Source organism: Diadema setosum, chromosome 6, assembly GCF_964275005.1.
Source record: "Diadema setosum chromosome 6, eeDiaSeto1, whole genome shotgun sequence".
Taxonomy (NCBI): domain Eukaryota; kingdom Metazoa; phylum Echinodermata; class Echinoidea; order Diadematoida; family Diadematidae; genus Diadema; species Diadema setosum.
The window spans coordinates 4,095,720-4,167,808 of record NC_092690.1 but is presented as its reverse complement, the minus strand read 5'-3'; the positions used below and the strand labels follow the sequence as shown (position 1 = coordinate 4,167,808).

At 38.3% G+C, this 72,089-nt stretch overlaps 3 protein-coding genes across 3 annotated transcripts in view; 1 reads left to right on the top strand and 2 right to left on the bottom strand.

The window, feature by feature from the left end:
* Positions 1-22,422: 22,422 nt before the first annotated feature.
* On the top strand, positions 22,423-24,602 carry LOC140230162 (uncharacterized). The gene is made up of 2 exons (XM_072310350.1): positions 22,423-22,703; positions 23,954-24,602. Exons 1-2 carry the CDS (start codon positions 22,423-22,425, stop codon positions 24,600-24,602), a joined length of 930 nt encoding a protein of 309 aa, XP_072166451.1.
* Positions 24,603-32,255: 7,653 nt separating this feature from the next.
* Positions 32,256-56,044, bottom strand: LOC140230161 (uncharacterized). The gene is made up of 3 exons (XM_072310349.1): positions 55,970-56,044; positions 44,649-47,642; positions 32,256-32,521 (listed from the first exon to the last, which is right to left on the bottom strand). Exons 1-3 carry the CDS (start codon positions 55,980-55,982, stop codon positions 32,256-32,258), a joined length of 3,273 nt encoding a protein of 1,090 aa, XP_072166450.1. The 5' UTR covers positions 55,983-56,044.
* Positions 56,045-66,607: 10,563 nt separating this feature from the next.
* The window catches only part of LOC140229466 (uncharacterized), a 14,570-nt gene continuing 9,088 nt past the window's right edge, over positions 66,608-72,089 (bottom strand). The window contains exons 6-9 of the mRNA XM_072309720.1: positions 71,991-72,089; positions 69,365-69,466; positions 68,491-68,588; positions 66,608-66,892 (exon numbers count right to left, since the gene is read on the bottom strand). The exon at positions 71,991-72,089 is cut by the window's right edge and continues 96 nt beyond it. Of these exons, the coding sequence (XP_072165821.1) occupies positions 66,608-66,892; positions 68,491-68,588; positions 69,365-69,466; positions 71,991-72,089 (584 nt within the window). The remainder of the gene's footprint in view (positions 66,893-68,490; positions 68,589-69,364; positions 69,467-71,990) is intronic.

Here is a 72,089-nt window from a genome sequence, read left to right as displayed (position 1 = left end):
CTAAATATGCATTTGTACAGCTACAAATCTGCCGTTTCCACAGGGCATTGACAGGTTTCTACCTTTGATCTCTGATGATCTTTAGAGGTCAATGTCCTCAAAATACCATGATATTGATCTGTGATGTTATTAGTTAATGATAAACATGGTTAAGATGTGCAAAACAAGCATATCTGTTTTACAATGAAATTGTCTTCATATTCCAAAGAGCAAAGACAGGTTTCTACCTCTGACCTCTGGTGACCTTTAGAGGTTTTTATGACCTCAGAATATCATAATATTGATCTGTGGTATCATTAGTTAATGAAAAACATGGTTAAGATGTACAAAACAAGCAAATCTGTTTTACAATGAAATTGTCTTCATATTCCAAAGAGCACAGACAGGGCACTACCTTTGACCTCTGGTGATCTTTAGAGGATGTACAAAACAAACATATCTGTTTTATATTGTAGCCCAGCTGGCTACTGGCACATAAAATAAAGAATAGAATAGAATAGAATAGAATAGAATAGAATAGAATAGAATATGATAGAGAGTAAAAGAAGACAGAACACTGCATTCGTTTTCCTGTTCACCCTGTGACGTCAATAATTATGCTCAGCATTTTCCCCTTCTTGGAGTTTATGAAATCGTTTATCTTCCTTTCAGCTATTTTTTTTTTTTTTGTCGAAACTCCCTCTCCCAAGAAAAGTCTATGGTCATAGGAATTCATAAGTTAGACATTGGCTACTTTCCCCGCTAGTGGTCAGTTCCAATGGCTCTCCATCCCCAAAGTCCCGCACCAAATTACGGGGAATGACATGATGGCGTGTTTTACCCTCTGATCCCCAAACATATAAATGATCTTCTGAGCTGGAAGGTCGCCCTCCTGCCAGAATTTATCCCTCTAAAGGGCTTTTTACACTTGCAAATTTTTAATTTTTGCTTGGTCCCGAGAAATCAGTTAGAGTGGCAAGTTGTAAATGTGATGACAAATCCAATATCTGTGTATCTGTACAGTAATGGTCGCCGGCTTGGAGAAAGTCGTAAGGAGCTTTTGTTAACTTACACAATAACGACGTTGTCTTCATATATATATATATATATATATATATATATATATATATATATATATGTGTGTGTGTGTGTGTGTGTGTGTGTGTGTGTGTTTGTATATATATATATAAGAGAGAAATCGTTCAAGAGGAATGACTTCAATTTACGTTTGAAGACATTTCAAGAGATGTAGTCTGATTTGTTGAGGGGCAAATCATTCTACTGTTTGCAGTCTTGTAAACATACTTGTATCTTTAGCGAAAACTGTTCGAGTACGTGGACGGTGACAAGTAGGCCCCTTTAATCAAATTATGTATGAACCAAATGTTTTCTTTTGAACATGTATTGTGTTGAAAAGTTCTTGGCAAAATTGCAGGGAAAATGTGTACGTGAAAATTCCGATTATCAAAGCATGTGATGGGAAATATAAACAGTATGTGCGAATGCTTCTACCTACTAAACTTAGTTGTTAGTGGGGAAAAGAAAAGAAAAGAAAAGAAAAGTCTCGCTCTACCATGTCTACACCACAACGCCTACGGATATAAGCTGGAGGTGGGCTGGAATGTCTTGTTTAGAGCACCAACCTAAGTACAGATTAATTGGCACGCTCTCTTTTGAAGACAAACAATACTTTGTTTCACATTGTTAGTGGGGAAAAGAAGAGAAAAGAAAAGAAAAGAGAAGAAAAAAAAAGAAAAGAAAAGAAAAGAAAAGTCTCGCTTCATGAGAGATGTTCAGATCCCGCTCGACACCACAACGCCTACGGATGTCTAGGCTGGAGGTGGGTTGGAATCTCTTATATAGAGCACCAACAGTAATTGAAGAGTTTGTTCGCAAAAACCGATAAGTCCATATTTTCCAAATAGAGATATATGCGATTTAAGGTCAAGAAAAATAAAGAGAATAAGAAGGAAAATTTTGCTTCTATTGACCATAACATCAAAATATATACCTCAATATCTAGTGACCAAGTTATCATTCAAAAGGTATTATTTTGTACTTTATGACAGAGACCGTACTTCAAACTCTTCAAAAATGGACTTATCGGTTTTTGCGAACAAACTCTTCAATTCAGATTAATTGGCACGCTATCTTTTGAAGAGAAACAATACTTTGTTTTACTCACGATGGTAGCAGAACGACAGTTGATAATCATCCGCTCGTGTGAAATCAAGCAGAAGTTTTTCAAAAGATTTCAATAGGCATCTTCGTGAGTTACAGTCTGTTACACATGTCAATATAATGTGAAAAACAAATTGAAGGCTACCTGCAATAGGCCACCTGCATTACAGCCTTGCATTTTCCGACATTACAACAACTTCACGTGAAATAATAAACACGTTCCACGGATACTCGTGGTAGAGAGGGAAAATAATAAACAACAACATTGCAAGATTGATGAAGACAACAGACGGGAACTGATTCCACGTAAAATACATAAACATGTACATATGTATTTTGATTTCTCCATGCATTTCCCCACATCATTACACACAATCATTGCACACATATACTTGATAATAATTATGGTGTTCAGCTCACTGTGTGCAGACTGAGCACGATCCGATAATTCCGAACCATTGCCTGAGAACCTTTGCCGTTCAAGAATAAAATTCATTGTCATTGTCATTGTCATTGTCATTGTCATTGTCATTGTCATTGAGAAAGGATTGTAGCCTATCCCGCGAGTCAAAAAGAAGCTTTCTTATCATCTCGTGCGTCCTGTACTCTATGCGCAATGCACCCGTCATAGAGACAAGCTTGCCTTCACCCAAACTGTTTAGATATTGCCAATGGAAGACTTTGATGATCGCATACAGTGGCTGTGCACCTGGAAGAACGCTGGTCTGACCTCAGGATGTCCATTTTAAGTGTGGTGGAGATCTGTGTGCCGATCCGTGCAATGTAAGCTCAATCGCGTGCTTCACTGAAGACGCAGATGCTGCCCTGTCTTGAAAGAGATCGAGGGTATACATCTAGACCAATTTCAGCAGGAGGTTACACTGAATCATCACTTGCTGGCAGAGAGTTTTAAACGGATGATATTACCCGCTACCATATTACCCTGATTCACACACTGGATGCAAACCGAATGGCGGCCATATTGGAAACAAGCAATATTTGGGCATGGGGGCACAACTCTTGGCCAGGCCCAATTGTTAAGGAGTATCGAGTATAAAGAAGACAATAAGAGCAAATAGTAGTTCCACTCCTATTTGAAAGTGAGGTACCTAAAGATGTCATAAAAAAATGCCCCAAGTTGCCTGACTTAATGACCTACACTTTAACTGGATGACAATAGCAAGACACAGGATTACTTTATGTGGAATGCATGTTGTTAGGCCTCACAGTATGTCGTTTTCCAGATGGTCCATGACGTCACTGTATGCTCCAGGACCATGAGTCATTCATCGGAACCATACAGCCCACGAGCTCGAAACTAGGTAGCATTGCCCATGAGCTTGACACTAAGTTTAGGCAAACCAGGCCCATAAGAGTCCGACACTAGGGGGGGGGGGGGGGTCCACAAGACCTATACACTTAATAGATTAAGCTCTCGATCTGAAATACATATATTAATCTCGTACCGTGTGCCAAGTTTTCCTCGAGTGTCGAGCTCGCGGATCGCACAGCTTGTGGGCCTATTATATTTGATTTCGAGCTCATGGACCTTGTTCATCTAGTATTTAGGTAACAGGATGTATGACTCGTGAGCTGCGTAACTCATGGGCTGTACGACTCTTGAGTTGTTTGACTTGTGACGTACACCTGATGAGGTGGGCCTGTTGTTTTCTGGTTAGCATCTTTCACCCTTTCATCCAGTTCAAGGGACTTTGCCATTAGCCTGTTCACATACTATTAAGCATCAACCCAAAATATGATACTCCTCTCCCCACTTTCCATGTTTAAGCGTACAAACTTTGTCCAGTGCAAATTTGATAATGTTACACATAATTTCATGCAAGCTAGGCTGCATAACTAACCCAAACATAAATATAATACAGTATGTCCCAAAAAGAAATTACAATCAGATTTTCACATTGATAACACCCAATATGATTAAATTGTCTAAATGCTACTCCAGGGTCTTAAAATATAAAATTTTAGCTCTATTTTGCAGTAAACCCCATTTGATTTGGTTAAGCGGTCACAGAGAAATGTGGATTGTTTTAAAGCATGTCATGAGTTTGATTCTTCCAAGCTTAGCACTTCGATGATCTTGTGTGTGAATATAATAGACAGAACTTAGAGGGAAGAGATTCCTGACATCCTCTACAAAATTCCTCATTTCTCTTTGACCACTGAAGCAAATCGAATGGGGTTTTCTGTAAGATGCGGGCAATGGGTTACAGTTTCATACCCTGAATTTGTATTTAGATTGATTCGACATTTTTAAAGATATCATTGCGGAAGGTCCCGTTGTATTTTTTTTTTTTGACATACGGTATTTGAGGTCACTGCCATCACTGAAGACACGTAAGCTTCATTTCTGAAGTAATTGACCGCTCACATTCCTGAGACCTTTTACTATGAACCAATGCCCTGTGGAATATGCATACATGCTTTGATTATAACGTCAAGGAGTGATTTGTAAATGATTTAACTTTTAGGATTAAACCAATAAAGCCAAACATCAATAATTGTAATCCTACACAAATTTTGATATTCTAAAAGTCTGACCTCACATTGTCCTTAGATGTCAAAGTTGAATATACACAGCGTATAATGACCAATGTTCTGTGGAATGAGAACACACTTCTATTGTAGCATAAATGCTAATAGCAAAATGCATGATTGCACACCAGGTATACAGTTAACCATTGAATATACGTCAAATATCAATATTCTGATATTTCGAGGTCATTGACCTGTCACAGTCCTCGGAGGTCACCGGCAGTGACATGTAAATAATTTCCCTTGATCTGAGGAATAGGAAAGCGATTCAGTTGTAACACAAATTAATTTTTAAGACATCGTTATCATGTTTATCATCAACCAATTGCACCAAATATCAAAATTCTGATAATTTGAGGTCATTGACCTCTGGAGGTCATCCGAGGTCAAAGGTAGAAACATGTCAAGGATCGGTGGAACATTCAGGCAATTCCACTGAAAAAACAAAACAAAACATGGTTTTAGTACATCATTGCCGTGTTTATCATTAATCAATGACAAAATATCAATATTCTGAAATTTTGAGGTCATTGACCTCTGGAGGTCATCAGAGGTGAAAGGTAGAAACCTGTCAGGGTTCTATGGAACATGAAGACAATTCCACTGTAACAAAAAAAAAATGAGTTTTTAGTACATCATTACCATTTTAACATTCATAAATGACGCAAAATATCTATCTTTATCAAATTTTGAGGTCATTGACCTTTGTAGGTCATTAGAGGTCAATTCAGACTTACCTCCCGATTTTAAAATGAATCTTATAACATGTACTAACACTGGTAAAAGTTTCATGCTTTAGTCAAATTTTGCACAATTTTTCGGCTTATCTGCTCTACTATATAGGGAACGTGTGTTTGTGAAGATATAGGAGTAGGGTGTGGAATAGAATATCCCTGAATAGCCCAACGCTGTATCTAAAAAGATACAAGATATTAAAGAGCTTGCTCCGGGGTTACCCGTGCAAATATTGTGGAATTCAGTTAGAGCATTTAAGCTACATAATATACACTCTATGTGACTCTGCACCACAGAACAAACAAAATGTCGCTAGACATGAACATTTAGTTAAGAGCATATTCTGATAGAGCAAACTTTTAGCTTTAAAATGATGTATAACTCAAATCAAATGGACACTACTAACCTATATAGATATTGGAAAGAAAGCACACACTCAGAAAAAGTGTGAGCTGAGAAAAGAGGCTCTGAAGTACAGTGTCTATTCAAGCGCTTAATCTTTACCAAGCCGTGCTGGCTGTGCAATGAATGGGACAAAAAACAGGATGTAAACCACCGGTGTCACAACAATGAAGGGATTATAAGATTAAACTGAAATTGATCATGCATTATTAACACATTCTGTCCTTAAATAATGCCAACTTTCAAAGCAGTAGCATCATCTTTTCAAAAGTTATAGGACTTCAAAGTGAAGAGTGTGTACAAAGTTTAAAAAAAATGAAAATTAGACTCTAAAAACACACTTAATCACACTATAATTCAGCCAAATAATGTTCCAGAAAAACTGCTAAAAAGCGCAATTTTCTGCCCGTTTTATGATCCCAAATTTTAGCATAATGTAGAAGAAGACTTGCTCTTTCAGAAAATATGAACAAGTCAAGATCAGCTCGGTTTACCCATTTCATCTACTTTCAGTCCTCACACAAAATCAGTGTGTGCGACGTTTTGTTCGTTTTATGATGCACGGTCACATAATGATGTTGTCCTTGATATTTCGGATAATTTGAAACTATGCTGCGAGGGGCCTCATACAAAACACAACATTCTTGTTATAAACCAAAAACAATAACTACAACAACAACAAAGGGAATAACGGGTTTAGGTAGTTTACGTTCTTAGGATTGGCAATGATGATTTGAACTCTTTATATAGCTTCCTGTGCGTCATATTATTCTAGTATTTTACACAAAATTCCAATAGGGAACACCGCTTGATATTTAATCACCACACAGTGTTTAAGACCACCTGTGAGAGTAACAGAATTGTGAATGAAGCTTTCCTTGTATAATGTGACAAGGGCGATTTATCGATTGGATTGGGATGGTCATTTCAAAAAGTGCGGTGACATCCTTCATAGGAAACGAGCGTTTTTAAATGCACCGCGCAGAGCGCACAATCAGGTATAGGACATTTACACGGACTCTCGACTTTACGAACTCATACCTCCCGGAATATGTCTTTTTGGTTAAATGCACCTGGTTTTTATGAAAATCTAGATTTCAAGCTTGCTCTACATACCTCATTTGTAGAGTTTTGTAAAAACTTTACATCGGTACCTTTCGAGTTGAAAATTACGTGTCATTTCTCACTCAAACGCAATCAGCTCTACGAAAACACTCAATTTTACATTGCCGGCGCGATGTGCCAACTGTGAGCCTGAAGGCCATTTCGGGAGGGTTATTTTAGCATACCTGTTGTATTTGTACAATCCACCTGCCTAGTAAGTTGCAGCAAAATTACTCACGTGTATTCATACTGAGTTTGGAGGAATTTCTTGAAACTTCGCCATCGGTACCTTTTCAATATTCATAAACCATGTCAGTTTAGCCCCGAGTGAATAACCCAGAAATATGTTCATACACTAAAGCAATTGCGTGCTTCTCACTTTAATACGCTACGCTGAATGGCTAAATGTCATTGGCCTTAACAGTCAGACCGCAACACCCTGAAAAGCCTTCTCATTTATCGTACGCGAATGCATGGACCTTGCGGACATGAATACGTAATGAGCTGGAAGACCATATTTCGAGGGTGCTGAATCCGAATCTGGATGATGCAACTCTTGAATCCTTGACGGTTTGGAGATATTCAAGATGGCCGCCGAAATGGCCGCCGAAATGGCCGCCGAAATGGCCGCCGAAATGGCCGCCAATTAAAACTAGAAATTCCGATGCATTTCCTTCTAAATGGTGAGATATTGAAAGCAATTTATGGTTTTACCCTGTGTGAAAGGTGCTGAATTCGAATCTGGATGATGCAACTCATGCATCCTTGAGGATTTTGAGATATTGAAGATGACCGCCAAAATTGCCGCAAAAAATCGGAAATTCCGACGTTTTTCATTCTCACTGGTTCAAAATTGATAACAATTGCTGGTTTACCCTATTTTTGTCAATGACAAAATCTAAACCCAACTATACTCTGGTGATAAACGAACGCATATTGTAGTTCTTTTATCCCAGTTTGAACTTGCTGTACAGTGAAACTAGCTCTACCAGATATCTTCCGAGTTGGTACAATACAGCTGTGCCAGCAATGTATCCTGCAAGAAGACAGATGCGGTTGAATATTTTGAAAGATTACACTGTTTCATCTAGATTATCATGGATATGTTTTGAGCACTAACAATCAGTGGACAAGACGTGCCCATCTCGATCCTTACTGTTATAGTGATGTAGAGAAGTTTACTGAGATTCCCAACATCACCTGTCTTAATCCTTGAACAGTTTTAATCGTTTCATCTATGAACACTCACATTGGTTATTTGGTTTATATTGGTGGTCTTGATGACATTGTTGAAGACACGAGTTGGACATTTTTAGAGTTATGCTTCATATTAATTTTTTTCTTCAATATGATGTATCATATGAAGAGTTTGTTCGCAAAAACCGATAAGTCCATTTTTAAAGATTTTGAGTTACAGTCTCTGTCATAAAGTACAAAATAATACCTTTTAAATGATATATCGGTCAGTACATATAAAGGTATATATTTGAAGTTACGGTCAAAAGAAGCACAAATTGTCTTATTATTCTCCTTATTTTTCTTAACCTTTAATCGCAAATATATCCATTTGGCAAATATGGGCTTATCGGTTTTTGCAAACAAACTCTTCATATATATATGTATATATATATATATATATATGTATATATATTATATATATATATATATATATATATATGAAGAGTTTGTTAAGTCCGTATTTGCCAAATGGAGATATTTGCGATTGTCAAGAAGAATGAAGAGAATAATAAGAACATTTTTGCTTCATTTGACCATAACTTCAAAAATGTACATGTGACCAATATATCATTAAAAAGGTATTATTCTGTACTTTATGACACAGACCGTACATCAAAATCTTCAAAAATGGACTTATCGGTTTTTGCCAACAAACTCTTCATATATATGTGACCGTGCACCTCAAAACGAACATAAAGTCGCACACACTGATTTTGCGTGAGGACTGAAAATAAGTGAAATGGGTCAACCTAGTCGAACTTGACTTTTTCATATTTTCTGAAAGAGCGGGTCTTCTTATACGTTATGCTAAAATTTGGTATCATAAAACGGGCAGGAAAGTATGGTTTTTTAGCAGTTTATCTCGAACATTTTTGGTAGAATAGTGTGATTAGATGTGTCTCTAGAATCCCTTTTTCATTTCTGAAAAACCTTGTCCACACTCTTCACTTTCAACTCTAATAACTTTTGAAAGGATAGTGCTACTGCTTTGAAAGTTGACATTAATTATGGACAGAATGTGTTAATGAGGCATGCTTAATTTCAGTTTAATCTGATAATCCCTTCATTGTTGTTACTCTGGTGGTTTACTTCCTGTTTTTTGTTCCATTCATAGCACGGTTTGGTAAAGATTAAGCGCTTGAATAGACACTGTACTTCAGAGCCTCATTTCTCAGTTCACACTTTTCCTGAGTTTGTGCTTTCTTTCCAATATTTAGATAGGTTAGGAGAGTCCATTTGATTTGAGTTATCCATCATTTTAAAGCTTAAAGTCTGCTCTTTCAGAATATGGTCTTTACTAAAAACTTTTTGTTTGTTTTGAGGTGCAGGGTCACATACAAACAATATATATATATATATATATATATATATATATATATATATATATATATAGATATATATATATATATATATATATGGGGCGACGAACCTCGTATCTACAAAATGTCACATGTTCAGGAGAGAAAAACGAAAACTAAAACAAAAAGCAAGCAAACATGGCAGCCAAAGCACTATAACAAATAAGAGAACCCTTCCTTTGACAAGCCATAGTAGCTTCATTTTTGGGGTTAGACAGCTAAGGTTTGGACAGGACGTCATTAACTTATTATCTGACTGTTTATTCAAAAGAGTAATTTTAACCAAAATTTCACATACAGGGTCTTGTCGCCCAAGCGACGATTATATACACAGGAGGAGATGGAAAAATCACAGGGAACGTGCCGTAAAAAAAGAATAAAAAACAAACAAACGACAACATGTGAGGTAATATTTCATAGTCAAGTACATACGAATATCATAATCATGCAGAGTGCTTTTGAAATTACCCTTATATTGATATCTACTGTAGTGGTCATTGATGCAACCATTTCTAGTGACGAAATTAGAATATGCCACAAGTGTCAAAAGAGTACACGGCGAGACTCATAACAATACAATACAAATTTCAATACCAAATACCAGCAGGCCATAATTTAAATTACTCTTATAGCCAAAAAGGATTAACTTCACATCAGTCTGTGGAGCCCTTGTTGGCTACCACAGGCATTACTTTATAACAATATTGTGCATAAAGAAATTTTCAGTCGTATCTTTGTGTTTGTACGTTTCAGTATAATGTCTATATCATTTTCTTCCGTTTGAGACATATCGGAATATCTCGGTATTAAAACACCATTGTGACAGTCACTTCGGATGCCAGTAATGTTGGCTGATTTGACAAATTTACTCAATCGAGTTGAATTCAAGAATACGGATTACTGCTTTTCACCTTGGGTTTAATCCCTCACTTCAAGTTATAGCACAATATTTCACAATTTATCAGAAAATATTAAGTAATTTCCGTTTACACAGGATATTTGTAAATACACTGTATCTCAAAACCTTCGGCACTCTCGAAATGGGGTAAGCCCATCAATTTATTTTCAAATTTCACCATTTAGAAAATAATAATTATTAACATTGGGATTTCAATTTCTGCCAATTATTTGGGCGGTCATCTTGGACATCTCAAAACCCTAAAGAATGCAAAAATTGCGACAACAAAATATCGAGGGTGCTGAATAGGGTCTCAAAAATTTCAATATTGACAGTTATTTTGGCGGTCATCTTGGAATTCTCAACCCCCCCCCCAAAAAAAAAAACAAAAACAAAAACAAAAAAAAAAACACAAGAGTTGCATCAACCAGGTTCAGATTCAGCACGATAGATAATGGGACATTAATCAAGCATTTTTGCAATGTTTTCTACGAATAACCAAATTAAGGCATTCCGTTATTTCAATTCTCTAAATATTGTTCATATACAGCTTCTCGGTTACCATATTACGTATTAGGTATACTTCATTTCAGACGTGATCAAAAATGCGGCACTTCAAAACACCCCCTTTTCAACCAGTGACGTCAATGGTTTGATAAAGACATACGGCATAAATACGGCATTGGTCGTACAGTCATACCGAGATAATCAGGTTATATGATAAATAGTATGACATTAATCGAACATATCTTTTTTATGCTTTGCCAAGAATAACCAGAATAAATGATTCATTGTTCATATACATGTACAGCTTTTTGCTCACCCAGTTTAACACCACAATGTCAGATAGACGCGGCACCTCAAAACACCTCCGTTTTAACAAGTGGCGTCACTAGTTTGATATAGGCCTACGGTATACTGTTTTACTCCACATATACAAAAGAGTATTTAACTATTTACAGACATCAGAAAGTAAAGAATATGATAAAATTGATATGTGGATGAAATAAAAAATAAAGACAAGAGAGAGAGAGAGAGAGAGAAAGAGAGAGATGATGATGATGATGAATGAGTTTGGGAGAAATGAAAAATCAGGAGAGAAAAGGAAAAGGGAGGCAAAATTTGATTTCGTCCGGATAATATCCTGCCTGATGGTTTTATGCAAAAAAGTAGACCTTCAAGTGCACCCAAGCAGTGTTGTTTTATTTCATTCTATTTTATTTTGTTCAAAGTAATTATTGCATTACATTATTGAGCACACTAGCACATGATCTTATGACCGCCTGATCACCGGACATGCGTCTTTACCACTAGACCACCGAGCTTCCGCCAAAAGGTATAACTGCTAGTACTAATCTGTATAACATGCAACGGGCACTGCATGCTCATTCACTTTAATGAAAGTCTTGTGTCAAATTGTTTCTATTGTAACTAATTGACAAATTGCCCTACATCAACGTAACTTGAATCAGAGGATTTCAGTTCTCCTGGCAAGCTCTACTAGTTTTTTTTTTGTTTGTTTGTTTGTTTGGTTTTTTTTGGCAAATATCTACCCATTAATACACTTAAGTATACTAACTGAAATGGATCTAACCAAGCATACAGGGATAAACTATAGGTGGAATTTGACTTGGAACGTCCGGGGACTATAGAGGAATCGGAGGGCAACAAATTCAGTAAGATGGAAAGAGTTCGGGAAATACAGAAATAGGGAAGTTGGAAATTGATGCAGGCACTACTCGCTCGAGAGCACACAGTTAATCTGGGGAACGGACCTGTAACCCACGTCATGTTGCGTCACCATTACATCAATACTATATTGATCCATAATATAACTCATCACTCCATTGTAATATATATATATATATATATATATATATATATATATATATATGAAGAGTTTGTTTGTAAAAACCGATAAGTCCGTATTGGTCAAATGGAGATATTTGCCATTAAAGGTCAAGAAAAATAAAGAGAATAATACGATTTTTTTGCTTCTTTTGATCATAACTTCAAAGATGTACTTTTATATGTAGTGATCAATATATCATTTAAAAGGTACAATTTTGTACTTTATGACAGAGACCGTGCTTCAAATTCTTAAAAAATGGACTTATCGGTTTTTTTTTTCAAACAAACTATTCATATATATATATATATATATATATGTACATATATATATATATATATATATACGATATATATGTACATTATATATATGATATATATGCATATATATGAAGAGTTTGTTTGCAAAAACCGATAAGTCCATACTTGTCAAATGGAGATATTTGCGATTAAAGGTCAAAAAAAATAAAGAGAATAATAAGAAAATTTTTGCTTCTTTTGACCATAACTTAAAAAATATACCTGTATAGGTAGTGAGCAATATATAATTTAAAAGGCATTATTTTGTACTTTATGACAGAGATCGTGCTTCAGAATCTTCAAAAATGGACTTATCGGTTTTTGCAAACAAACCCTTCATATGTACATAATACACTAAGTGTGTGTGTACATATATAAGCAGTAGCGTTGTCCCTTCAAAAATTACTAGACTTGAAAGTGAAGGGTGCGCAACGGACTATCACGAAATGAAAAGGGGCCTCTGAAGACATGCCTGATCTCACTACTGTATAAAAAAAAAGAGATTTTTAGAAAAAACTGCTAAAAATGCACTTTCCTATTCATTCTATGATCCCAAACCTATAAGAATAATGTAAGATAATGGTGGCTCTTTCAGAAAATATGAAAAACCCAATATTGACTTGGTTGATCTCTTTCACCTCTTTTGAGTCCTCACGTAAAGTACATAAGGGGTGCGAACTTGTGTTTGTATATATGAAGAGCTTGCTTCCAAAAGGCGCTAAATCCAATTTTTATCGAACTCCATCTTTCGCATGATTCGAACAGATCTTTGTCATGTGCACATAAGGCACTAAAAATTTAATCAAAATTGTTTGAGGAAATATGAAAAAATCAAGCATGAAATTCACGCTTTCAACCAAAAGGCGCTAAATCCATTTTTGCTTTCAACCAAAAGGCGCTATATCCAATTTCTCTATTCCGGTCTCTGATTGGTCAGAGCACGCCAGCTAGGGGTGCTCTGGCCAATGAGAACATGCAACACGTACTATTACATGCAGCGATACTGCACTACATAGTTCAATGGCAATTCTTCACGGTCATGGATCACTACCACTGTTGTCTGTAGTGCTGTACAGAACCATGGCTATCAGTCGAAAGTACATGACAGTTTCATAATGGATGAAAGACCCAAGACTGCCGGTGATCTAAAAAGTGGTACGAAAAGTGGAAAAATGAGGCAGTGTTGAAGAAATGCAAGGCTAAGCAGTGGAAATACAGCTGTGAAAGGTGAGTTTACTTATCTGTACGACGCCCAGATTAAGTCAGTCCCATATGTGCGTCTTGGTGTTGGGACCGAGATGGGCATCATACCCTACTTTGAACATGTTGAGTTGATTTATGAGCAACGTAGAATGTCAAATTTGGGTTTTATTACAAATTTTATAATTAATCATTCACTGGGATCAATAATCTGCTGGGGAAAATCGTGAAATGGGCCCCACCATGCACCGGCACCACAAACAGGGCTTGTCGCCCTAACAAAAAAGTCCTGTGGTACTCCCTGTGGTACTTGTCGGTACCACACAATGTACCACACACTTGTAATGTTACCACAGGAACTGTGTGGTACTGTACCACAGGCTTGTAGGGTACTCCCTGTAGTACTTGTCAGTACCACACAATGTACCACATAAATAAATGTTACCACAGGAACTGTGTGGTACTGTTTTACAGGCTCATGTGGTACTCCCTGTGGTACTGGTCGGTACCACACAATGTACCACACAAATATATGTTAACACAGAAACTGTGTGGTACTGTGTCACAGGCTCGTGTGGTACTCTGGGATGTACCACAGGGCAGTACCTCAGGACATTACCACATGAAAGTACCACAGGACAGTACCACAAAACAGTACCACACGAATTGTCCTGTGGTATTTTGGGACGTACCACAGGACAGTAACACAGGAGCTGTCCTGTGGTATTTTGGGACGTATACCACAGGACAGTACCACATGAATTGTCCTGTGGCATTTTGGGACGTACCACACGACTTGTTCTGTGGTATTTTGGGACGTACCACAGGACAGTACCACAGGGCAGTACCACAGGACAGTACCACAGGAAAGTACAACAGGATAGTACCACAGGACAGTACCACACGACTTGTCCTGTGGTATTTTGGGACATACCACAGGACAGTACCACAGGAATTGTCCTGTGGTATTTTGGGACGTACCACAGGACAGTACCACAGGATAATACCACAGAACAGTACCACACGACTTGTCCTGTGGTATTTTGGGACATACCACAGGACAGTACCACAGGGCAGTACCACAGGACAGTACCACAGGACAGTACCACAGGAAAGTACCACAGGATAGTACCACAGGACAGTACCACACGACTGGTCCTGTGGTATTTTGGGACATACCACAGGGCAGTACCACAGGAGTTATCCTGTGGTATTTTGGGACGTACCACAGGACAGTACCACAGGATAGTACCACAGAACAGTACCACACGACTTGTCCTGTGGTATTTTGGGACATACCACAGGACAGTACCACAGGAAAGTACCACAGGACAGTACCACACGACTTGTCCTGTGGTATTTTGGGACGTACCACAGGGCAGTACCACAGGGCAGTACCACAGGATAGTACCACAGAACAGTACCACACGACTTGTCCTGTGGTATTTTGGGACATACCACAGGGCAGTACCACAGGAATTATCCTGTGGTATTTTGGGACGTACCACAGGACAGTACCACAGGATAGTACCACAGAACAGTACCATACGACTTGTCCTGTGGTATTTTGGGACATACCACAGGACAGTACCACAGGGCAGTACCACAGGACAGTACCACAGGAAAGTACCACAGGACAGTACCACAGGGCAGTACCACAGGATAGTACCACAGGCAGTACCACACGACTTGTCCTGTGGTATTTTGGGACGTACCACAGAACAGTACCACAGGGCAGTACCACAGGACAGTACCACAGGGCAGTACCACACAACTTGTCCTGTGGTATTTTGGGACGTACCACAGGACAGTACCACAGGACAGTACCACAGGAAAGTATCACAGGATAGTACCACAGGACAGTACCACAGGACAGTACCACACGACTTGTCCTGTGGTATTTTGGGACGTACCACAGGAAAGTACAACACGAATTGTCCTGTGGAATTTTGGGACGTACCACAGGACAGTATGACAGGAATTCCTGTGGTAATTTTCGACGTATACCTCAGCAGACTACCGGTACCACAGGAAGATCATATGGTACTGTTCCACACAGAAGTACCACACAGCAAATTAAATGCATAATATCACACAGTCGTGCCCCATAGCAATACCACACAACAATACCACACATATACAAGAGGAAGTACCACAGAAAAATACCACAGGATATTCTTTTTTTTTTCTTGACATTTTATACGAGAGGACTATCACATCAGGAGAATATCAAACAGCAGTACCACACAGGAGTACCACACAGGAAAATTGTAAGGCAGAACCAACTGAAATAACAAAAATATAAACAAAAAAGCACATATTGATATTCCTAAATTAATTGATAGATGAGTTATGCTGTGAATTATAGCAATTAGTTTGCCATTACTTAACCTGTCCTATACTCCTACAGTATTACCTATTTAGTGAAAGTGCTGATGTAAAGCATGAGAAATTTCATAAGGACTTCTGTGGTACTCCTGTGGTACTCCTGTGGTACTCCTGTGGTACAAAATTTTACATAGCTCATGAATATTCATAAAAAGCACTCTAGATTTTAGAAAATACATTAATGACTTAAAAAGTCAAAGTATTAATGATGGGACTTACTTTGAACTTTATGAAAGATTGTCTAATTATGTTATGTTATTCCCAATATCATAGATATTGTTATGAAAGTGTAATTTCATATCTTGATAATAAAGTATAATCTAGTTAGTAACCGTGCCTTAATGCTTTACGGATAGACGGCCATATATATATGTACTGATATGGGCGATGGCTACCTAGGAATAGCTAGGATATGACTATATAGATCTATTATAGGACTAGAATGGCAATTGGCCATTAGACTTTCGTGTGAGGTTTAGGAGTAGGACAGGTTATGAAGTAGGGTCATGTTTGTTTGTCCTGAAACCCATCACTAACCTATCAGGAATATGCCTTGATATGTGGCTAATATTCTCCCAGATTTTTTTTTTTCGATCTATCCTGTGTGGTACTCTCCTGTGGTACCATGGTAATGCTGTGTGGTACTGCCCTGTGGTAATGCTATGTGGTAATGATCAACCTGTGGCACTGTCCTGTGGTACTGTCCCAAAATACCACAGGACAGTTCCTGTGGTACTGTTCTGTGGTACTAGTCCTGTGGTACTGCCCTGTGGTACTGCCCTGTGGTACGTCCCAAAATACCACAGGAATTCCTGTGGTACTGTCCTGTGGTACTGTTCTGTGGTACCGGTCCTGTGGTACTTTTCTGTGGTACTGCCCTGTGGTACGTCCCAAAATACCACAGGAATTCCTGTGGTACTGTCCTGTGGTACGTCCCAAAATACCACAGGACAATTCCTGTGGTACTGTCCTGTGGTACTTTCCTGTGGTACTGTCCTGTGGTACCGTCCTGTGGTAATTACCACAGGAGTACCACAGGACTTTTTCGTAAGGGGATCGTCGTGCATCAATGTAAATTATGTATTTTACGTGTTGGCTACCAGCTAAATGTTTACCTGTACAAGGCTGTAGTGTAGAGCTCTAACGTTAGAGCTCTATTAAATGTTAGTACCCACTATATAATAAGTTTTTAGTAAATTAAACCTTTTGATCTACGGGTTCTGCTCGACGATGCAATACCAAGCAAGGTAAATTTACTACTAGGCCTATACTAGTAGCTACTACCAGATATTATAGGGTGGACTTACAGCAACAGGGCTGCGTGTGTATAAACAGGGTAAATTTACCGGTACTTTTTGGCGATGCAATACCAAGCAAGGTAAATTACCAGTAGGCTAACTATACACAGCCCAGTCGCCGCTGTACATACGTAGCGCGACAGGGCTGTACCAACGAAGCTCCAAACACGAAGAGGGTCCAACGATCGCATGCGATCGGATTGAATTTTGATACTTTAGATCATTTTTTTGTCACTTCAAACTCATCTGACGAACAAAATGATAATGAGACTTCATATCTATGCTATGAATATTGAAATTTAGATTTAATAACTTACCTAAAATGATGGTTATATGCAGCATGTGTGAACGGTTCACGAACGGTACATCGTCTTTCACGCCAGGCCATTTCCAATATCCGGGAGGTCACATGATCTGAATGCCCTTTCAAAAGGTCGCGCTGTCGACCGTGCTGCTACACCAACACTCAAGCAGCACGCATCGCACGCACGCAAAAGATTTCCGCAGAGATCAAGGCGCCATTTTGAATTCTGCAACGATGAACCCTGACGGTGTTAGGGAATCCGCCAGAAAGTATGATTTTTTGGTTCCACGGACTTATCACGAGGGCTCTCAATGGACTTACGAACCTTCTGTAATACAAGCATGCACTTAAGGTGAGTAACGTTTGGTAACGTGTACATTGTTTATAACGAACGTATAAATTTTCATAAGTTTTGTAGTTGTGTTGTGGTTCCCCACTTTGTAGGTGCCCGCTCGTTGGTCAGACGCTGTATTCGCGTAGCGTATTAACAGCGTCTGGTCGGGCTACCAGTAGGCCTACTACTAGTAATGTATAGGGTGGACTTACTAAATTACCAGTAGGCCTACTACTAGTAATGTATAGGGTGGACTTACACTACAGCAACAGGGCTGTGTGTGTATAAACAGGGTACTTTTCGGCGATGCAATGCCAAGCAAGGTAAATTACTACTAACGTTACTAACATAGGGTGGACTTACAGCAACAGGGCTGCGTGTGTATAAACAGGCGAGCCGCTGTGAACCAATACTGACATGCAGTGGTGGGGCCTATTTAACAAGTACCGGTATGCCGTTAGTTTAGCGTAGGGTTGTATACCTATGGTAAGAATAATCAAGGGTCATGAGGAAGTCTTTCCAAGGATAGAATGAAGGGCAAAATCGTGAAATCGGCCCCACAGCAGTGTGCTTGCAGTCGTGCATTTAGCAATTAAGCAAGGTTAGGTTAGGGTTAGGGTTGTACTTATAGTTGAATTGGCTGTTGAATTAGTCGAGGGACATCAGGGAGTCTTTCCAAGAATAAAACATGAAGACCAAAGAAAAAAAAAAAAGAAAAACGGGAGATAGGGAGGAGTATGCTGTGGAAATCGACCCCGCCTCTCTATCAATTGCTCGTAAACACCGTTTGGTGGGGCCGCATTCACAAGTATTATACTATGGAAGAAAGCCCCAACGCCGTGCTTATGTACCGATGAACGCCACACGGTGGGGTGAATTCACGAGTATAAACAGGTGAGCCGCTGTAGTATTAGTACTGACACGCAGTGGTGGGGCCTACTTCACGAGTATGCCAAATGAAGTGTATTGCTACATTGTATGCAGTGGAAACTGGTCCTGTTGCTGTATCAATCATGCATATTAAAGTGTCGTTTGGTGGGGCCACATTCCTCAGTATTAGCCCTGTATTGTGCAAGAAAGCACCATATTGAACACCACATGGTGGGGATGTAACAGGTAAGCTGCCGTATTATTTAGTACTGATGATAGAGAGACAGTGGTCAATGGGGTCCATTTCACAAGTATGTCACTACAGTAATTATCTGTTGAAGGAACTGTAATCAATAAATGAAGTTACCTTGACTCATTTTCTCAGTTAGGTTTTCTGTAGATCTACAGCGTGTAACTATTCAAGTCAGTCTATACAGTACTGCTTATGCTGTGTTGCAATGGTAATGACCTGGTTACCTACTTTTCTAACTGTTCGAGATGGTCTATGCAGCATGGGTGCATTGCCGTGGTAATGATAGAATTAGAGCCTGTCTAATATTCACTGATGGATCTTATAATCCTGATATGATTGCATTAGTGGTTTTTTATGGTTATATTAAACATTAAAAAATTATGTTAAAAAATCTGTAAATCAAACTAGTCCCTTTCTTTTTGGTCTTTTAGTAGAGTAAGTGTTGCTCCAAATCACTATGGCTGTCTAGAAGCTATTGAGAAATGTATCAAAATTGGAAGTTTGAGGTTGTGTTTGCTACTCGTGGACAGATATTCTAAGCCAACGGTATTAATTACTTTTGATTGAATTCTCTTATTCTTCTCCCAATTCAGGTTAATGGCAAATCATCCTTGGAAGTCATACAACCTACAGTGTATCTGCAAGCAGCAAGTGTCACTGAGGTGGCAAGACACCCAACGACCAGCCCAACTCGTTGTCACGCCCAATACATCTGTCCCCCCAGGAGCAAACCTCCCAAGGAGGGAGTGGGTGTCATTAAATCGGATTCGAACCCGAGTTGGGCGTTTCAACGCAGCCATGCATCGGTGGGGGCTACGCCCGTCAGCAGCCTGCCAGTGTGGTGCACCAGAACAGACTGCTCAACACATCTTGAGTGAGTGCCCTGATCTCCGCCCTCCTGACAACATGGACCTGACACACCCTACTCGAGACTGTAACTTGGCTACAACAACTGAGGGACGTTGTTTAGCTGCTGCTGCCTCATACGCAAGAAGAAGAAGAAGCGCACATCGATGACATTTACCATGCTTTATACCAGGAGGGTGACAGGATGCATTCATAGCAGTACATGAAAGGCCAAGATTTCGTGAATCAGAGGATTGCGAGAAATCACAGAGCTTATCGTTCATTTCTGAGCTCATGCGTACTGAACCAGACAACGGAACCATCACAGTGGTCTTAATCTCATTGAATGCTGAATCAAGCTTTCTTGAGTACGCCGGTAGGTGCAACGTACTTCGAGTGGCTGTGTGTTTTTGACATCATTAAACTTAAGCTGAGAGGAGGAGAAAACATCCCTGGAAAACAACATCAAGGTGATATTGCTTGCATTTAGGCGGTGGACAGGAATTCGGCGAGGGACTCACCAAGTGGCCAGTGCTTTGAATGACTTCCTTGATATTGAATACAGTGGACATCTCTGGCAATGAGGATGAAGCAACAGTGGCCACCAATGATGAACGGAACTCTGACTCGAGCTTATGGCAAGACATTATGATTCCTAGGGCAGGCACTTTAACTAGTTGAGATATTCTGCCGTGGACTTGATGGTATGCATTTCATGCGGTAAACCTCCTGTTTTGGCTGTAAATGACTCAATTTTTACTTTTTAGAAATGAACATGGTAAGAAGACAAAAAAAGACAATGATTCACAGTACAGATGCCTAGATGTAGGCCTTATTGCTGTTGACTTACGTATTTACTGTAAACAAAGAGTTTTGTCCACAGATGTGCTTTCATGTGCATCTGTTGCCTTCTTAATAAGTACTACAGTTTTAGCAAACTGACATTTTTTTTAAAACAGATGTTTGGTTAGTCCAAATCAAAAAGCCTCCAGCAAAGCCTTGCGATGCTTTCTTAGTATTAATAGGTAAAGCATACAATGTGAGGGCTTATCATAGTGATTTGTTTTCATGTCTGTTGCAGTCAGATTTCTGCATGACAACCTGCATTTAATTTTCACCTGAAGTAAATACTATCAGTCAACATGATTTCACAATCTCTGCAAGTCCTCACTTTCCTTGAGTCACTGTACCTTCTGTATAGACTTCATGATATTCAGTGCAAAGTGTTATTAGGAGATCAAAGTATTTAATTTGTTGTTGTTGCTGCTGCAGTTGTATTTTGCATGTGTGGAATGTATAATGAATAGGTGTACAGTATGCTGCTATTATGAGTAAAATTAAAAGCAGTATGCTGGGAAGGATTTCACATTTTGATATGTGTGTGTTTTGGTGCATTTGTGTGTGTATGTGTATGTGGGTGTGTGTGTGTGTGTGTGGGTGTGCGTGTGTGTGGGTATGTGTGGCTACTGTGATGTAAATTTATGCAGTTCTCTAGTATTTACCTGGATTGTACATTAATGACATTCCCTAATACCAATGTTATCGAACAACTCAAAAGTATTTCTTCCAAAAGGCGCTAAATCCATGATTTCTTCCAAAAGGCGCTAAATCCGAAAAAATCTGAAATATAAAAATTCATAAAAAATAAATGGTGTGTGCAGGATTTTTTTAATGTGCATTTTTATTACCTACTGTGATGGCTCTTCCACTAGGAGCATAGAGCTAATGAATAAACAAGCTGTAATATGTGTAATTAAAAAACATCAATTTACTCGAAAGTAGCCGGAATGGATTTAGCGCCTTTTGGTTGCAAGCTCTTCATATATATATATATATATATATATATATATATATATGTGTGTAACAAACAGAGAGAGGAGCGAGAGAGAGTTATCTCTAAGGAGCATACAAACAGTAAGTCCATTCATCTACCAGCCTATGCTTTTCATTATAGCTATTCATTAAGTTTCTCGTATATTTGTAATTCCGTTCACGTGGAGCTGCCATTAAACGTTTGAAATATGAGCTGTGCTTAAATGATTGAATGAATGGTTAAATGATGAATGAATGAATGAATGAATGAAAAATGCAGTCATAGGTATAAGTCCCTGCAAGGAAACCACGGGTAACGTCACCTTCTCTAGGTGGGTAGCTCGGCTCCCACTTGAGTGCGCCAGCCAATAGGGAATAGGACCTTTGTTCTATTGTGGAGGTATTTATATAGGCGCACCATGTCCCCCTTAGTTCTATCACAATCAGCGCGGTGAGCCTGCTATTAAGATATAAACTCTCTTCGTTGCTACCTTATGAAGGCGGAAAAGAAACAAAAATCATGTCTTCTGCTGGTGAATCTACTGACAATGGTACCAGAGTGATAATGTGGTGTGTGCCCAGATCCGTATCAACTGCCTTGACCAAGTGTCTCAGTGCCATCCAGGGCATGGAGATCCATTTCGAACCCTATGCCTACAGCTACGTGGCCAAGAGGTCGTACAAAGTCTTCAGCGGTTGCGACATTCCAAAAGTGTACGAGGGGAACGAGGAGGCGTTTGACAAAACAGCTCGTATCGTTTCTGCCGATTTCGATTCCTATGTGGATCCCAAGCGTCTAGCGTGAGTTATGGACATATGGAATACATGATATTATGTACATGTATATTTGAAGAGTTTGTTCGCAAAAACCGATAAGTCCATATTTGCCAAGTGGAGATATTTGCGATTAAAGGTCAAGAAAAATAAAGAGAATAATAAGAAAATGTTTGCTTCTTTTGACCATAACTTCAAAAATGTACCTTTATATGTAGTGACCAATATATCATTTAAAAGGTATTATTTTGTACTTTATGACAGAGACCATACTTCAAAATCTTCAAAAATGGACTTACCGGTTTTTGCGAACAAACTCTTCATTTGCTTATTTATTTATATTCATTTCATTAGCATGATATGTACATTACATTATTATATTACAGAGTTAATACTTAAAAGTGGAACAGTGCTCGTATTTGAATACTTTGCAGCATCTAAGAGGTTGCATGAAGTAACAGACAATGACAGGCGTAATATGATTTTTTATTAATTTTGATTTGATTTGGAGTTACATCGCAGTCAGGTACACGCTTTTATAGAGTCATAATCGGTTATTATTCAAATCAGGAGCACAACTTGGAATGACACACAATCTGATCATACTTAAAGGAATGGCTAGTAACTGATCAGTGGGAATCAGTGGGAATTCTGGAGGATGATTGTTCTAATCCTTGTGGGATTCATTTAAGAGTATATTATCTAGTGTTGTGTGAAAATTATTTGCTTCAGAATGGTCTCATATTCAAATAATGTGCAGTTTAATGTTTCCAGGTCAGCGTGCCTGGTCAGTGACGGGGCATTAATCTGCACATTACTTGAATATGAGACCGTTCTGAAGCAAATAATGTTGACACAAAAGTAGATATATAATGTACTATTAAATGAATCCCACAAGGATTGGAACAATCATCCCTCAGCATTCCCACCGATTCCCACTGATCAGTTACTAGCCATCCCCTTTAATTTTCTTACCATTTGGCGGTTAGGGATTAAGCAATTAATCTTGCAGAAAAACAAAACAAAACATAAAAAGGAATAGTCGGTCCACGTAGAATTGTATCCATAGGTGGTTTAATTAAAATCAATCAAATCAGAGATATTTTATCGTAGCATTTCATCGTAGGATAACAGAAGATGAGGCTATACGAGGAAATTAGGCATAGTTATGACGACCATGAATTTGTAACTGTCTACGAATACAAAGAAAGTGTTGGTCAGAACAAGCTATACGATAACGACTTATTACATGACATTTGCTTTCTTCTCTGTTTCAGATATGCATCAGTCAAAAAAAGGTTGGAAACGTCGAGCAGTAAGCACGTGTTTGTCAAGGACATGGGTTCAGGAATGGCAGACGATACGTTTCAGTTTCTTCCTGACAAATACCAGCATACATTCCTCATCCGCAATCCCATACGCACAATCAACTCGTATCGAAGGGCTATTTATAACCATAATAATCAGCTAGGTCTTCTCGAAGGCGAAGCTGCCAATGAACAGACGTTTAATGTTGAACGCGATTACAGGAGCTTCCCGCATGGATATTACATGAAGGAGCTCTACAGTATCTGGAAGTATGTCGGAGAAAACATCGATCGCAGTCCGATCGTAATCGATGCTGACGATCTCCTGGCAAAACCAGCAGGAATCCTGAGCGCTTATTGTTCAGCGGTGGGACTTCCTTACAATCAGTCACTTCTCAAATGGGATGCTTCCACAGAATCCGTGAAGTCATGGAAAGCGGCTGGGGATAACGTCGTCCATGATCTTGTTCACTTCTATGGGACTGCAGCGAGGAGCAGCGAATTCCTTCTGGCAAGCAAATTGCCTCCCCGTGAGAGTCTGACCCCTGACGTCATACGTTGCTCGGAAAGGGTCATGAAGTATTTTGATGAAATGTACGAGTCTAGACTGACTGTATAATTTATTTCATCAACAGCCAACCTCACATTTATTCATTTCCTTTACCGGGAGGGAACTCAACTTAGGATGGGTAGACGTGTAAGACTTAGGATATACTTTGAGTTTGTAAATGTGTTATGATGTCTTCCGAGTGTTGCTTTGTTTTACAGCAAGATTACTTTCTGTACTGTCAGTTCTTGTGCTTCCATTGTGTGTTAGTACCTTTTGCCTGTAAGAGTCTTTTTTTTTTTTTTTTTTTACTTCTTGTAGATAAAGCACACCATCTTTCTGATTACAATTTCTCCCACTAATGTGTACTTCTGCTTACAAAGATAAACTTAATATATAATCATTTCCGTTATCAGATTTATTCCTCATTGAATTCTGTCACCATCACGAAGCGTATACTTGCTTAGGTGTTTTATTTACATTATCGTTATCTTTATTCCTTCGCGCACTAAAACGCGTTTCATAATATTACATGAATATATGTGCCCTTCGTTTGTTGGAATTAGATAACGTAATCTTTATGCTTTCCTATAATATTGATTCCATGTCGTCTATATCACGCAACTTTCTTTAAATCATATCGATAAATAATACACAACATATTCACAAATTAAGGATGAGTTTAATAGTCTTCTATACGTAAAGTAGAACAGATATTGTAAATTGCACTTTGTAGGCATACGTTCTGTTTGCGGGTAATGAATCAAAGTTAATTAGATATGTGGAGCTACGGTAGTCAAGATTGATAAATATAGTAGTTAGTGAGTAACCGGCGTTGTCAAGAAACTATTCAAAGATGTCAATAGATGGTGTGAATCTGTTAAAAATTGCCATGAAGCCGGCACGAGCGGGTTCCACATGTAGACATGTTGTTTGCTCTCGTTTGATTGAATAGAAGACAGTAGCTAGCTATTGCAGAACCTTGTTCTCTCTGAGGCACACGCAGGCTTAACTCATGCAACGCATGTATCGATCCTTGTCATCTGATTGGATAAATGCACGTCACATGACATTCAGAAGAATCAATCAGCTTTCCCACTCTCAGTATTAGTGGCAGTGCGGTAAACGCCTATAACTGATTAAATTGTAAATCAAGCGAGCTAGCCGTGCAATAGAACTGAAGACACACTGAACTTGTGTATTGTAAACGATGATCGATGCATACGCGCACCCGTTAGCGCTGCCAGCAAGACAGCCAGATCTAGATCTAGGCCTAACTGTTAGTCCTCCTCCAAGGTAGGGTCGTCCCACCCCCCCCCCCCCCAAAAAAAAAAAAAAAAAAGGGCCGGGTTGTAGAAAAAAAAATAGAAAAACCTGCTGAAAACACACTTTCCAATTCATGCTATGATCCCAAACTAAAGAATAAAGTAGTAGAAAGATAGCTCTCTCAGAAAATATGAAAAACTGATCATTGACCCATTTCACCTTTTTATTTATTTATTTTTTTTTTTGAGTCCTCACGTAAAATCAAGGGCTGCGACTTTTTGTTCGTTTTGTGACGCACGGTCACATATAGACCATATTAGTGTAAGAGTGCTGGTTTTATGGTGTTGGTAGCGTGGTGTGCACTCTTAACTATAGTATACGATGTCAAGCCACAGTCGAACATTAGTTAATGCAGGAGACAAGGTGGTGGTTCCAAGACATACAATTTAGTTTATTAGATATAATGATCAGGAATTCCAGAATGGTGCATAATACTGACGAGGGAATATTGTTGGTAGTATATATAAAGAATACTGTTCCACTCCTTCTTGGCACATGACCGAACAGAGTCGGGGCCGGAGTAAGATTGATTCCTCAACTCCAGAAGCATAAGATATATAGGGACATGGATAGAAGTTAAGAGATTAGTAGGAGAGGGTCTATGATGTGAGGATTATAGGTTCATTGAACAGTACTGTGTAAGGGACTGGCGGTGGGAATTGTAAACACAGTTAGTCTGAATTTACTTAAACTTGATTGAGGACAAAGGGAAGGATTAACTATTGAGTAGAGATTAACCAAAGTAATAACAAAGATGGTTGGGTTCTGAATGGAAGTTTCATTGGAGGTTTGATGGTCTTGTTAATAAAAGGATATGAGACTATAAAGCTGGGAAGTGTACATAGGGTTTTGGATTGGACTGGTCGTATATTTAGACAGTATAATTGGGACAGGAAATGGGGATAAATTCTTAACTTGGTCAATCAAGAGAAACTTATAAATTACATGAGGTTTGTTCTGTTTTAAGGTATAAACTCCCTATTTCTCCATCTTACATTCGTCTAATCTTTCAAAAAGAAACGTCCTCGTTTCATAATTATATACTACAATATTTAAAGAGTTCAAACGATTGACAAATGGAGAAATTCTAATACATTTACGGAGAGAAAAAAATATAAAAAAACACTGTTGACATGTAAACATAATAGAAATGATTGCTACACAAAACATAATCAAATTGAGTAGCATATTAATAATTAACAAATTAGTGAAATAATTAAAAAGAAGATTGATGTGTACATAAATCTTGCAGATGAGGTATTAAAAAAAAAAAAATCACCAAAGAAACCTATTTTCCAGGGGACATATCATTGTCTTGAGAGGTGTAGGAAAAACAGCATGGCCTACACATAGTATGCATAGTAACCAATACATACCGAGGTAACAATATACATTAAATTTAGAATGGAAATAGAAGGGATAGGAAAATAAGAGATCATCATAGTAATCCACAAACTGTATGTAAAACTCAAAGAACAATCAGAGGTCCAAAATTTGACAAAAATCATATTACCATAGGTTAAAAAAACACTTAACATAAATGACAAAACTACAAACTATAGAAGAATACACTGATTGCATACATCTAGTCTTGTGCACAGTTAATATGTTGAAAAATGAACAGTAAAATCATAAAAAAAAAACACTTAAGAAGAGGAACAGACAGAGGAGAAAGGAGAATGAAGCAATTAGAATAAATGACCTAAATTATACAGTGTTGGTGTCTTTGAAATGCACCATGCAACAAACTTGTAAATAATGATGTTGATGACCAACATGTAAAAAGATATCTGGCATCAAGAGTATTTCAAATTGTGTAGATAATATTATGTATAAGAAAAAGTTGGGCAAACAACAGGACATTTATGCGTGGTGAAAATGTGCATATATATCTAGACAGCAACAAGTTTACTAATGGTACAATTTTTTTTCCTTTTTTTTTTTCCATGCAAAAGCAATTGATCAGAAAAACAACATTTCTCACAAAAAATCAAAAGTTACAACCTTACTTAGCTAAGAAATTTATGCTAGAAAGTAAAAACACTTATTAATCATGTTAAAAAAAAAATCAGAAATAAAACACAATACACATGCTAACAATGAAAAAGCTAAATACCAAATAATGCTACAAATTTACATCAGAAGTTAAACCGACATTAGCCGGGTTCACACGTACAAATTAGCGGGATGACGATCGCGATGCTCATCCCGAGTTTTTTTGCGAGCGTCCACACGTACCAAATTAGCGGGATAGCGATCGCGATCGGTATCCCGCTAATTTGGCGAGCGTCCACACGTACCGAATTATCCCGCTAATTGCCGATAGAGATAACAACATAAGCCATGTCTACACCTATCCAAAAACTTGTAGTTATACTAACTACGAGCGCAAAAATGCGTTCCCCTAACCACGACAAAACTTCGATGCCGTTCACACCTACATGCAGTTAGCAAAACCTCGAGGTAAAGATAACTACGATAGAAAATAAAGGGCGCCTAGTTTGCACATAGGGTTGCACACTATTGTGGAAAAAACTGAGCGTCGTGGTTAACAAAACTCCGTTCACATCTGTCATAGTTTAAGCGCGCTGCCACAGCGCGCTTAAACTACGCGCTTAAACCACGACAACACCCAAAGAAATCTTGTGGTGTTGTCGTGGTGTCTTCGCCTTAAGGTTTTGTCGTGGTTTTCTAAACTACATGCGTCTACATCTACGCTAACTTGTAGTTTAGTGCCTCGTGGTTTACAAAACCTCGAGGTTTAGAAAACCTTAAGGTAAAGGGACTTAGGTGTGAACCTCACTAAAGCCTGCAAACTGGGTCACGACAGCGCCCTTCTCTATCACTACCTGCGCGCACTTACCTTTGTCCATTGTCTTTTACGCGTCAGTGGTGTGGTTCGCGCGCTGTTGTTGTTGTGCTCCAAAGAGGTGAAGGACCTCTTCGCAGAGGCCTCGCTCTGCCCCCCCCCCCCCCCACGGAAAAAAGCAGTAACTGACATTTTTATGAATGTCTACTTTTTTGCAAAAATGAATAGTTTACCCAATGCTCTCCAATGTTAATAGGTCAGTTTTGCAAAAAGAAAAATGAAAGTGACCAAAAATACAATTTTTCACTTTTGCAAAAAGCAGTAACTGCATCTAGTTGATTCAACTTTGCAAGTTTCCCCACGGAAAAAAGCAGTAACTAACAAAGCCCACGGAAGAAAGCAGTAACTAACAATTTAGTCTTTATCATTCAGACTCTGTATAGTCCTTCCTGTATATTTTTTTTCCCTAATACCATTTATTTTTTTCTACTAATTTTTTTTTTAACAATGTAAACAGCAGTTTCTCCCATAATTTAGGAGAGTAGATATAAAAAGATTGTTTCACCAGTAACTTGACTCTGCCCGCAGGGAATCATATGACAAGTTGTAGAAAAAGCTTCTTTCTGGAGACTAGCAAACCTGGCAGACTCAGCGCGCTCAAAGTGCAGAATACGCGTGCAGCAGCTGCATGCGCATAAATTCTGCAGCATACAGTAACTAGCTAAACAATTGCATCACATCACACTCATCACTTGCATGCACAGTATTGCAGGTCTGGCATCAGTCTGAGTGATCATGCCAGTGCTAACCATGCTGTCACACAGTTTCTGCGGTCCAGGCATGCCTGTAAATCTATCATGAATTGCAGAGGAAAAGTCATGGTAGCCATGGCTTTGGCCAGAACCAGAAAATCTAGGTGAGCTCAAAATATATTGAAGGGAGATGAGCACTAGTATTAATGCACTAACGTTAGTCTAATGTTAGATGTAGGCCCTAAAGTTTAAAATAGGTCTACCAGATCTAACGTTACAGAGTAGGACCCCTAGATCTAGATTCTAATCTATTGTTAACTGTTTAGTGTTAGACAAAATGTCAGTAGGCCTAATCTAACGTAATAGACCTAGGTCTAGCACTAACATTGGGCATAGATCTGTAGTCTAGCTTAAGTGTAACGTCAGAGATCGACTAGGATCTGAGACGAAGAGACTTGACTTTATTGTCTAGTCCAGGGTCATGTGTCAGGGGCCAGGCCGGGCACTCCAAAGTTCAATTAGGGTACATAGGTGTCTACCTTATTTTTACACAGAATGCCATTCAATCGACAAGACCTAGTCTAGGTCTAGCGATAGGTCCTAGATCTTATAGATCTAGACTAACCAGAAAGTAGAAGAACTTTATAACCTGGTGGTGGTAACAATTCTCCTCCTATGGTCATGTGACATGTGCAGTTACTGCTTTTTTCCATGGGGAAAACAGCAGACTCCTGGCCGTCTGCAGTTACTGCTTTTTTCCGTGGGGAAACTACCCAGAATCAAGGGTGAGCCACCGCAGTAACTGCATTTTCCTAAATAACATTTAAAAAATAACGGAAACATAATTTTTTCCTAGGTATTGTTAGACAATTAGGTATGGTGCATAATCATACCACAAAATTATTTTTGAATGTTTCTGTGTTTTTAAAGAATCTGCAAAAAACACAAAATCGCATTTATCTCAGCTCAGCAGCTATGCAGTTACTGCTTTCTTCCGTGGGGGACAGCGCTGTTGTGATGTACGCATTGCATCATGGGATATAAAAACTCGAGATTCTAATCCCGACCGTTCACACGTACCAGCGCGGGGCCAATTATCCCGCTAATTGAGGAACCAGCGCAAGATTTCTTGGGATTAGCATCGCGATGCTTATCCCGCTAATTTTCGGGTTTTTTCTGTCCACACGTGCAAAAAACTCGGGATGACGATCGCGATGCAAATCTCGAGATTTGTATCCCGCTAATTGGTGTACGTGTGAACCCGGCTATTATTGCTGAGCAAGAAGCAGAAATCGGGATATAAAACGGTCAAGAAAGGGGCAATTGAACGTGACAGAGAGTGAGAAGGAAAAAAGGGAAAGTATGGACAGTGCAGAAAAATGAATGAACAGCCATGTGGGACGGGGATGAGTGAGCAAAATATCATTAAAAGTACAGAAAGAAGGTATAAAATAGAGATGACATTAAAAACAAAGTTTCACTACTAAAAAACAGGAATTTAAGTGCCCAGGAAGGGGAAGGGATAAAGAGACTTGCCATAAATGCTCGATTATGCGTAAATAATTAATGAGAATTCTGAAATTTGAAATTTGGAAGTAAAGGAAAAAAAAAAAAGATTTCATTACATCCTGTCGCAAAAAAAAATGAGATCATAAATTATGATGGATCATAATCATTTGGGGGATTAGGAAGCTGACTGCCGTGTGTCCGAACACTATCGGCATGGATCACAGCGTGTGGATCGTAAAAGAGGTGTGATGAGGCAATGGACATGTGAGAGGGGACCACCAAGTCCCAGTTCGTGAAGTGGCTTGGCGACGGCTGAGGATAGTGAGAATGGGGCAGAGATGGGGGAAGGGGCCGAAATGTGTGGGTTTGCGAGGAAACAGTACAATGAGCTTGAAGAGGGGGTTTGGTAATCGGGCAAATCAGGAGGAGAAGAGGTGGAGAAAGGGGTGGAACTGTCCGAATCAGTCCCAGTGGAAGATGATGTAGGGGCGTCGGAGTCAGAGGCAAGGGGAGGAATGTCGCAGTCAATAGAAAGAGGGGAAAGTGGGCTAGAGATGGGAAGAGTGCACTTTAGAGATCGGATTGGAGTTGGGGGAGATGGGGATGAGGGGTGGGAAATCACTGCACATGTCTGTGGTAGTGAGGGAGGCGGGAAAACTGAGGTGCGATATGAATTACAGGCCTCACAGTGAGAGCAGAGGTCCGCAATGTCTTTGCGCATCCCATGCCAGTAGCAGAGCCCTTCGATAAGCTCAATTGTCTTGGCTGTACCGAAGTGAAGAGCTGACATGGAAGTATGCATGACAGACAGGACAGTAGGGATCACAGAATAGGGAATGACAACCTGTTCTATCATTATTCCAGACGGATGTCTCTTCCGCCGATACAACAATCCATCACGAATTATGAAACATTCAAACTGATGCCGGAACTTGAACAAGCATTCCTCGTAATGAGGGATGGCCGATTTTGGGGGTACATATCCAGAACGGATCCAGGCAGTGACCTGCCGGATGATTAGATTCTGGTGCTGAGCTTGATGAAGGCGTACACCATGTTCTAAGAGAACACTAAAAAAGGAGGACAGGTTAGTAGGAGGTGCGGGAGGAGAGGGAGGAGATGATATTGGCGATGAATTGGCACATGCTGATGCCGATGACGGAAGTGAAGCTACTTCAATCGGTATAGCTGGTGATGGAGATGAGGGAGGGGATGGATTATGACCTCTGTGTATTGTTGAAGGGAAAGATGAAGATACAGGTAAATCGTCATGGCCACCTTTGTAATGACCACCAGGAGAAGGAGGCGGGGGTGGAGAAGAAAGCTTTCTCACACCGGGGGTATCATGTGGAGGTGGGGGTGGAGAATGAAGTCTGGTGGAGGTTGGTTTGGGTGACCGAGGAGGGAAGGAATCATCCCGGGAATATGATGTGTCATGAAATGATGGGGTACGAGGGCGATAGGAATGCTCACGATCTCGGGGATATGCATGCGACTGAGAGCCAGTGGTTCCAGATAAAACCCCAGGAGAGAGTGTATGAGGGCCATATCGATAATGACTTGAATCATCACAACGATGATCGTGACCATACCGACTGGTTGAAGAGATAGAGTGGTTAGAGTAGTTAGAGTAATGATCAGGGGAAGGAGAACGCGAGTAATAACGATGGTGTCGGGAATAGGAAGAACTATAGTCATGAGAAGGAGAACGAGGGCGAGAATGTGAACGGGAATGGGAGTAGGATGAATGACGCTCCGGGGAGGGAGAACGGGAGTGATAGGGGGAGTGATAGGAATGATAGGAGGGTGAATGGGGTCGAAAACTGTGAGATCGATCTCGAGAGTAATTATGATCCCGGGAAGAATACATTGTGTTGAAAAAAAAAAAAGTATGGGGAATAGAAGGAATATCAATGTACAAAATCAATATAACCAAATGTTTACAGCAACAATGAGGGGGGAAAATAGCAAAGAAGAAAGAAGCGCCATGAGATATAAGACTGAGAAAATGAAACAGGACACTGAAGGGAAATGAGGGGCACTACTATGCAGTGAAAGGTATGAGCTGTAAGATAATAATGTAATTAGCCTGGTAAAGCGTCAGCCGATAACACACAATAAAAAAACAATAGCTACAAAGAGAGGTAGCAAAGAAAGCAACTATATGATATAGGCCTACTACTAAAAGCTATCACAATACCTATCTATATATGTATAAATCATGAAATCAGTGCAGTGATAATGACAGCTAACATAAAAACTTAAAATAGAGCATAAGGTCTTCCACCACTGTAAGAGTGCTGGTTTTATGGTGTTGGTAGCGTGGTGTGCACTCTTAACTATAGTATACGATGTCAAGCCACAGTCGAACATTAGTTAATGCAGGAGACAAGGTGGTGGTTCCAAGACATACAATTTAGTTTATTAGATATAATGATCAGGAATTCCAGAATGGTGCATAATACTGACGAGGGAATATTGTTGGTAGTATATATAAAGAATACTGTTCCACTCCTTCTTGGCACATGACCGAACAGAGTCGGGGCCGGAGTAAGATTGATTCCTCAACTCCAGAAGCATAAGATATATAGGGACATGGATAGAAGTTAAGAGATTAGTAGGAGAGGGTCTATGATGTGAGGATTATAGGTTCATTGAACAGTACTGTGTAAGGGACTGGCGGTGGGAATTGTAAACACAGTTAGTCTGAATTTACTTAAACTTGATTGAGGACAAAGGGAAGGATTAACTATTGAGTAGAGATTAACCAAAGTAATAACAAAGACGGTTGGGTTCTGAATGGAAGTTTCATTGGAGGTTTGATGGTCTTGTTAATAAAAGGATATGAGACTATAAAGCTGGGAAGTGTACATAGGGTTTTGGATTGGACTGGTCGTATATTTAGACAGTATAATTGGGACAGGAAATGGGGACAAATTCTTAACTTGGTCAATCAAGAGACACTTATAAATTACATGAGGTTTGTTCTGTTTTAAGGTATAAACTCCCCATTTCTCCATCTTACATTAGGTCTAAGTCAGGTCTATATCGTGTGTTGTATAAAACAAAATAATGTTCAGTATTCTATCATTTCGAACTTGCATTGTGGCCAAGATAGTTATTTAATAGCGGGTGAAAAGTGTACATAAATATTCCAACGATGCAAGCACCATGATGGGAAATGTAAACAGTCTGCTCGAATTATATATTTTTTTTCCCTGCTAAACGTATTAATTTCGTATGTGGGGAAACAAAATGAAACAAAGTTCTGCTTCTCTAGATAGGGGATGGTGCTCTATGGTAGGCCTACTCCACGGATGACAAGGTCGAGGGGAGTGGGAGGAACAAAAAGACTTCCCTTCCAATGAGCAAACACATTATTACCTTCTTTTCTCTTTTTTTAATGCCAACCACGGATCTGTGAGCATGTGCTGTGTTGAATAGTAGTCGTTGTTAATTCATTCGCAGGTATTATTGTGTAGGCCCAATTCACCAATTTTCCGACATACTATAGAAGTAGGCCTATCATGATAAGAAATGCAAACAGTATGGCGAATGCTTCTGTGCTTCCTGTTGATTTTTTTTTTTTTTTTGTGAGAGGGAAAAAGAGAGAGAGAGAGAAAAAAACTCTCCTCATGGACAATGTAAAGATTGACAACGGGGAGGGAAGATCTGCTCAATACCATAGCGGGTGTTAAGGCTGAAGTGCATGGAAGGTACAAAGACGCCCCCAATAATGAGCAGATAATGAAACATATGATCATATATATATATATATATATATATGAAGAGTTTGTTTGCAAAAACCGATAAGTCCATTTTTGAAGATTTTGAAGTACGATCTCTGTCATAAAGTACAAAATAGTACCTTTTAAATGATATACTGGTCACTACATATAAACGTATATTTTTTAAGTTATGTTCAAAAGAAGCAAAACTTTTCTTATTATTCTCTTTATTTTTCTTGACATTTAATCGCAGATATCTCCATTTACCAAATATGGACTTATCGGTTTTTGCAAACAAACTCTTCATATATATATATATGGGGGGTAATTCTCTTGTTTGTGCCATCTTTGTATCTAAAAAAACACTTAATTCTTTTCGTCGGTCAATCGGGCATTCGGTACTTGGCGGTCTGGTACACTGTACGGTAAATTCTTCAAGGTGCGTTCATCCTTGGAGTTGAGGGAGGGGGCAAAGGAGCAGCCCCCCCCCCCCCCCCGAATTGTGATGGGGCACACACTCCCCTCGGCAACCCTTCATAGATCTAATATTATATATATATATATATATATATATATATATATATATATATATATTATTTACACTCAATTCAATTCCAAAAAGTAATTTTCTAGCTATGCTAGAAAAAAAAAAGACAAAAAAACTGTGTATAAACGAGATATTCAAATTTTAATTCTAAAAAATGCAAAAACTCCCTCGTATGGGAGAGATTACTTACCATTCCCCTGCTCGGGCTACTCATCTTCATGCAGGACTATGGCTGTACTTCGGAGATTGACAATTTTCGAATTATTCTACCAAAGGTTTGTACCAGTTAGTTGAAATGCAATCATTAAAATGCAAAAGCTACATCGTGTGTATGTGTTTGTGTATGTTTGTGTGAGGGGTGGCGGAGAAGATAATACCCATCTTTCTGGTCTCCCAAAGAAAAGCCAAAGAATGTCAAGATATGCCACTAAAAGTGTGTGGCAGGTCGCTGAATTTCAATTTTGAAAATGCAAAAGCTCCCTCGTATTGGAGAGGATACCCGGCCTCCCAACCCCCTTCCCCTTTGCTCTGTCGATCCCCTCCATACACTAAGTAAACTTCGAGTGTTTACAATATTCCGAATATTCCATAAAACAAACGAACATCAGTTCGTTTTATTTCAGTTCTAAAAATGTAAACGCAACGTTCTGCAGAAAGGATAAACTACGTGTATAGCTCACACCCCCCCCCCTCTCCATGAACGGCTATCAAGGAGTGAAAGTACATTATGATACAATTGAAACATGATGTACAATGTATATGTGTATATATATACATGTATGTTGCGAATTCACGTATTGGCTCCAATATAGACACGAAGAATCAAGAAATAAACTAGTAATGCCTTATTTCGCCAATAAGAATGAGTTTATTGAGCGACTCAAATTTTCGGTAGCCTCCACCTTCTTCAGGAGTCTCGACGGGGAATATATATAATATATAACAAAGAGTTTGTTTGCCAAAACCGATAAGTCCATTTTTGAAGAATTTGAAGAACGGTCTCTGTCATAAAGTACAAAATAATACCTTTTAAATGATATATTGGTCACTAGATATAAAGGTACATTTTTGAAGTTATGATCAAAAGAAGCAAAAAAAAAAAAAAATCTTATTCTCTTTATTTTTCTTGACCTTTAATGGCAAATATCTCCATTTGACAAATATGGACTTATCGGTTTTTGCAAACAAACTCTTCATATATATATACATATATAATATATATATAATATATTGCATATTATATATATAATATATATATACATAGAGATATAGATATATATATATAGATATATATATATATATATATATATATATATATATATATATATAATATAATATATGTGACAGTGCAGAGGGGGAATGACCAGGTGTGTGAGAATGTGTGACCATGTGTGTGTGTCCGTTGATTTTCAAACTGTTTTCATTAAATTTGATAGAATTTTCAGCTCAATCTCGTAACGGTTGCATAAAAAAAAAATGAAATGACCGAGAAATCATGACAGAAAAGATATGACATGAATTCAAAGGAAAAATTGACGAAATTTCTTTTGCTGTTATGTGTACAGCGTGTGAAGGACGAATTTGAATTGGAAATGACAAGGACGTGTAACAACTGACTAAATTTAACAGACTTTGTTCGGAAGTGATCGCAAAAAGACGGATTTTAAAGTACATGAATGGCATATCACATATTTCTCAGAAAGAAATTGAATAACAAATCTATTAAATAAAAAAGAAATACAATGAACGGGAAAACCTATATCATCCTTAAAACAGTTACCTCAACACATGAAACACATGGGGCGCTCCCTTTCTCTGTTAAACGCACAATCGGTTACAACATTATTGTCAGGGATATCATAAACTGAATCGGATTCACCTAATTCCGTTCTAATGTACCTATATGTATTATATATATATATATATATATATATATATATATATATATAACGAAGCCCCGTCGAGACTCCTGAAGAAGGTGGAGGCCACCGAAAATTTGAGTTGCTCAATAAACTCATTCTTTCTTATATATTGGCGAAAAAATGTATTACTGGTTTATTTCTTGATTCTTCGTTATATTGGAGCCAATAGTGTTTATACACTGTATATATATATATATATATATATATATATATATATAGATATATATACACATATTGGTACATTAGGACGGAATAAGGTGAGTATATATATTGAATATCGTCTTTAGAAACCATTTACGATGTCATGCAAATAATAATAATAATAATAATAATAATGATAATAATAATAATAATAATAAATCATTTGTTAAGAGCAAAAACTATGTCTATTACGGCGCTTCAAGAGCTCTTAAATTCCTATGTTGCACAATGCTGCATGGGAAGTACAAAAAGAAATAGGCCCATGCTAAAATCAAAAAAGTTTTCACTTTTGATTTAAAACTGTCTAAAGTCTGACATTTCCGAATGTCTAATGGTAATCTATTCCACAACCTAGGGGCTGCACAAGAAAATGATCGGTCACTTAAGGTAACTTTTGTTTTGATTTGGGGTATCTGCAATACAGATAATGCAAATATAGATAATCATTCAAGTGACTGTTTTACATTCACATTAGCATGAGTATAGCATCCCAATAACTGAAAACACTTACAGTAGTAGGAAGTTATTTATTTTTTTTCTCAGTTTTCTCTAATGGACTTGGGTCGTTCTTATATTCGTGTATATACATGTATGTATACAAATATATATATATTTGTATACCGGGTGTCCCCCCCCCCCCCAAAAAAAAAAAAAAAAAAAAAAAAAAAAGCGGAACGGTGGATTTTCAGTACCTTGCGGTCTAAAAGTGATATATTTATTGACATTATTAGAAAGAGCATCTTCCGCAGAAGACCATGATACCAAAATCATTAAATTTGGTTCGGTACTTTCTATTCTACGCCAATTTCTGTAAATGCAGTCATTTTCAATTTTTTGCGACTTATGAGATAATAATTTGGGTGCGACACGCGTTCCATAGTACGGTGAATTGTGAAAGCTCGTTACAGATGTAATATTGAGAGTATTTTTTTATTCTTTTCTTCATATGAATTCTGTGATCTCTAGTGTTGTATTTCATATCATGATGTACGTTTCATTATGCATGGATTGTGTACAAAATGATATCCAGTAATGTATTTTTTTTTTTGTTCAGAATAATGTGTATGAAATGATTTTTTTTTTTCATTTGTTTGACAGCGTTTCAATATACTTTTTTATTTCCTCAAACAATGTTACATATGGTTGGATATTACGAATTCTACACCATCAGATATGATACTGATTGAAACAGGATTTTTTTTTTCTCTCTCTCTCTCTCTCATATGTTATAGTATTTCAGTAATTACATATAATGAATGAAAGAAAGGTTCTATGAGCAGGAAATTTGTGTTTATTTAGCTAGCCTGTTTTTAAAGGCCCTGTTATCATATAATAATAAAAATGAATGAATTTGTGTGTTGATTGTTTCTGAAAAAGATTACAACTAGGCCTATGTAATCTGAAGTGATATGAAGAATTATGGATTATGCAATATATACATGTGCTGTAACCTAGACATTTTGATTTTTCTTAGATATGTCTTGGCATATCACTTTCCCGTGAACTGTAATGATAATAATGATGTTATTTATTTTTTTTTTCTGCCATCCTCCGCAATGCTCAATTATTTGGCCATGTTGTAAGTGTACCGTAATTGTACATTATGTTATTTTTCTTGGTATATGTGTCTACAATGTATTTCGTGATGTACGTTATTATATGTGTAGGGCCTCTGAGAATAACAGTGTTTAGCCACTGACAGAGCTACCCTACTGAAACAAAACAAAAAAAAAATAAAAGATAACGCTTTCATATTGGGAGCGCGCAAACACACTCACAGACACACACGGTTTTTTCCTGGCCCGTGCCCAATGTGAAAGCTGTATCTTTTGTTGACATGGATCACCGAGCTCACACAATATTCACCGTATGGATCGCGTGTAGCACTCAAATAATTATTTCATAAGTCGCAAAAATCCGGCGAAATTTGACAATGACTGCATTTTCAGAAATTGTCGTAGAATAAAAAGTACTGAACCCAATTTTGGTATCATAGTGTTTTGCGGAAAATGCTCTTTCTAATGATGTCAAAAGACATATAACTTTTAGACCGCAAGGTACTAAAAATCCACCGTTCCGCTTTTTTGGGACACCCGGTATACATGTATGTATGACGTATATGTATACATACACACATAAAAACTTCTTAGACATTACATGTACAATAAAGCAATCGCATCAAATAATACAATTTAGGAGACAGCAATACATTTTTTAATTACAATATCTTCAAGACATCCATGAGTTCTTGTTTAAATGAAACAAACCAAATGCGATCCAGAGATGGACAACAGCTCAATAAGCCAGTTTGGAGTTACCCTATTGGCACATTGGGACAAATGACTTTTTTTTCTTACTTGCCTTAGCTTTCACTTATTTTCAAAGCTACATAATGCACAAGCTTGCCAAGGAAGAAGAAGAAGAAGAAATAAAAAAAAAAAAACTCTTTATGGAAATGGTTAAACACAGGAGGAACTTGTCTACAGACTAGGTAACCATAATAGCCCATCAAAAAGGCCTATACTTGGGGAAGTTGAATGGTCCGTCAATACATTTATATACAAGTATTTACATGTATTTCAATATCTTGCACTTAAAGTATTAACAACTAGAAATGTCGCTTTGGCGACTGGTATGCCTCCGCCATAATGCATGATTTTCCCAATAGGTCTAGATAGTACATGTGGACAATGTGTGTTTACATTTTCACAAAACTGGCAAAATACTGGAATGACAAGTTTGTCACAAATGTGTTGAATGTTCACCTTCCATGACGTAGGTTTAATTGGATGAATAAGAGAGCATGTATCTAGGGATTTAAGGACTTTAACTTGACTTTGAACCATTCATACATTTAGGCATTGAGTAATTTTCAAGGTAGAGGTGTGGAGAAAAAGTGCAATTTCTGAATTGAATAGTAAATTGTTACCATTTTCATCTGGCCCTTGACCCTAAAATTCATGAGATAATTACTTTCAGGTAGAACATGCATAATATGTACTAAGTTTCAAGGTAACTTGAGCCATTTCCGAGATATGGAGGAAAAAGTTAGTTCAGCACTTTCAATTGATCTTTGACCTTTTGACCTTTGAGGCAAAAAGAGAAAAAAAAAACTTTCCAGAGAATTTCTATTAGGTTACACATGCATACACCAAGTGTAAAAAAAATAACCCTGCTGGCATTGCATAAATATGAGGGTAATAGTAAAATTTTGAAGTGTTGCACTTGACCTTTGACCCCTGACCTTTGACCCCATGAACCCTACATTCTATAGATAATCACTTCCAGTCAGTACATGTATATACTATGTTCCATGAAGATACCTTGAACAATTTTCCAAGGTACAGAGAAAAAAAAGAAGTTTTAATATTTCTACTTGACCTTTTGACCTTTGACCTCATGACCCAAACTTTCACCAGAGAATCTTAATTGGGTAATACATGTATACACTAAGTTCCAAGAAAATATCTTCAGGCATTCAATAGATATGGTGGAAATAGTGAAATTTTATGTATTTGACCCTGACCTTTTGACCTTTGACCTCATGACCCAAACTTTCACCAGAGAATCTTAATTGGATAATACATGTATACACTAAGTTCCAAGAAAATATCTTCAGGCATTCAATAGATGTGGTGGAAATAGTGAAATTTTATGTATTTGACCCTGACCTTTTGACCTTTGACCTCATGACCCAAACTTTCACCAGAGAATCTTAATTGGGTAATACATGTATACACTAAGTTTCAAGAAAATATCTTCAGGCATTCAATAGATAGGTGGAAATAGTGAAATTTTATGTATTTGACCTTGACCTTTTGACCTTTGACCTTGAGCATGTGCACCCAAAAGTTGATAGGCACAACTTCACCCCCTAATACACATACATGCCAAGTTTCATTAGGATACCTCAACATGTTTCGATAGTTACCTTGTCCACAAAATTCATTACGGACGGACGGAAGGACGGACGGACGGACGGACGGACAACCCGAAAACATAATGCCTCCGGCACCACTTCGTGGCGGAGGCATAAAAATATTCTATAAACCCTACTCAATACCGGGCTTGGTGTCAGGTCTATGTGGTCACAAGCAGCATTTGTAAGGATAACGGAATAATCTTTTCATCGCAGATGCTTATCCAAGTGAATTAGAAAAAAAAAACAAGAAAAAAAAAAAAAACAACAATATGTCGATCAGCACAAATAACTTTTGTTTTGTTTTGTTTTGTTTTTTGTTCATGTATAAAGGCCGTGTCATACCTTTCCGGGCAAGCCTTGCGTGCGACTTGCGAAGAACAAATTTTACTACCCGGAGGTCCCCGCAGATGACCCGCACATGACAGTACCTGGCACGTATCTCACCCGTGGTGGCCCGGAGGTGCGCACGCAAATCTTTTTACCCGCAACCATATTTATGCCCTGTCACATCTTTCCGGGCAAGCTACGCGGGCTTGTTGCGTGTAGGGATTTTCCAGCATACCGGACAATTTCTGAGGGCGGACAAGGATTTGGGCGAGTCAGTGCATGTGTCTTACTTGCTGGACGCGTTCTACTTAAATTTTACTTGCGGGTATACTGTGTGACCTGTGTACCAGTCGCGTGGGGACTGACAACTCTGAGAAGGAATTCCGCTGAAGGAATGACAGAAGTCCCACAGAACAGGGAGATGCTAGAGAAGGAGAGGCAACTAAAGCTCTCCTTTGAAGTCATGCGCGACACCGCCGAGAAGTTATGCGTTCAACTACAGGTGTTACCCATGTGCTTTGACAAAAGAGAGCATCAATAATCAGGACTAGCGCTCTCACATCTTGAAATATTTGCTCCTACTGCAATTCGCTCTCTCTTTCAATGTGATGGCAACAATGAATTCGTGTACCTTGAATTGGAGCAGCGAATCAAAATGCAGTGTAAAACTCACAATTTTAATAGCAAATAGTTTAAAAACACGCTGGAACACGCTTTAACGGAGTACTTTATTTGAAAGATCAAAATATCCCCTTATTAACAAATAGAAAATTAACATGCGGAAATGTGCGAATTATAGAAAAAAATAGGTTTTAAAGAGGGCCTAATTTTCATTTCCTTTCGATTTGCGAATTACGAAGAAACTAGAAATACATGTTAATAATATTGAATTCTTTCCTAAACTATTCTAAAAATCAATTCGAGTATTTCATTTAAAATTTTGCGGTGAAATAAAGCTTGTAATTCAACGAAAGGTGAAATGCGTTCTTCGTCTCCGAACTTCGTCTTGCAACTAGAGCGGTGCCGAGCATGACTTCAAAGCGTAATGGAATGCTAGACATCCCATTGTAACGCCTTGAACCCAAACATGTGTTTGCATGAATTACGAAGAGTTGCCACTCCATCTCTTAACACCTCCCTGCACAGAATGTCATTATCTGGGCTGCATACGGGAACTGCAAAGAACCTGCGTGGGAGTTGCCTGCGAGGTGCTGCCGCTGAAGGCCTCCTACTGGCGTTCTGTGTGGACCTCTCCGGGCATTCCCGTGACTCACCCTGAACAAAGTTTTGGTCATGCTAAAAACTTGGCTGCGGTTAAATCGGACTTTACTGCGCACCTCCGGGCAACTACAGGCGAGATACGTGCTATGTACTCTCAGGTGCGGACCAACTGCGGAGAGCTCCGGGTAGCAAATTTGTTTCCCCGCTAGTCAAGCCGCAAAACTTCCACAGGTACGGTATGACAACGTCTTGGGCATGCTCAAATCTTGTTCCGAGTGAGTCGTGGGGGTTCACTCGCAGAGGTACATGCAGAACCAGTAGGAGACCCTTACCGGCAGCACCTCGCAGGCAACAGTATTCAACGCAGGTACTTCTCAGTACCCTTAAGTCGCTCGTAACCGAAAACGGATCTGTTTCAAAGCTCTCATGCAGGTCACACGGAATACATGCAACTAGAAGGTAAGTAGCACGCGTCTAGTAGGTAAGAAACAAGATTGAAAGTGGCAAACATCCTTGTCCGCCCGCGGAAAATTCTTTTGCGTGCTGGAAAATCCTTCCTCGCAACAAGCCCGCGTACAGTAGCTTGCCTGAAAAGGTGTGACACGGCCTTTAAGTGGCTCTCGGAACTGGCGTATTGCTTTATACACATGAAAGACAGTATACATGTATTAACAAGATCAAGACAATTTGTTCTTTATATCAGATATTAGATATATCAGTTGTTAATAAACAAAAGCAAACCCCGCCCCCCCCCCCCCAAAAAAAAAGAAGAAGAAAAAGAAAGAAATTCACTGAGACTGGAGAAATTAGTTTGTAATATCAGGTACTTTGTTTATACCAGATCTCTTTATATCGATTCGGCAATAGACTATTGTGAGTACACCTGCTGATAAGAAATGTTATCAATCAAAGCACCAGGTGCGTTTCTGCTTTATATCTTCCATTAATTTGACTTGTTTGAAATGGGCTCATCCCTGCGTTTGACTGAATATAGAAGTGCAAGTGCATTGTGTGTGAAAATGTGTTTGTGTGTGTACATGTGTGTGTAGTACATGCACTTGTTGTATGTGTTCAAACATTTGCATTGATATTGTCATAATATAGCTTATTGATATTTCAATGCAAGGCATGGCCATAACCTTTCGATAGAAAAGTTTTATCAAGTAATACAGTGCCAAGTTATAAAAAAACCACCTTAAGGCATAGCATAGATAGGCCTATGGGGGAAATAGAAAAGTGTTGAGCATTCGACCTTGACCTTGGACTTTAGTCCTTGAGCAAGTGCAACCAAAACTTCATCCAGATTTAGTGGGATACTTCAAACATTTTTTTTTTTTTTAATACTATTATGCTGTCCACAAAATTGATTACGGACGGTAGGAATGACGGAAGTATGGAAGGATGGATGGACAGACAACCCCAAAACATGATGCCTCTTGGTGAAACTTTGTGGTGGAGGCATAAATAGTCTTTGGACAGATATGTCCAATACCAACGACACTTTGTCTGTTGCAGAAACAAACGTTAATGCTGACTGTGGAAAACATTGCACATCATGTTGCTACTTGGCAAGAATAGCATGCTCTCTCTTGTGCCGTGCCAATTTCTTTTTCTTTTTGAAGTTTTTGTGACATATATCGCAAATGTACAATTTCTTTTTCTTTTCCCCTTTGTCGTCAGCCTTTTCAGGAAGAACTTGTATCAGCTTATGAGAACTTTGATGTCTCGCTAGCCCGTTTTTTGAAGAAAAAGTCCTTTCACAATGTTTACACCTGAATAAATTTGTACAACCGTTGTCAGTAATGTGCTGGTTAAGAGCTTCATTTGAGGTAAACAACTGATCACATTTCTCACATGTGAGAACGTCCTCCTTGTGGATTTTCATATGTCTCTTTAGGACTACCTTCTCACTGAAGCCTTTATCACAGACACGACACACAAATGGCCTTAGTCCTTGATGCTTCCTTTCATGTCGCTGCAGATTTGCTTTCGTAGACAATACTTTGCCACAGTCCCCACACACGAAGCATTTCCTAACGACATGGCACATCTGCTTGTGCTGCAGCAGCTTTTCTTCCTTCCTGTATGACACAGTGCACATGTCACACTTAAACATCTTGTCCTGGTGCGCTCGAACATGAACCTCAAGATTTGCTGCTTGAGTGAATTTTCGGTTGCAAATTTTGCAGACGTATAATTTGTCTCCCTGGTGCATCCGCTCATGGTATCGAAGATAGCCCAGCTGCTTGAAGGTCTTACCACAGACCTTGCAGGAGAAGGGTTTCCAGGACTCCACATTAGCCCTGCCTTCGACTCCCTTTATTCCATGTGTGTTCTCATGCTTCTGGAGATTGCCCTTGTCATTGAAACCCCTGCAACACACGAGACACTTGTAAGGCTTCAAACCCAAGTGGATGATTTCATGCCTCTTCAGGTTGCTCATCTCTTTGAAAGATTTCTCACAGTGCTTGCATTGGAATGGCCGTTCACCCGTGTGCTTCCTGCGATGAATTTCCAACCTTCCAAGGGAGAAGTATGATTTTGTGCATTCACAGCACTGGTAGCGGGTCTTGGGTGCACCATCTCCATGGACCATAAGCTTATGCTCAGTTAAGATTGGCCGCCGACTGTAGGACTTCTCGCAGAGGTTGCATGGAAATGGCTTCCTCTCTTGGTGGCTTTTGCGGTGGCGCTGGAGATTGGAGTTTGACTTGTACATCTTCCCACACATTTCACATGCAAAGGGCTTCACCTCGACTTCCTTTAACGCTGGGGCTAGAAAACTTGTACAGGAATTCTCCTTGGTGGATTCAACGTTGTCATTGCCAGCTGTATTGGTGACATCCTGTGCTGACAGTTCAGTAGCTTTAACCGGTTCGATACCACTTTTGTTGACATCTGTTGTACTTGGATTGCTGATTGTCACATCTTTGGCTGACAACTCATGCTGACCGAAGTTTAACCCTTGATCTGGAGGGAAGGATTCAGTTCCTGCTTTCACATGATTGTCAATGGTCGGTACTAAAACTTGCTCCCTTGGTCCATGGCAATTGCCACTACTGTGTCGAAGAAGATATAACCTTTTTGTAAAACCCTTTCCACATTTTTGGCACATGAATGATTTTTCACCCCGGTGCATTTTAGCATGACGCCGCCAGCTGGCGTAGTAGGCAAACTTTTTGAAGCAAACGTCACATTCATAGGGCAGCTCACCACTGTGCGTCCGCTCATGTGCTCTAAGAGTAGATCTCTGTGTGAACTTGGCTCCACATTCCTTACACTGGTTGGCCTCGATGACATCGCCTTCCTTGTGGTCCTCCCTCCAGTGAGATCGCAAATGAAGCTTCAGCTCTGTCAGGGTCCCAAACCTCTCCGCACACTTTTTACAAGGGTGAACCTTCTCGCGAGTGTGAATGGTTTCATGTGTTCTCAGTGTACCAAGAGTGGCAAAACGCTTTCCACAGATCAGGCAAGGAAAGGGGCGACTGTCAGAGTGGAGTTTCTCATGGTTGAGCAGGTTGTACTTTTCCACAAATCTTTTATCGCATACTGAACACTTGTACAGCTTTTGACCAAGGTGGACAGACTTGTGTCTGTCAAGCCCGTGTTTTCTCAGAAACTTTTTGTGGCAGAGGTTGCATTCAAATGTCTTTTCTGAATTGTGCGCTAATTGATGACGCAACAACCCATGCTTGGTCATGAAGGTCTTGCCACAATGGCTGCAGTAAAAAGGCTTTTCATAAGTATGGCTCCGTAGATGTACACTCAGTTTGAACTTGGTTGGAAACAACTGGTCGCAAAACTTGCATCTACATTGCTTAGCACCGAGCTGTTCACTGTGGTTATTTATATGAGTATTCAGTGATTTTTTGTGCTTGAATATTTTGCCGCAAGTTGTGCATTCATGCTTTGCACTGCGATGGCTGCGCATATGGCGATACAAGTTTGAAGACTTTGAGTATGTTCTCCCGCACTGTTCACAACAAAACTTTTTGATGTCTGAAATTTTCTTGGGCTTACTTTGTGCAGCTTGAAGGTCTTCTCGATCAATGTTACGATTAATAATAGGCCATGTGATCTGGGGTACTGTCATAACCTTTGCATTTTCTTTAGGTCTTTGATCTTCACTAGAGCTTTCCTTCTTGTCTACAAGGTAAATCTGATTTGTTGGAGTCGTCTCGTGTTGTGTACAAGGCAGCTCACTTACAATAAGCTGAGAATGCACGGGTATGTGGATCTCCATCGCAACTTGTCCTACGATGCCTTCAGGGCGAAGATGAACTGTTGCTACATTACTGCCTTCACAGAGGGAATTCTGTATCTGCATGCTTTCCTGACCATCGCATGACATCTCATTTGCGACCAGTGACAGAACATTAGCTTCTTTTGGGATCTGTGATAAAACCTGCTGAGCAACCAGCACAGGTAGGTCTCCAATTGGCACCGCAGCACGTTCTTGGGAATCATTTTCTACATTTCCAGCACATGTCGCTGCTGATGCATGATCACTGTTGGCAGACCCTGCAATATCCACAAGAACTTTTTCAGAACATGATTCCTGCCGTGATGTGGATGATGGGGAGCCTGCTTTATGTGAAGAGGTCATTGCTGACTGTTTTTCAGTTTTCTCTCCAGCGCTGATGTCAATTCCAGCATCCGATGGCAGTTGGGTGACCTCAGTTACAGCAATGATGCCTCCCTCTGTTGATAGGGTCACGACCTGGCTCGAGGCTGCAGCTGATACAGAAGGTGTGGTGCATGGCGAGTCTTTCCAGTGCCTTGTTAGGTCAGCACTGGATTGGTACTGCTGTCCACAAAACTGGCATCTGAATGAGGTGATAACCACTCCTAATGATGAAAGGATAAACACAGATATGAGCATAGCAAAGAGTTACATATTCAACCATTCCCCAATGAAATTATGTCCAGTAATCAATCTTTCTAACATCTGTAACAATCCTGCCTTTCCATTAGACAACCCCACATTCCTAATCAGAAACAAGCTGATACACAATTGGTGCAAATTGAATACACTGTACTCTAATATAAGAACAGCCCTAGTCCACATTTTGTTAATCATCTTTGGAAATCCTTTGTGAAGGACTGCAAATATAGATGATTCAAATGACTGTGTTTCATTTAAATTTGTAGACATAACATGCCCATTACTGAAAAACTGAAAATACTTGAATGTTGCTTATGATTTTTCCCACAATTCTCTCAAATGGATGTGATTTTTGTGTGTGTTTTTTTTTCATTTATTTCAACGACGTGATCATCATGTGAAATTCTGTTAAGTAATGGTACATTGTATTCAAATCTGACTTACCAAAGATGTCCATTTCTTTACAAAGTACCTTTATCATGTTAATTATAGTATAAATGCAGTTGCCATAATCTAATTGGAACACATATAAAAGGCACTGTAGGAAGAGTATCACTCACAAAATTCCCAGGTAAATTTGTCATGCCTTTAATGGAAAGAGGTGTCGCTTTGGGCGTAACTTGTGTACCTAATGCTGAATACAAAATGAAGCTTTCATGTAAGATATGAAGAGTTTGTTTGCAAAAACCGATAAGTCCATTTTTAAAGATTTTGAAGTACGGTCTCTGTCATAAAGTACAAAATAATACCTTTTAAATGATATATTGGTCACAACATATAAAGGTACATTTTTGAAGTTATGGTCAAAAGAAGCAAAAATGTACGTATTATTCTCTTTATTTTTCTTGACCTTTAATCGCAAATATCTCCATTTGGCAAATATGGACTTAAAGGTTTTTGCCTAACCATCCCCCCCCCCCCACTAATGCAGCAAGTACTGATATGTGTGCCACATTCATAATTTAAAGCATGTGCCATGTGCAAGTTATGGTACATGTGCATGATATCAACATGAATAATGTATTAAACTGTGGGATGCAGCCATTAAACTCTTTTTATTTTAATGCATTAACTCACCAAACATAAAACAAAGAAAATATTGCTGCTTGTACATCATATTCTTGAATGACATGACACACTTCAAAACAAGAATTTTCCACAATTTCTGCTCTCATCACTCATGCTACACTTTTGGGATAGATCATGTAAGGTTGCTTAGACGCACCGGCGTAGCAGATGATACTATGTGAGGGAGCAAAGCGACTGAGCCTGAGCGAGCAGAGCGAGCGAGAAGGGGAGGGTGGACATGGTGAGAACTTTTTGCCTTTTGATGTTGTATGGTGCAATTTGATGCATACATTTTGCGTGTTATATCAACTTGAAACGGCTACACTTGTTTAAAGTAGCAGGATATTTTGATGGGGATTATGATTGAACAATTTGCTTATAAAATGGTAGCATTTAGATAAACTTCTTGTTTTACTTCTTACAATGAATTTCATGAACGCTGTCTGTTAAGCAATCAAACAGAAAAGGCATGCACACGAGGGTGTACATAAGGGATATTTCTCCTCCCACATGAATGTGATTTTACATTTTCAGACCTGAAATTCAGCGATCTGGTGCAAACTTTTAGTGCAATACTTGGCATTTTTTGTAGCTCCCAACCCCCCCCCCCAAAAAAAAAATAATAATAATGGAAATAATTAGATTTTTTTTTTTTTCCAGGGAAGTGCTAATAGCAAAATCATGGCATTTAGCTCTTATTCCGCATGTGCATCATGTGTGTGTGTGTATACAAAGTCTAATGAGGTAGAGGGGGAGGGTGTGGGAGGCAGATGCCCCCTCCCGCTTGAAAGTGCTTTCCCATTTTTAAAATTGAAATAAAGCGATCTGAAGCACACTTTTTGTTGGAAATTCAGAAATTGTCATTCCCCAAAGTGTACTAAGTCTATAGAGGGGACCAATTAATGGTCAGTATCAACATAGCCCTCCCATATTCGAGGGAGATTTTTTTATTTTCTATTTTTTTTTTTGAACTTAAATTCAATAATCTGGCCCACACTTCTGTTGGAATATCATGAAATTTGTCAATCAGAGAAGTGCAAGTCTGTGGAAGGAGACATAGCAGGATGATGTGGGAGGGGATAAGCCCTATTCCCCCTCCTACATGAGGGAGATTCTGTATTTTCTGACTGCAGTTAAACATTTTGGTGTACACATTTTGTGTGTGGAGAGTGCTATCCCCACCCTTCCGGTACGAGGGAGCTTTTGCCTTTTTAAAGTTGAAATTGAGACATCTCTTATACGCATATTAGCTGGGATATTTGGGAAATTATCCCCCCCCCCCAAAAAAAAAAAAAAAAAAATGATTGGAAGAACTGAGAGAGGAAAGGGTTAATTAAAACGGGATATTCCCCTTGTATGTTGTACACGAGGAAACTATTGATTTCTTGGAATGTAAGTGATAAGTCTTACAGTGCACTCAGAATTATTCAGAATCTGGGGGGGGGGGGCGACCACCTCCATCGCCCCCCCCCCCACCCCCCCCCCCCACCCCCTTTGCTACGCCGGTGCTTAGAAGGGAACTTTATGTATGGGCGGAATCTTTGGAAATTCAAATTCATGGGTGTTGTGATTTTTTTTTCCCGATTTTTCTCCTCTTTCTTTTTTTTTTCTTCTTTTTCCACAAACCAAAAGTGTGGAGGGGGCTGCAGCCCCCCTCCCCCCACCCCCCCCCCCCCCCCGGGTTCCGCGGCCCCTGCATAATGCACAATATAAGTCAGCGTCAGCTGTGTGGTCTTTATCAAAAGCAGAATGCACAATGGATAGAGTTCTTGTAGTGAACCAGAGGCGAATGATGTAACAGCACAGTTTACAATCACACTTACATACAAATCTTGCAAGTCTAGGCCTATATGTCATTTTGAAAACCATGTACGTGTAATCACAAACTCCAATCTGCTTAAGCGTGCTCTATTCGAGTAACCAGACCTATCGTTGTTGGCATTGCAGAAGTTTGAAAGACTCTTATTGCATTTTAGTAGTACCAATAATCAGTACTTTTCATATCATTTTTTAACTCCTTAATGACAGGGTTTTGGGTTTGAGTGTGTTGCATTATTTTAGGTTTTTCACCTTCAACACAGGTGTGTATGCACAATGTACAGTGTATACAGTGTGCAAACTCTGAAAGGCCTAATGTAGTAGGCACTAATCCTGCACTTGTGTATTTATGCACACACATAATCTACAGGTATGTACATAGGTGTACACTATACATGTAGATGTCTACAAACTTCCACAACATCACATTGCACCAAAGTCACAGGTTAAATATTTAATAGCTTATTTCCAATCAGAAGAAGCAGAGCCATTTTAAGAAGTATTGATACTGGTGTCAATATCAGATACATATCAGATATTACTTGATAAACTTTTTTTATTGCAAAAGAAAGCGCTAAGAACTGTTTTTAACCTATATACACAAGAACATACAGATCCTCTGTTTTTTGACCATAAAATACTAAAAGTAAAAGATTTGTATGTGTTTCAACTTGGCCAGTTCATGTTTAATTATAACAGCAACTTTTTACCCAAAATATTTCACGACTCTTTTCATACAGTCATATACATAACTATCCTACGCGACGATCCGACGAATTCCATCTTCCATTAATGAGAACCGCACATGCCCAAAATACATTTCTGTATACCGGACCCAGACTTTGGAATAATCTAGAAAATAGCTTAAAAGATTCACCCTCATTCCTCACATTTAAATACAAATTCAGAAAACATTTATTATCTACTTATAATTCTAGATAATCTGAATCAATTATTTTAATTTCTGCTTGAGGTTTCACCTGTCCTGATGTCGCAGCACTTGGCGTGTTCTGTATGCAGACCTCTCTTCTCTCTTTTTTTTTTTCTTTCCTCTTCCTTTCCTGTCTTTTGTTCCTCGTAAACTTGTATTGTCACCGTCTTCTCTCTTCTCGGTACTGTCTCGAGTCGTATATGTGTGTGGGTAACTGAATGTATGTACGAATGTGTTGTCCTTCTCATACTTTCCCGGTACACCAGTTCAATGAACACCGTCTGGGCGTTAGCATTGATACTCTATTCTTATTTCCTAATATTGTCAAAGCCAGCATATCTCAAAATAGCTATATTTTTACAAACGACTTAAGTAATCTACATTCAATTATCTAGCGATCCACGTCCTACAAGCTTAGCTTTTTAGTGGATCGCTATTTTCCAACAAAAAAAAAAAAAATTGAAGTTATTTTCTGAAAGCTCGCGAAGTATACATGTATACTCATCGTTCCTTCTGATTATTGTACATATGTTGATGTATGTAATTTATTTCGTATATTACATAAACCTTTTGTAAAAGTTTAGACAATATCATTTCATGATACAGTTTGTATACTTTGTATTACGTTTTGATTTTCGTTGATTGGAAATAAACTATGATTGAACTTTAACTGAACTTTTTTGCTGTCGCTTAAAACAACTCACTTTCCGCGCTCGACCAAAGAGCCAGAGTATGCTACCTGCACAATCTGAAACTAAGGCTTGCTTGCTAACATTATGCAAGATATCACTTAAGTGAAGTAAACTGAGTTGAAAATTAGCGTATATGATTATGAAAAGTTGAAAGAAGTCGATCAGAGAAGTGTGTTTGTGTGTGTCTACATCGTGCGATACGCCTACATATCTGTGCTCACATTTTCTACAAAATCTGGGAACTGCATTTTTTTCACAAACTTAACAAGTCTGTAGGCTGCGATCACTCGCTGTAAAAGAGAGTAATTTTGATCAAGGACGTGAAAGTTGACATACTTTCCGACAACCGATTCGCAATTTGGTTAAAAAATAAGCCATTAGCCCAAACTGTTTTAATGTACACTGTATGGTGCAAAAGCATCTATAGGCCTATAGTTTCTACATGTAGCAGGCTGTCGAATTATATTGTATGGGCAGCTTGCATTTCCAGTACTACTACTAGTAGTAGGGTTCTCTGATTTGGATACCGGTATCATTTGCATGCTGCCTACAATGTTAATTGATGTAAATTATACTTTAGCTTCAATAAACACGATAAACACATGATTTACTCATGAAATGTTATATCAAAGTTTATGGCATAGGGCCTACTCGTGAAATAGGCCCCACCACTGCGTGTCTGTACTTATACTATGGCGGCTCGCCTGTTTATACTCGTGAATTCAGCCCCACCGTGTGGCGTTCGTCGGTAGATAAGCACGGCGGTGGGGCTTTCTTCCACAGTAAGTCATGAATGCGGCCCCACCAAACGGCATTTACGCAAGATTGATACAGCGGTGGGGCCGATTTCCACAGCATAACATCTTTTGTCCTCCCTTTCTCCCGTTTTTTCTTTGGTCTTCAACTTTTTATTCTCGGAAGGACTTCCTAATGTCCCTCGACTAATTTACCCTAAATACAACCCTACCTAACCCTAAACCCTATAGAGTAAAAGTGGCGGTTTGCGGCCGCATAAGGGTTTTTCCACTCTGAAACGCAAACTTGCTTATTGCTTTAACCCAGGTTATATCATAGCCGTTGACCACTTACCAGTTTACAATATTGTGAAAATCGCAAGACCAATGTCCATCGCGATAGTAAAAAAAGACCACGGCCGCGATCCGGCAGAGCGTCCACTGGTTTGCGGTCCAATGTACAATTCCTATGCGATACGCGCGTGCTCCGCGATCTTCTGCTAAACGCCTCATTTTGGCTCGCGAACGTTGTCAGGGCTGCCAACTCTCACGCATTGAGCGTGAGACTGACGCATTTTGGTCCTTTCTCACTCTAAAACTTTATTACATTTGCATGCATTTCTATTGATCTCACTCATTTTGACTCCTAAATTATAGCATTGGCCTATGGAAGTCTCACTCTCAACTAGTTTCCAGTGTTGGCAGCCCTGCGTTGTGTAAGCGCCAAGTCCCATTGCGAAAGCATGTGAAAAGGGCTCGCGCGCTTGCACTGACCGCGAACAGGCATGGCGGTGTTATTGTTGTCTTTCTCATGTTTTTCCTATTTTTCCGGTCGTAACATCCACTTCCGGAAAAAAATGGCGGCCAACATCGGCTCGCGAAAGTTCTATTTCTACATGTATTCAAAATCTGCAAACATCGGGAAAACAACAAAATATCCAGTTCCTTAACCCTTAACTGTGATGTTAAGAAGTAACGAAAATGAAGTTTTTGATGCAAGATGTCATCTTGACCGAAAGATCGGTCTGTATCTGTCCGTCGGGGAATGTTCCGCGGAGACTGCGTCTGGCTTCACGGATCCCCTCCGTATACAGACCGAAGTCAATGATCCCAGCTCCTGTGTGGAGCAACGCGCACAGATCAAACGTTACGATAAACCACATTTCAGACAGCTATTTTACATTCAAACAAGTTTGACATGACATGACACATTATGCAGCAATATTTGGGGTTAATTTCTCACATTTTGCAATCGAAATACTCACAGTAACGCGGTTATAATGCCGAAATTTTATCCATATCGCAACATCACCGTTCGCTAGCTGTAGGTCGCCATTTTGAATCTGTAAACCAATCACATGCGAGGTACTTTTTTTAGTAAAAAAACACGTAGAAACTACCTCGCATGTGATTGGCTAATAGATTCATACTGTATGTTTCTGCAGTTTGAACGTGACGACGCGACGGGCTGGTTGATGTGTCTTTAGCGTTGAAAATTCTACCGAAATATTGGATTATTCATTAATCTGGTGAGTGTAGTCTATTCTTGAATAGTTGATTTAACTATTCAAGTTTAAATTTGCCGACCTAGGGCCGTGAATTAGACGCAATCGAGAAGGGTGAGGTACCTCACCCAATTTTCCATAGAGACAGTGGTTAAGAACATCCACACAGCAATGGGTACTACAACCTTCCGTCTGTCTACGGAGGACAGCGTTAATCATGTAATGGCAAAATATAAAAGAGTCTTCCGGACAGACGGATCTTTCTGTCTAGATGTCATCATGCATCATTTAAGTTAGCCCGACCAGACGCTGTTACGCTATGCGAAAACAGCGTCTGACGAGCGCGGCATGCAGCCTCAAAGTGAGGAACCTCAACACAACTACAAAACTTAGGAAAATGTATACTTTTCTCCTTTAAACAGAATACTTTACTCACGTTAAACGCATGTTTCTATTACAGAAGAATAGTTCGCCACACTGGGTCCATGGAGACCACTTGCGATAAGTCCGTGGAACAAATAAATGACACTTTCTGGCGCAATTCCTAACCGTCGGTACGTCGCGACGTACCATGTACAGCGACTGGGCTGTGTATAGTTAGGCCTGGCGTGAAAGATTGTGTACCGTGTGGACATGCTGGATATGATGATCAATTTCGGTAAGTTTCATTGCGTACATTTGAATACTGATAGCATCAGATGTAGAGTAAATATTGAAAAGTATACTCGTTGAGTTTGAGGTGACAAAAATGATGTTAAGTATCAAAATTCAAAGCTATCGTAATACGATTACGTCGCTCTCCTAGTGGTTGGTGGTCGCGCGCGTACAGCCCTGTCGCGACGTACCATGTACAGCGACTGGGCTGTGTATAGTTAGGTTCTACATTTAAGTGAGAAAATTTCACTTTTGTTGGAGATTTTTTCCATGTTATTGGTTGGTTTTTATAGAATGATAGTGTGTTAGTGAATGTCTGGTATACATGTATAAAGTGTGTGGCTGTGTTCAGCATCATATAACCAAATATGCTGTAGTGGCCGCAAACCGCCGGACGGCCGCTAACTGCAACACTTACCTCTAGCCGATTAATTTAGATCCAGTCCCTAACCCTAAACCTAACCTTCCTTGCTTGCTAACGCACGGTGCACGCGCACTGCGGTGGGGCCTATTTCACGATTTTGCCAAGTTTATGAGCAAAGTAAATTTTCAAACATGCTAAAAATCTAATTTCTATAATAGAAAACATGCAGCACTGTATGCACCTCGTCAAATGTACAAAATTGTAAGACCCTCCACCCTGCTACTATTGTAGCAAAGTACGCTTAGACATCTACACCAATTTCAGTATATGGGACAATGTATTCTTAGCCCGACCAGACGCTGTTATCGCGCTACGTATGTACAGCGGCGACTGGGCTGTGTATAGTTAATGTATTCTACACTATTACATGTTCCGACACTATAGCAATGCAATGTCGTTTCGAAATAGCTCCCGCAGTCACATTAACGTAAAAGCTTAATGCATAGTAAAAACTGCGTAAATACCTTCTCCGTCCATGGCAACAGTAACTATGCTGCCTCACAAGTGGCAAGTTTGACCATCACGGGAACGGTATTGGGAACTCAGATGCCCTCAATCTTAATAATGGCATTATTACAATCACAATCGGTGCATGCGCCAATGCCGCAGCTAGCTGGCCAAGTCGAATAGTCGTCCTGGATTTCGTTGAATGCTGCCCTCAACGACAATATAATTATGTAAAACACTCAGACCGTCGCATTCAAGTCACTGTGGCTACTTTTATAGATCGACTGGCAGTTTTTCGAATACAATGTGCTGTTTTGGGTATCAGCAGCTGCTGTCGAGTGCCCCTGCTATTATTCACAATTTACTGTGAATTGACGAATAACAATGAATAATTCAATCAATGAAGGGATAACTGAGTAAGTGAATGAACGAACGATTTTAATCAATGAATAAAAACACAATGTTTTAGCATAAAGTAAATGTTGCTTTTAGTAGACCGAGAGAGAAAGATATAAAAATAAAAATAAATAGAATAAATAAAAGCCAATTATTTGAGAATAAAGAAGAAGAAAATAAAGTTAAAGAACAACGAAAGACGCAAACTGAAAATGTCTTGCAGTCCCTACCTTCGCCTTGGGATCTCCCAGGCAGCCGCTCGAGTTAAAAACTCTGCATTATGATAATCGTAAGCAAAATGAAATCAAATCAAATGAAACCGAAAATCAAACCTTGTGCCTGGAGCAATCCTAAAGTTTCAAGGAATTTAGAATGTGAGATTGTAAGAACGACTATAACGTTTTTAACTCTAGCATAACAGAGAAATGGGAGAGCTGTCAGTTCTCTATACTTTACCTTGGCTGTCTTAGCCTATTTTTCTTTTTTTCAGAGATGAACTGAAATCACCACTCAACTTTCAAACCAGGAAGTAAATCGGGCCGGAAAACAATAACATATAATAACTGAATAAACAAATCGAAAGAGAAAGTAATCATGCAAGATGCAAAATCGAACGGAATCGAAGAAAACATGATGACGATGACAAAATGTGGCCAAAGTAAAACCAACACTAGTCATGGAGGAAATTCTTCTGTCGAAAATAGTTATGAGATTCGGTATCTATTGTAAATTAAACAGAGAAAACCGTAAATGCAAGTCATTCATCTTAATTGTCTATCTTTCCTGCGTGGTTGATAATAGGGATGTACCTTACCTCAAGAGATAATAATTCTGATCAGAGAACCACCAAAACATGTCTCTGCAGCCACACACACACACACACACACACACACACACACACACACGCTCTCTCTCTCTCTCTCTCTCGTCTTCCTCTTTCTTGAGGGGGGTGGTGGAGGGCTGAAGTTTTGAAGGTTAATTTCACATCTGGTATATTTCAATTTTTGAATAAATGAATGAACAATTAGAAAAAAAAATACGAATGTACACATGCAATATAGATTTTCAATCAAATCAAATCAAGTATGCACACACGCACATCCATATACATATAATTTTATAGTATGTATGTTATATGCATAATTATATGTATATAATTGAATGTTAATATATATATATATATTTCGGATATATCATATCATATCATATCGGGGCTCGTCGACATTAGCGGTAGAAGGATGAATCGGAGCACCTAGAAAAATTTTATCGGTCCACTAAATTTCCAAAATCTCTCTCTCTCTCTCTCTCTCTCTCTTTCTCACCACGACCGGGCACTTAAATGTTAAATGTATTATTATTTTTTTTTTTTCGGGTCATCAAAATTTCACGTTCAAAGATTCTGCAGTTCAAACTGGCCACCAGAAACCGAAGTTAGTGTCGAGCCATTAAACATAGCCAAGCGTATGAGGAAGCACGTATATTTTTTTTTTCTTTTTCCACGTGGGCCTACGTGCGAATCGGCTTTTAAGTCCCTCATTTTGCAGCTGGTGTTGGAAATAGTGAGATTGCATTTGGGCACCCTGCATCTCGCTCCAAGTCAACAGGAATGAGAAAAAAAAAATGAAAAGAAAATCACTTTCAAGGACAGAGCTTTGTCTAATGAAAGAAAGGATAGAAAACGATCTTATCTGAAAATAGGCGTACACAAAGAATGCCACGTTACAACTCAAAACAAAACCTACAAAACTAAAAAAAAAAAAAAAAAAAAAACAGAACCTTTAACATGGCCACCTGTCAGATAGCATGGTCATTCCCACTAAGGCCAACACACACGGTGTGCAGTCCATTTTTCTCTGTTCATATTCAACACATAGCTCGATCGCAGCGACAAGCCATGTCTTGAATATAAGAGAGAAATGAATAATGGGTAAGCCTTGTGAGAGTCACCACTTTCATTGACATATCCATAATGTATGTATCCATCATTCAGTGAGACATTCATTGTTCCTTCATGCAAGTTTGAAAAAGTGCAACTTGTCATTGCTGTCTTTAAAGTTGATGTGCTCAATCATTCATGGCACTTGTCAACATAATTTAGGTAGCAATGGAAAGATATCTGAAGAAGAGTTCCTTTCCTTACAACTAACATTGCACTCTCTTTAGCTAACAATAGATTCATTTCATTTCATTTCTGTGTATTGGACATTGAAGAATACGCCAGTGAACCACGCTGCCAGTTGCTCTGTAAGTATGTTATACCCTGTGTGACTGTATTGTGCCAAAATCAATGAACTCTTTGTGTGTGTGTGTGTGTTTGTGTGCGTGTATGCTGTCTGTTCGTCTGTTGGTATCACAACTGTTCACCTTGACATGCTGCCTCATCCATAACCGACTAAGGAGAAACTGGAATGTGGAGGGAATTTCCCGAACTAGTTTTTCTTCACCTATCAACATTATGAACAGTGTTAACGATGGTTTATAATTCATGCCATCATTGTATTGTTGGTTATAGAGTTTATGGTCAAAGACATTCAAACCTAAACTCAGATTGGGACGTTATGTTTCAGACGCGTATCATTTATTCATTTTCTTATTATGATGTCAGTACGTTTCTCATTATTTTTTGAATGCACGCATCCAATGCAATTACGTTCGAATATGCATCATCCATGGAGGGTAACATTGCAGAAGTATAATTTGGCCTATTTACAGCTCACTAATGAGAACTTAAAGTAGGCCTCACCACACCGAAACAACTATAAAATAAAACCAAAGCCAAACAGAAACTTACAAGGCAGAAGGGCAAAGAAAACAAAAGAAGTAAGGAATATCATAATAAAACGTAACAAAACAAGACACGTCAGTTCCAATTATAGATGATACATGTTTCCGTCCGAATTTATGTGGTTCAGTTTTGTTGAAAACCACAGAAACAAATCACCAAGTGATTATTATCGCAATGTATCGTTTAAGAAATATCAGAAGAAAACGTAACAAAACAAGACGCGTCAGTTCCGATTTTAGATGATAAATGTTTCCGTCCGAAAAATGTGGTTCACTTTTGTTGAAAACTACACAAACAAATCACCAAGTCTCTTTTATCGCAATGTATTGCTTAAGCCCGCCGCACACTATACGACTCCGTGCTATGCGACTGACAAACTTTGGATCTGAAATAAAAACCAATAGCCTGAGAATAAATAAGCTCGTTTATTTCAGATCAAAAGTCTGACAGCCGTATAATCGTGACTCACATAGTGTGCGACGGGCTCAAGACGTCCTGTGTGATTTGTGATTTTAAATTATCACAACAGCACTTTCACTGCACGCGCCAATGTTATCATGTGATGCAAACGTCAAGAAAAAAAAATAAGAGGATACGGAGTAACGTCAGATCGGAAGAAGGACTAGTATTTCCTTGTTTATGCTTCTATGATCTAGTATAAAAGAAGATATAGAATGTCTAATCTCATAGATTATATTTCACGTAGTAAATTGATGCGTTAAAAAAATACCCGTTGGGGTAAAAAGGCAACCCTTTCCCACGTAGCCCCACACTATGATCTTAGACTCTACGAAAAGCAAGCCCCGGATAAAGAAGAAAATAATAATTACTAATAAGTGGCAACATTCTGTACATAAGAGAAAAATGTTTTCATTGTATCCATGGTAAGCTGCGTTTCCGGCATTCTTTTTTTTTTATTTATCTATTATTATTATTTTTTTAATTTTGCAGTTTGTTAATGTTTGGATTTATAATCAACAGTATCTTTTTATCGACATGCACATTATTCACGAAACTCTCAAAGTCCTCACATCTCTACAAGTGTTTTTCCACGTTTAAATAATTGAAGTTCTTACTAATCAATTCCTTTGATTCTGCTCAATTTCTTGTACTCAATACACTCATATACGCGTGTTGTGCGTCTACATTTGTATAATGCATTACAAAACACAGGCCATGGGCCCTGATAATGAAGCTATGCCACATAGGCATAAAGCGAAGGTCACGTGAAATTCTCAAGTAGATTTTCGAAAGCGATTCTAGTGAAGTGGTATGTCATATTGTACGCCTCAAAGAAACTCCAAACAAAACTCATTAGGAGTAAATACACCCCAATTAATCACTATCTTGTGATGCACTGCAGCCGCCTATTTTGTTGCCTTCAGATCCAACTCGCTTCCAGCCGGCAAAGTATACTGCAAAAAATAAGTTCTGCAATGAAGGTTTCAAATATCACCTTTTTTTGAATACAGTCATGGACTTCAATAAATAATTATAATATCATAAGAAAACCTGATTGATTATCTTTAAGATGACATCTCACCTGCTATTGCTGGATGTTTCTGGAATGTGCAAAACAGCTGAATATGGGGACAAATCTGAAGTGAAAAGTCGCTATTCAATAATGTACTGTTTTGATGAAAAAGGCCATCATTAATCTCGTTATTGTTTAATTTTAATCTACAGATTGTACACAATTCATAGATGAAGGCTTGTAGTGATAATCTCACAATACATTCTTTTCAAGTACATGCCTCCCTCAGAAAGACAAAACAACTGGGGAGTACACTGTTTGATATGACACGTTTGCTCCATTTTGCAACATTTCCCATTAGACTTTTTTTTTTTTTTTTTTTGATACTCAGTCGTACTGGGCATACCAGGAATGCAGGAACAGGTGAATTGTTATTGTAAAGATAGTTAATCAGGCTTTCTTATTATGTCACATTTAAGTAAAATTATTCAGATTTGAAAATATATGATTCATTAAACGTAAATTACATGTCTTTTGAGGGGTTACATCGATAGTCATGGTAGTGTAGACGTACAAAGAAAGAAATACTTCAAACACTGCAAAATCCTCAAACCTAAGATACATGCATCTTGTATTCATACTAAATGCTATACATGAAATACATGAATGAACTGTACAGTATGTAGTATTCTGTGTATGTGTGTGTATTGTTGTGTTTATGCTTTCTGGGTACACACGGCTCAATTACCAGTGTCTGTTGGTTGTAACACAGTTCATGTATCACTGTCTTTTACTTTTAGATATAAATGTTGTATATTATGATGTCCTTAATTTAAACCTGCTGTACATGAATTCTAGATGATATCTAGTTACACGTCTTAAAGATATTGTTTACCATTTGAAGCAGGGATTGAAAACAATGTTCGAGTCGTCACATTTGATGCATGTGTAGGTCAGGTTTATTGTATCACAAAACATCCTACGGAGTAATGCGCAGTGAAGCCTAAAACATATAAAGATATATCATTACACTTATCTCACTAAAGCATAACTGTAGATGGGCTATTCTAGAAACAATTTTATTATAACAAATGATGCTAATTTTGTATATTCAACAAAACTCAACATTGATTAAGCCAATTAACATTTTTACTTTGTTTCTATCCCTAACTCACACATAGAACTACGTGTATTTTGAAGCATCTTAGATGGGTTCTTGTTTCATTTGCAAATGGTATAATACCTTGAATGATGGACGTGTTGCAAGCCTCACTTATCATTGATATGCTTACTTTTTTGTCAACCTTGCAAAGTGTGGATTATTATTATCTTGGTTATGTTAGGTTATTACATAATTATATTTTATAACTTATTCATTGATCTTTGCATAATGTACTTCTTACTAACTGATAAAAAGAAATTAATATTCATGTAAAAGATGCCTTGTACTTTTTTCATGCAATTTTACACGAAGGGTATGTTAGGTCCTGTGTGAAGGATACATTTCTGCCTATAGCAAAAGTACAAAAATCACGGCGCTACTCGCCACGCCCGGGATATATGTTATAATGTTTTTACGTAATCACCACGGTATGAGTTGTGTTGGTTTGTTTTAAAATTTTCGGTTTTATTCATTTTGATTGGATAGATATGAATTTCTTAAAGTAGCAATAAGAATGTTGTTGTTCTTCTTCACTTGCCGTACCACACTAATTGATACAGAGCATGGTGGATGTGAAAAATAAGCCTCACGAAGTCTTTCAGTACACGCTAAAACTTTTCATCTACATTAGTGTCACACTATAGCACCTTTCGTACCAGTGCCAAAATGGGAGCACTTTTACGGGTGCAACTTGGCACCTTTTTGTCAGAAAGTTGCAAGGAGAGATCACTCTTATTCATCGCACAAAGGAGCAAAAGCCAACAGCAAACTAACGAAATGAAACAAAGACAAACAAATTGAACTGCCTCGTCTCCACCTTTCAATCTCTGGCCAATTCCACTGTAAAGGGGCAATGTTTCTTAGCGATTTCCCCGCAACTCGTTTTATCACACGGAAAATGGAAAGCAATAAATAAAATTCAACAATGACTCAGTCAGCATCATCAGGAAAAGAGGAGCAATCATCGAGAAATCTGTTTCACAGTGAATTATGAGACCACGAAATTTACATGCACGGTTTGCAATCGAAAAGAAGATTGAGCGCATTTTATTTCAGTGAGTGATGATACGGTGAATTACATCACACTAAAAGAAAAAAAAAACACAAATAAACACATGGACACTTACATTCATTCATTCATTCATTCATTCATTCATTACATTTCATTTCATTTTATTCCACATACTCCGATAAAACTTGACAGATTGAGTGAAGTGTATACATACTTCAAAATCGATGAAAGGTTTTTGCCGGCACCCAACTTTATATCATGCAGAAATCAAACATAATATGAACACCGGTCTTTTTCTCTTTATTTCCGATCTCGTCCAAGGTTGCGAACATATTCCATATTAATGATAAAGACACTTGGGTGTGAGCATGTGTTTATTACTGCATGTTTATTGCATCAAAAATGTGCTGCGTCTTGCCCAATCGAAAATTGCATACTTCATAGACGGAATAGATGTAAAGGGGAATTACGAACAAGTCGAAAGTCCTTCTGAAAATTGCGAAGAAAATGTTTTTAAGCATGATAATCAAAATGAAATGTTTTTTAAGCATGATAATGAAAATTTGATTTATATCATTAGAAGAAAAAATAAGGAATTCATGAAGTCGTGCAGTTTCGCTAATTTTCATGAAAGAGTTGTTGAACAGTCAATATGATTATTCATATTGTGTATTAATGACGCTATCACCTCTCAAACTGGCATACAGTTTATGTAAGTTTGAAATTATCATTCCGTTTTTTTTTTCGTGTTTTTTTTTTTTTTTTGTGCGTGAAATGCAATACTCATGTGATAATGCGCCAGTCTAAAATTTGTTGCTGTATACTATCTTGCTGATTTTGAATGTATGTCATGCAGCAAGAAACATTATGTTGTACACTTTTGTGGCAAAAAGAAGCAAAACAAAACAAAAATCAAAACAAAAACAAAACAAAAAACAAATCAAAACTAGACAAAAAACAGAAAAAAAAAATCAATGGGAAATGCGGTTAACTCACTCGCTCAAAATATTCAAATCTGTTAAAGAAATCCTTTGCAAAAACAATCAAATCTCTACGATTTCATAATTTTCTCACCTTCAATTCTCTTTCGATGAAATGTTCATTGTTGTGCTATCAGTACTTTACCATTTTATTTTCATACAGACTTTTAACTGGGACGGCATTCCCCTTAAAAGTAATTTTGATAATGCTTGATAATACTAATGTCAACACAAAAAGTCACCATGAGTTATACAATGATTTTCACCTTCAGTACAGTTAATCCTCTCAAAATTCACACAAAACACGTTGCCTTGCACTAGATAATTCTATGTATATATATATATATATATATATATATATATATATATATTGTCATTAAAACAATATGCAACGTTACAAAAACGTTATCACAAGTTATGTCTTTTTTGTGTGCAAATTTCACTTGGAAAAAGAATTCGAACAGGTGTTATAATGAGCAGGCACTGTTTCTACGAATATTGAAATGCTTGTGTTTGATTATTCTATCAAACGAGACCACTCAGAACAATTTATTCCCACTATATAATGGTATTATCACAATTTTTTCAACGATTACTTCATTGGATTTTTCGCTGCAATGAAACATTGATACATAATAGTGTATACTCATAAATGAATACTTAATCGATAAGTATATTATTTCCTTTTCTGTTAACTGGAAATAAAGGATTGCCAAGACCCTTTCACTTCATTTTTAAGCGGCAACCCATCTTCAGGTTTTCAAGATTCTGCGAAACGGTAAGCAGACACTTCTCAGAATATACTCGAGTATCAACACATCACCTTTTTACTTTCTATTCAAAATCGGACAAATCTGTCAGCTAGAAATCTTCTTTTGTCCTTGTAGTTCATTGATTTTTTTTTTTTTTTATGAGGATGTTCAAACCGCATCAAATATCAAGTATATTGAGAGCGAAATTAAACACTTTTCATTATTCTAATCCTTTTTGTTTAGCTAAACCAAAAGTGTGTCCATGAGCTACAAGTGCATTTCTATTCAGGAATTTCTGGAACTGGTCAACAGTTTAGCATTCCCTGAAAGATACTAGTTTCCTTCTTTTGAAAGCGACATTCCGTGCAACAACTACGTCACAAAGAGCAATTCTTTCCAATTAAACACGCAACTTTCGGTAATACATACGTGTATAGGACTAACACATTTTTTTTTCTTGTTTTTACATAAAGGCGCACTGTGTCCGATGCAATTACAAGATTATTGAGACAAGCTCCTCCTCCTCCTCCTCAGGAAAGTCTAAAAAAAACCTACTTTTGACAAATCAAAGAAATGCATATAACGCAATTAGACAGAAACATGTATAGTCAATAATTGACGAAAAATGATTAGAAAAACGTGAACGGAGAATCGTGATACACCGTGTATATGTTTGTAGCAGGTCTTTCCACGTGTAATTCGACTGGTCACAGACACATCCGTTAAATAACAAAGGACGTCTGTGTCAGTGTGAATTTTAGACTAGTCATCGGTAACGTATACACTATAGGACATGATAGAATGCGATAGAGTAACAAACAAAACGAACCCTCGGATACATTTAGCTCCAGTCTTGTTAACATTTCATACATTGACATAAAGGTCAACAATACAAGCGATGGAGGAGACCAATTATTTCATGCAGAAGAGATGGGCAAATGACTCTATACTTCATCAATCTTAATGTTGTTATTCAGTTGGTATGACCTTACAATAAATGCAATTGAAAAGTCTCTCTCTCTCCTCTCTCTCTCTCTCTGTATCTCTCTTTTTTTTCTGTCTATGTATATAGGTCCCTATATACGTATATGTATATATATATATATATATATATATATATAGAGAGAGAGAGAGAGAGAGAGAGAGGGAGGGAGAGGGAAAGAGAATGATTGAGAGTTTGTAAAGCTGCAATATTTTAGTAACGATAAGATTGACACGTTTAAACGTGTAATTTATAGTTTCCAAATAGACCTCCATATCGTAATAAAGAGAGGACTTCCGACATAGTATTTCTCCAAAGTATTTTACACTCCACACAGACACACAGACACACACACACACACACACACACACGTACCCCATCCCCCACACGGAAAGACAAGCAAAAAATGTTGTGCCTACGCTCTACTGGTCACTTTGCTCAATTCGAGTAATGATACGATTTCAGCAATGATAAATGAAATTAATGTGCACTTTTATAACAATACTGACTCGGTAAATGCACTAATGTGAAACTGCATTAAACCCTGCAAAAAATACGTCTGGAAACTGCATATTGTAACGAGAAAAAAAAAATCAGAATTGAGTTTAGCATTGAAGTTAGCAAGGAACACATTCTATTTTGAACACATTGATTTTTATATCTATCTATAATATAATTTCAGGGGACACTTAGGGTATAGTGGAATGTAAGACACGAGAGTAAATTTCTCTCTACATAAAAAAAAAAAAAAAATGTCGAAATATGCGACCAAATCAGGGATCTTTCGTGTTATTCAGTAGGAATAAGATCTTATACGTCAAGAAAGATTTAAAAAAAAATATTCTTATGTAGGCCTAAATGACGTGTGTTCAGTAGCACTGGGAAGGAGAAAGATCAATAGAGCGCATTCCCGTTATAATCAAGACGGTTCTATCGGAATTTTCGTTACAACGAAATCAACATGTAGGTCCCACACTATCATCATACTCTGTAAGGAACATAATAATACACTGTACCGTCTGGTTACAACGAAATTTCGATATAACGGAAGAAAACCCGCCGGTTCCGAGGACTTTGGTATAAGGGGATACACTGTACTATGTTATCGCTCCTCACTGCAAGTTAGCTATTTCCCTCATTGCAATGTAGAGCGTGTCTCCGCCGCCGTATCGATCAGACTTGGGCGACATCGGTACGTAGCCGTCCTGCGTGCAAGTGATGGACGAGTTCTGGCTGTCAGTTGACGATTGGCGAAGAAACGGCGGCAATTCCGGCGGTTGATCGCTGGAGCACAACTGTCGAGTGAAGCGCCATTCAGTTGGAGATGTCTGCCCAGAGATGATGGAGTCCTTGATCTCTTGGTAGACGGCCGAATCTTCTTCCTTTAGCTCGTCAATCTGTTGTACCAAAGGAACTTATGCGTTCTTATGCCACCTTCTCTTTTGAACGAAATTTGGTGTCTTTGTGACATAAGACACCAAAACAAACAACAGAAAAAAGGAGCACCCAAAAAACAACAACAGCAAGGACTAGAGCAACAGTTAAGAATAACAAGCTATTGTGATCACATTAATCACAGATTATTCTACTATCTATTTCTTTTTTCTTTTTTTTTAATCCCAGAACCTACTTTTTTTTATGATTGATCTTTTGCCATGTAGGCCCCCTACTCGCAACAAGCCCCTCCACCTAAATAAACACACACTCACAAGGTAAACAAAACAAACCTGCTAACTAACCACACCTTACTAATTTGATATAGGAGGTTGCGAAGTTCGGATAGACATGGATTATAAATAGATACACTTAGCACTTTTACTTAGAGAGCATATGAGATCCAGATCATTGTCTGTATTGTCAATCCAGAGAAGAAAAAGAAGAAGAAGGAACAAAGAATAGTCAGTTGACATTGAAAGTGAAACCAATCACTAAAACAATCCTTAGGAGCTCAGCACTTTGATATTCAATAAAAGTGAGATTGGGGATTACCATTACAGGCAGTCACGTGGTGCCCTAATTAGTACATTCTGTAGTGGTTACGATGCTGAACAATAAATCGCCTCAATTCAAAACACTGAGGTTCATTGACGTCTTTTGGGAACGAAAGTGCAATGAAGTTTGAAGTGAACTCCCTTCATTGTCTTTGTGATGTATTGACAGCAATTGCAATTTATCCGCTTTCATGACATAAGAGATTTTGCCGGGGAATGGAGAGGGGAAAGCAATGCAATATAATGGTACATCGACCAGGTTATGACAATGCAGTAATGTAGGTTTACAAAGGCATGACAAAGTGCACTTTCTATTCTTGTGCTATGCTTTGAAGATGATACAGCGTATTTTCATGAACACTTGATGTAAGTATCACTTGAGCTCATCAACAACAGCAAGAGGTAGAAGATTAGATAACATGGGCTTGGACGTATCCTTTCTTTTTCTTATGCAGTGAAATTCTAGTTCTGCCTCCTTTTGATATTATATGAATTCAGCCTTACATCTAGGCGCTTTGTAAGATGAGCTTAACGGGAGGGTATAGTATTGGATGAGGTGAGGATTCAGCTGTTGACATTTTGAGATACTTAGAGACCACTTTATGAAACATTGAAAAGCAATTGAAAAGCTGTAAGAGGAATTCAAATATCATTTAATGAAAATCAGTTTTAAAATGGCTGGGACATCCAAAAAAACAAAAACAAAGTAAAACATAGCGATCCTAATAAAATGGTGGGTCCCACCTTTTATTAGGATCACTTTGTTTTGGATATCTCAGCTATTTCAAAACCAATTTTCATCAAATAAATTTTGAAATTCTTTTAGCATTATATGGGCTTTTATGTCTCATTAGACACTTATCATTGCATCTCAAAACATTGTCATCAAAAAACGTGGAAATCTGAAGCCACATCTCAGCTGAAACTGTTCCATTCTTTTAAAATGATTTGCAAAAGTTAATTCGTTTTTTCAATCTCACTTTTCACGGAAATGTCTATGTTACCGTGTAGAGGTTGTTCCATCGACGATCGATGTCCGGTGACGCAACGATGGGTGGAATTACCTCATTCTCTACTCTACTTTGAAAGACGGAGATCTTTCCTAATCATACAATTAAAAAGAAAAGATATAAAAATAAGAAAGAACTGTAGTGAAAAACAGCTGCAAAAACCATGAACTTTGTTACATGAGAGCAAAGAAAATCGAATCAAAAGTTTTACAATCCATGAAATTCGAATTGCTTTTACATTATGTCTTGGTAATGTTGTTCACTTTTCGTATAATGCAAGAAATATGTCATAAGACACAAAAAGGGATAACCCATAGGTTGCTTTATGAGTAGATCTATCGAATATCAGTAAGAGGTATGGGGAATTTGTTTCGCTGGCGAGTATGACAGAGAAAAAGGAATCTTTGCCTACACACATTTCTCGTCAATAAAGAAGAGGTAAAATTATTATGGATGCAAATGAAGTGATAAACTTACAAACAAAAACACGAAGAAGCTAATAAAAACCCGCCTACCTCACTTTCCTCTGAACACACACATACACACATACACTCATACATACACACAAAAAACCCACTTTGTACTGACCTCCCACAAGCACATTCGCATTGTAAAACTATTGATTTGAATTGGTATAAATTTACACTTTTTTTAAATCGTAAGTCTTGTATCATTGATCTTGTTTTATGCCTACTGTCCGTTAGTATGTACGTACAACATCTCAAATCATAAATCATGTATTAGTGATCCTTTTTATGCCTGCTGTCGTTAGTCTGTACAACATCTGAAATAATACATTGTAAGTTTATGCTATTTGATCCATTTTATGTAACTAATGTGATTTATCTCACAACGCAGAAAAAAGTACCTCTGACAACGGTTCTGAGAACGATGGACACGGTGACGACGATCACAAAAGCGCTAACGACGATGATGGCGATGATGACGAAAACCAACTCTCGAACCAAATCTTGAATGAAATATTAGCACTAATATCAATAATAACCGTTTCGACAAAATGCAAAAGCTTATTTCTTAAACTCCTTTCTTTTGACTAACCATAAGCCCCTATAACTACTCCAACAACTCGCTCTGTCATACATCTCTCTAACTCAGCAATTACTTCAGAACATCGTTTTACGTTAAACAAAAAACAAAACAAACAAAAAGCAAACCACAATCCGTGCTATTCTGCACCTAGTCAATGCTTACTTTCAGAAATTCCCAAAGGTGCATCCAATGAACTCAATGCGATGCTTGCATTAAAGTGGAAATTTGCGTGACAGAATTCTTTATTAGATTTTATTCCTCTATTTGCTTGTTCGGAATGCTGAGAAGATAGAACCATTGCTCTTCTGCCTATTTTGGCTTTGCGCCATATTCGTCGCATAAGTGACATTAAAAAAGCCATTGAATATGCTCTACCTTTTCAGACAGTACCAGTGATTGTTATATGAAAGTATGCAAGTATGAGGATAAACTGACAAGAACCCCTTTGTAGCAGTGAATTAAGAATTTTAGATCCCTTAACTGCCTAATGACAACGAAAATTAGTGCAGTGGTTTTGCCATAGACTCTCGGCATTGAATTCATACTCTTGTATGTGTATTTATCTTTGTTTCAAATTGTTCAAAGTTACCAAGTTTCATCGTAATTTAACTGCAAGTAATGAGCAATGATTAAAGCATCCTGGTAAGGGACAATATTATTTAGTTCACTTCTTTTCAGTCTTATATTTAACTTATACATATATCTTTCACTGGAATTTTAAAAAGATTAACAAAATGTCAGATAGCTGTGTGAATAATTTTTTTTTTAAGTCAAGTACACTTGTAATACAATTGCTTACAGTATGACACTCTATACATGTCAAAAAGGTACATTTTACTAGAGAGAACACTTGTGACCGTGCATCGCAAAACAAACAAAAAGTCGCGCCCCTTGATTTTAAGTGAGGCCTCAAAAAAGATTAACTGGTTCAACCAAGTCAATCTTGAGTTTTTCATTTTGTTGTTGTTGAAAGAGCTATCCTTCTTCTACAGTACTCTTCAGTTTGGTATCTTAACATGAATGGAAAAGTGTGTTTTTAGCAGTTTTTCTACAACCTTTTTTTTTGGGGGGGGGGGGGAGGAAGGGTAGAATGATCAGGTGTGACTTAGAGGCCGCTTTTCATGTCTTGAAATCCTTTGCACACTCTTCACTTTCAAGCCTAATAACTTTTGAAAGGATGACGCTACTGCTTTGAAAGTTAGCACTAATTATGGGCAGAATGTGCTAATAGAACATTGATTTTGAGCTTGATCTGATAATCCCTTCATTGTTGATTCTCCAGTGGTTTATATCCTGTGTTTTGTCCCTCTCATGGCACAACTAGCACGGCTTGGTAAAGATTAAGCGCTTGAATAGACCATGTACTTCAGAGCCTCTTTTCTCAGTTCACACTTTTTCCAAAGTGTGTGCTTTCTTTCCAGTATTTAGGTAGGTTAGGGGAGTCCATTTGAATTGAGTTATACATCAGTTTAAAGCTTAGAGTCTGCTCTTTCTGAAAAATTCAAGTCTGGCGACTTTTCGTTTGTTTCGGGGTGCAGGGTCACACTTTAAACAATATTTTGAACAGGAAACAAATATATGTGCAGAGCTTGCCTGTCGTATAGGGAGTCAGCCCTAGGTAAACTTACAGCTTTATAAAGTGAACTATCATAAATTGCATTAAAAATGTCGCCACTCCCCGAGTGAACATTAGTGCAGAGGATGTGCAGTGCTGTGCGATGTCCATTGTGGTGCGATGATATTGACCTGTAGAAAAACAAAGTCCATTTATCCGCAACAATTTTGCTAGTATAGTCTATGCGACTCAAACAAAAATGAAGTACGTACTAATTCTCCAAAAATGTCTGTGTCAGTGAACATACAATGCATATTACTTTTAAAGGCTGTTTTTCTCTGCTACACACAAAATATTCGATTGACGAGAGAATGATATGAAATGTAGAATTATTCAGCTATTTATTATTTTTTTTCTATCATGATAAATAAAAAAACAACTTTCCATTTCAGAGGAATAAACAACTAATGGAGTGACTATATTCTGAAGGCGTATTTAATGTATTTACCTTACAGATTAACCATCGTTATCAATTCATGTGTAGGTACTGGGTGTGTCATGAGTATTAGTTGTTGGTCTCTGTTTATGTCAATATAAATGTGTATGTGTATGCGTGTGTGTGTGTGTGTGTATGTGTGTGAAAGGTCCAAAAGGGGGTGATGAGTGAAGATAAGTGTAGTATTAACGATGCGGTTGTTTGCTGGAAATGGGAAAATAAACAATATAAAATGAAGTGAAATGAAATGAAATGAAATGAAAAGAAAAGAAATGAAATGGAATGAAATAAAATGAAATGAAATGAAATGAAATGAAATGAAATAAAACTATGTATAATGAAATAAAACTGACAGGGAATTTGCGTATGTAATAAGAGAATATAAGAACTCACTGTTCTCGACATTGCTCTTCTCCAAATGCAGCGTTGTAATCTGTATCTCTTTGGATGTTTCGCCGCAGTCGTTACGGCAGGAGAGCCGGTGGGAGTACC

Bases quoted from the DNA above. Each gene is read 5' to 3' on its own strand.
- LOC140230161 (XM_072310349.1), bottom strand. The intron at 32,522-44,648 runs GTGAGAAATGTG...CTCTTCAACCAG, and splicing joins CAAGGAGGACGTTCTCACAT to TCGGTATGGTCACGATCATC.
- LOC140230162 (XM_072310350.1), top strand. From the start codon at position 22,423: ATGTCTTCTGCTGGTGAATCTACTGACAATGGTACCAGAGTGATAATG. The intron at 22,704-23,953 runs GTGAGTTATGGA...TCTCTGTTTCAG, and splicing joins GTGGATCCCAAGCGTCTAGC to ATATGCATCAGTCAAAAAAA.